Source organism: Homalodisca vitripennis, chromosome 7 (assembly GCF_021130785.1).
Source record: "Homalodisca vitripennis isolate AUS2020 chromosome 7, UT_GWSS_2.1, whole genome shotgun sequence".
Classification (NCBI taxonomy): domain Eukaryota; kingdom Metazoa; phylum Arthropoda; class Insecta; order Hemiptera; family Cicadellidae; genus Homalodisca; species Homalodisca vitripennis.
In genome coordinates this window covers 104822718-104892127 of record NC_060213.1, presented here as the reverse complement: position 1 = coordinate 104892127, position 69410 = coordinate 104822718, and the positions used below count along the sequence as shown (strand labels likewise).

At 34.3% G+C, this 69410-nt stretch overlaps 13 protein-coding genes and 1 pseudogene across 14 annotated transcripts; 13 read left to right on the top strand and 1 right to left on the bottom strand.

Annotated features, from left to right (window-relative positions):
• Positions 1-9770: 9770 nt before the first annotated feature.
• On the top strand, positions 9771-11249 carry LOC124366123 (transcription elongation factor 1 homolog). The gene is made up of 3 exons (XM_046822402.1): positions 9771-10166; positions 10627-10782; positions 11108-11249. The coding sequence occupies exons 1-2, from the start codon at positions 10051-10053 to the stop codon at positions 10757-10759; spliced, it is 249 nt and encodes an 82-aa protein (XP_046678358.1). The 5' UTR covers positions 9771-10050; the 3' UTR covers positions 10760-10782; positions 11108-11249.
• A 2226-nt stretch (positions 11250-13475) lies between these two features.
• Positions 13476-15446, top strand: LOC124366124 (transcription elongation factor 1 homolog). The gene is made up of 3 exons (XM_046822403.1): positions 13476-13591; positions 14053-14208; positions 14534-15446. Exons 1-2 carry the CDS (start codon positions 13476-13478, stop codon positions 14183-14185), a joined length of 249 nt encoding a protein of 82 aa, XP_046678359.1. The 3' UTR covers positions 14186-14208; positions 14534-15446.
• Positions 15447-15562: 116 nt separating this feature from the next.
• LOC124366120 (transcription elongation factor 1 homolog) lies at positions 15563-18101 on the top strand. The gene is made up of 3 exons (XM_046822399.1): positions 15563-17018; positions 17479-17634; positions 17960-18101. Exons 1-2 carry the CDS (start codon positions 16903-16905, stop codon positions 17609-17611), a joined length of 249 nt encoding a protein of 82 aa, XP_046678355.1. The 5' UTR covers positions 15563-16902; the 3' UTR covers positions 17612-17634; positions 17960-18101.
• A 2225-nt stretch (positions 18102-20326) lies between these two features.
• On the top strand, positions 20327-23427 carry LOC124366121 (transcription elongation factor 1 homolog). The gene is made up of 3 exons (XM_046822400.1): positions 20327-20442; positions 20891-21046; positions 21372-23427. The coding sequence occupies exons 1-2, from the start codon at positions 20327-20329 to the stop codon at positions 21021-21023; spliced, it is 249 nt and encodes an 82-aa protein (XP_046678356.1). The 3' UTR covers positions 21024-21046; positions 21372-23427.
• Positions 23428-23460: 33 nt separating this feature from the next.
• LOC124366122 (transcription elongation factor 1 homolog) lies at positions 23461-25710 on the top strand. Its single transcript, XM_046822401.1, has 3 exons — positions 23461-23856; positions 24317-24472; positions 24798-25710. The coding sequence occupies exons 1-2, from the start codon at positions 23741-23743 to the stop codon at positions 24447-24449; spliced, it is 249 nt and encodes an 82-aa protein (XP_046678357.1). The 5' UTR covers positions 23461-23740; the 3' UTR covers positions 24450-24472; positions 24798-25710.
• Positions 25711-25826: 116 nt separating this feature from the next.
• On the top strand, positions 25827-29124 carry LOC124366119 (transcription elongation factor 1 homolog). The gene is made up of 3 exons (XM_046822398.1): positions 25827-27282; positions 27731-27886; positions 28212-29124. Exons 1-2 carry the CDS (start codon positions 27167-27169, stop codon positions 27861-27863), a joined length of 249 nt encoding a protein of 82 aa, XP_046678354.1. The 5' UTR covers positions 25827-27166; the 3' UTR covers positions 27864-27886; positions 28212-29124.
• A 116-nt stretch (positions 29125-29240) lies between these two features.
• LOC124366117 (transcription elongation factor 1 homolog) lies at positions 29241-31766 on the top strand. The gene is made up of 3 exons (XM_046822396.1): positions 29241-30695; positions 31144-31299; positions 31625-31766. The coding sequence occupies exons 1-2, from the start codon at positions 30580-30582 to the stop codon at positions 31274-31276; spliced, it is 249 nt and encodes an 82-aa protein (XP_046678352.1). The 5' UTR covers positions 29241-30579; the 3' UTR covers positions 31277-31299; positions 31625-31766.
• Positions 31767-33991: 2225 nt separating this feature from the next.
• Positions 33992-37120, top strand: LOC124366118 (transcription elongation factor 1 homolog). The gene is made up of 3 exons (XM_046822397.1): positions 33992-34107; positions 34556-34711; positions 35037-37120. The coding sequence occupies exons 1-2, from the start codon at positions 33992-33994 to the stop codon at positions 34686-34688; spliced, it is 249 nt and encodes an 82-aa protein (XP_046678353.1). The 3' UTR covers positions 34689-34711; positions 35037-37120.
• Positions 37121-37253: 133 nt separating this feature from the next.
• LOC124366582 (transcription elongation factor 1 homolog) lies at positions 37254-39376 on the top strand. The gene is made up of 3 exons (XM_046823175.1): positions 37254-37523; positions 37982-38137; positions 38464-39376. The coding sequence occupies exons 1-2, from the start codon at positions 37408-37410 to the stop codon at positions 38112-38114; spliced, it is 249 nt and encodes an 82-aa protein (XP_046679131.1). The 5' UTR covers positions 37254-37407; the 3' UTR covers positions 38115-38137; positions 38464-39376.
• Positions 39377-39492: 116 nt separating this feature from the next.
• LOC124366115 (transcription elongation factor 1 homolog) lies at positions 39493-42019 on the top strand. Its single transcript, XM_046822393.1, has 3 exons — positions 39493-40948; positions 41397-41552; positions 41878-42019. Exons 1-2 carry the CDS (start codon positions 40833-40835, stop codon positions 41527-41529), a joined length of 249 nt encoding a protein of 82 aa, XP_046678349.1. The 5' UTR covers positions 39493-40832; the 3' UTR covers positions 41530-41552; positions 41878-42019.
• A 2226-nt stretch (positions 42020-44245) lies between these two features.
• On the top strand, positions 44246-46856 carry LOC124366116 (transcription elongation factor 1 homolog). Its single transcript, XM_046822394.1, has 3 exons — positions 44246-44361; positions 44810-44965; positions 45291-46856. The coding sequence occupies exons 1-2, from the start codon at positions 44246-44248 to the stop codon at positions 44940-44942; spliced, it is 249 nt and encodes an 82-aa protein (XP_046678350.1). The 3' UTR covers positions 44943-44965; positions 45291-46856.
• Positions 46857-46893: 37 nt separating this feature from the next.
• On the top strand, positions 46894-48537 carry LOC124366581 (transcription elongation factor 1 homolog). Its single transcript, XM_046823174.1, has 2 exons — positions 46894-47783; positions 48244-48537. Exons 1-2 carry the CDS (start codon positions 47668-47670, stop codon positions 48374-48376), a joined length of 249 nt encoding a protein of 82 aa, XP_046679130.1. The 5' UTR covers positions 46894-47667; the 3' UTR covers positions 48377-48537.
• Positions 48538-49058: 521 nt separating this feature from the next.
• On the top strand, positions 49059-49719 carry LOC124366580 (transcription elongation factor 1 homolog). Of its 2 annotated transcripts, none has more exons than XM_046823173.1 (2): positions 49059-49159; positions 49587-49719. In XM_046823173.1, the coding sequence occupies exons 1-2, from the start codon at positions 49059-49061 to the stop codon at positions 49717-49719; spliced, it is 234 nt and encodes a 77-aa protein (XP_046679129.1). The 2 variants fall into 2 exon arrangements, with proteins under 2 accessions (XP_046679129.1, XP_046679128.1); XM_046823172.1 differs by having other exon boundaries at positions 49059-49174.
• A 2737-nt stretch (positions 49720-52456) lies between these two features.
• Positions 52457-53243, bottom strand: LOC124366579 (annotated as a pseudogene).
• Between the last annotated feature and the right edge of the window lie 16167 nt (positions 53244-69410).

The following is a 69410-nucleotide window of genomic DNA, read 5'->3' as shown; positions in this document are numbered from 1 at the left end:
TATATAATCCCCTGCGTTCTTTTAATACTTACCATGGTTATTGGTGCTAAACCTTATGAAAAGCAACATCATTTATATAGAGAGGACTGCGCCGTTAATTTTAATGAGGAGCAGAGCTCATTCGGTATTGAAAGAATGGTACATTTCTTGCATTGTATGCATAATTGCATTAAATGCATTTCAATACCTTCTTTCAATGGTACATTCTTCCCTCTAAGTGTTGTTCATAAAAATTTTGATGAACAAAACAAACATTACCTTGCATAATCACTCATTACAGTATATTCCGGCAACGTATCGATTCGATTCATGCACCATAGGATTCGGGAAGAAAAAGCCTAAGGAATACTATAGTTTTATTCCTCTTTGTATTGTAGTTGCAACGTACCAAGTTCGTAGTTCATTCGTACGTGAACTTTGGTGCATAAAGGTGTTCTTCATCTGTGGTTGTCAAGTTCCTTCGTTAAGTGTATTTGAATTCCTTTCAACCTGTTGTATTGGGTAACTAATAGTATGTAAATCTCTTCCATCTCTGTTTATTCCTAACATTACAATTTAATTTACATTTCAGTTACAATTTCACAATAGCCAATAATCACTAACCTATACATACACGATCTTTACACAAACCTGTCCCGGCCCGGACCCCGACATGTCGGAAGGTCTGGCCATGGTAACCCTCGAGGAGGAGGAAACTCAAAAAGCGGTTCAATCTCATTATTATAGACCATGATTATTTAAATAAAACTGCTAAAGATAATAATGAAGGTAAAAGAAAAAGAGACAATGACCCATGTAGCCCCACTGACCAGATAGAAAATACTCCAGAATTAAAAAAAATATTTACCAAAAGGTATTACAAGTATGACAATCAGGGACCCTATGAAATCATCATTCAAGACAAAGATAAACGTAAGTTAAACCCTTTCTCTGTTGGTAAGATAATTAAAAACCATTGCTCAGACATTCATCATATTGAACGTTCTGGCAAAAATTTGTCTGTTAAATGCAAAAACTATGAAGCAGCCAATAATTTGGTTGACTCACAATATTTAACACAATATAATGTCTTCGTACCCTCTATTAGAATTTACTCTGTAGGAGTAATATATGTTGAAAAAGAAATTTCTGATGAAGAAATCTTAAACGAAACGGAAAGTGAGAGTAAAATCTTATTTGCCAATAGAATTAAAAAGACGAGTAAATAATGACCTAGTTCCAACTTCTTTTGTAAAAGTCACTTTTGACTCAGACATACTACCACAGTATGTTAAACTTAATTATGTACGTATGAAGGTAGACACATTCAGGAATACCTTGTAAAACAATGTTTTCGTTGTTTTGGCTTATGGACATGTTGCAAAGCACACCATGTACCAATAATAGAATATGTAGAAACTCGCGGGGAGGACTTTCATTCAGAGGAAATGCCAGGCCCCCTTAAAATGTATTCACTGCCTAGGTACTCATAGTAGTAACTCTAAATTTTGTCCTGAATTTACTCGTCAAAGAAATATTAAGGATAGAATGAGCTCAATTGAGGGAAGACTACCACACAGCTAGTCAATACTTCCCTATAACATATAAAAAAATTAAAAATCATGTTATAAGGCCTAGCTCTTACGCTGCTGCTACTAAAATACACAAATATCAGGTAAATTATCCTGAACTACCAGCACATAAATTAAATTAACCACCCAGTAGTTCACACACAACATGTTTTCTCCCCTAACTGAAGAGTATATATCGGAACAACACAGCCAATGCAGTGAGAGTAACTTTAACCTTAAAAAACCTAGATCTACAGTTGGGCTAAGTAGGAATGCTTCCCATAGACTAAGTCACAGTAATAATCATTATAAGACCACTAGCATAAATACAAACCGTAATAATACCAGTAAACTTACTGTAACTGGCAAACAAGAACTCACTTACGATTAACCAAAATACACAAAAACCTGAGTCTACATCACAAGATAGGGAACATTTACGTTCCCTAATTAACAAAAAAATAGATGACATAAAATTCAAATTACTATCTACACCTATTACTTTTAATAATAAAAAAACAAATAGAAGATTTCTTAGCTCCTTTTAAGGTTACGGACAGTAATCCCAAGACTAGGGGCAATGGGCCCACTGACAGGACACTAAAACAGAACCAAAATAAAGGTACTGGCAATACTTCAGCAGTAACAACTTCAAAACATGTTAATGAATTGAAAATAATTCAGTGGAATGCAAGATCACTAAAACCCAAGTGGTCAGAATTTATATATAATATTACTAAAAATAAAATTCAAATAGGTTTAATCCAAGAAACTTGGTTAACAGAATATGATAACATCAAAGATAACAATTAGAATATAGAAAAAGTTGATAGGATTGATGGATATGGAGGTGTAGCTATGATAATACACCAAATCAGTAACTTACACAAAAACACTAAGTTACAACGACAATGTAACACAATTAATTGGTATTGAAATAAACAATTATAATAAACCTGTTCATATATACAATATATATTGTAAACCTAAAAATAAAATAAAGAGAAGATTTTGGGAACAATATATGTTTAATAAAGACCATGGATACTCAATTTTCTGCGGGGATCTAAATGCTCACCATCCTTACTGGGGAGCCAGATCACCCAATCCAAGAGGGAGTGATATTTTTACGGAATATAACAAATCCCTTCTAATTTTACTTAATGATTACAGACACACTACAATACCTACTCTAGATCAAAACACTTCTACCTTAGATTTATCATTTGTGTCACCCAATATGCACTCAAAGCTAGAAAATTGGGAGATAATGCAAGATACTATGGGTAGTGACCATTTTCCTATAGTTATAAGTTTTAACATGACTAACTTAACATGTAAATATAACCTAGATTGGAAAAAATATTAGTCATAACAAATTTAATTTTAAGAAAGCAAATTGGCTTGTTTTTTCTAAGACAGTAGAAAATAAAGTTAATGAATTAAAACTTTCAACATCCTTTAATAAAATGGATGAGCTATATAATATAATTACAGAGGCCTGTGAGACATCCATACCTAAAATTAAAATGCCAATAAACAATAGTAGAGGGTTTTCTCCTAAACCCTGGTGGACAGATAATTGTTCCAGGGCTATTGCTCAAAGGAGACTGGCATTTACAAGATTTAGAAAACAAATGACGGCAGTAAACTACCGTACATTTCAGATAGCTCAGTTAAAAGCCAGAGAGGCAATTCAGTTGGCCAAAAGATTGAGTTGGGAAAAAACGTGTCAGGATATAGGGGAGAAAAGGACAAGCTCATTTGCCTGGAAAATTGTAGGCAAGTTAAAAGGGTAACAAATGTCATTAACAGTAATGACACTTTTATAAATAACAATGAAAAATTATGTGAAGGTTTTATGAAACACATAGTCCCAGACTATGTGCCCCATGTCAATGAATTGCAATATATTGACAGGAAAATTGTACAGACCTTCTGATGATTCACTAGAAAAAGACTTTTCTTTTCAAGAATTACTGATAGCTATCAAAAATAAAAATAAAGACACTTCTCCAGGTCCTTGACGGTATATCGTACAGAATTATTAAAAACCTGCCAGAAAATGCCCTTAAAATGCTCCTTGCAATATTTAATGAAATATGGAATGGACATATAGACATACCCACAACATGGAAGCATTTCAGGATTATTGCTTTGCTTAAACCTAATAAAAATAAGAACTCAGAAGAATCATACAGACCAATTTCGTTAATATCTTGTTTAGCTAAGCTTATGAATTCACTAATTAAAAATAGGTTAGAATGGTTGGCCGAAAAACTCAATTTGGTCTCTGAGACTCAATATGGTTTCAGAAAAATGAAGGGTTGTAGTGATTACCTATTACATTTTGTAACCGACACTCTAACAGCCTTATCATTTAACGAAACAACTGTTGCTGCAGCATTAGATATTTCTAGTGCATATGATAATGTTTTTATACCGGCATTGATAGATAGATTATCTAGCCTAGGTATTCCATCTAAGTTCTTAATATACTGCCACAACTGGCTGATAAATAGAAAATTAAGCTTTATTAATCCTAAGTATACTTTCACTAGGGTAGTTAACAGAGGCTTGCCACAGGGCTGTGTTCTCAGTCCCTTGTTATTCTCCCTTTATACATCACATATAAAATATGCTTTCCACCTCAAGTCAAATCTTGTGCAATATGCAGATGATATACTGCTATATTCCGCACATAAAAATTATGACATGGTTCAAAATCATATGCAACTAGCTATTAATGGTCTGTTTGGAAACGTAAAAGAAAACGATGCAGTTTATTGTGACCGCCATGTTGTCGCTGCCGTTTCTGATTTGTTTCTGTGACGAGTCGTGTTTATTAGTAAGTTTTATTTGTGTTTTAGTGTTGTGTTTAGTGTGGGGTGAGGTTGTTAGATATTGCAGTAGTGCAAATAAATATATATTAGAATAAATAAATTTCTTTTTACTGAAATATGTTTGATGAATTAACGAATCTGTGTAGGCTATGACAAAATGACTTGGCTAGAATTCATTTCACGTAGTTTGTTATTGTTTTTCACTCACTAAACGTTATTTTAGGCACTCTTTTAGTTCTGAAATAACAATTTTCACAACCACATATATATTTACCGTAATTTCTTTGGTTATGTATGATAACTGTTTGGACCATTCCAGGGTCATTGTTAGTCGCGTAGGCTATATACTGTTATATGTAGTAATACATGTAGTTGTGGAATCAAAATATATGTAATATATTTAGACACAGTTTATGGTTTTCTAAAACTACATAAAATTTCCCATCAGATGGAAAACCATAGATTTATAAATTTGGATGTAATACAAGCTTTGAAAACACATTTTTATACTTTGCTGTTTGAAAATTTTTCGCAAAAGTTTTGAGTAATGACCAAATGAAACTTTTTTCGACTCTTCAAAAAAAGGTTATGGAATTTATTTTACTACTGCTGTATAGTTTACTTCATTCTGAGTAATAAAATATGCAATATAACATGTATTGAAGTAAAACTGTATTAGTAAAACTTTTATTAGCAAACTCTTACATATTACACCCTATTTTTACAATTTATTCGCATCGCTTGCTTTTTGTTATATAGTGTTATTATAGTTTCATAAACTTGTATAATGCTTATGTGTTTCTGAAACTAGAATTAAATTTGACACAAAATGGCAATCTCACTTTTATAGTTTTTCTTACTAATAACTAGGTTTGCTAGGTATGGTCCCCCACAAATAAAAAAGAAAATGTAAATTTTGAATTTCATGGAAAAAAATTTTTAGTAAAAATTTTTTTAAGGCCAAATTTAAATACTAATATTATTACATGTTTAATTCTGAACACAAAAATATATACTTCTATAATATATATTACTTTTAATTTATATTTTTAATACATTTTTTTAAAAACCCTTGCACGAGGCTCGAAAACATGCCGCCACTACAGGAAAAAAATGACCGCCACTTGGAGGGTTAAAAGAAGAGAAAAAATCTAAGATGGCGATTGCTATTAATTAATTAATTGCTGATAAGCAATTTATTTTACTATACCATTAGCAATGAAAACAAGTATTAGTAGCACATTTGCTTTATATTAACACATTGTTGTGGTATTAAGATGCACAGTTTGTGTTGTAATTGTTCCAAAAAAGTCGTAGAAAATGCAAATTAGTGTTTTAATTTATGTTTAAATTCCGTATACAACTTGTCTCCTTAAAATGTACTAATAAAATTAAAAATTAAATAAATAAAATTAAAAGTTGCTATTTTTGTATATTGTATGAAATGTTATTCTAATTAAGTTTTGCCAAGTTGCGCTTAGTAATTTTGGAAGTATTGTACTAAATCAGGGTCCTGTTGTATTAAGTCTGTCTCTGCATGTCCGGTTAGACAAATTACGTGACAAGTACGTTGATTGACAAAATGTAAGGCCTCCTTATTGAAAAACAGCTTTTTCCAATAATAGTTTATAACGTTGCAGTTGCTCACACCAATATAATTCATGAGAGTTTACGCCAGCTCCTGTGATTATTTAAATGTTCTGATCTGTAAAAGAAAAACATACTTCTCGGTATTTTGAAATACAAGAATTAGATATTCAGAAAGGAGATACAGATCATTTCCTACAAGTTTACGATGACAACTAGAAATTCCATAAGTATTTAAAGTCCAGCTATTGTCATGCTTTGTATAAATATTACTACAAATAAAATTATTACGTCAGTGTATGTATAATAAGTATATATTATTTATATATCATATTTACTTATCTAAAATATTTATTAAATATAAATCTAAACTGTTATATTTTAACAGACATATTCCACTTGGAGGAAATAAAGGCGGTGTATGCCTGGAGGGCAACATTGTAATCTATATTATCGAATTCCATTACTCCACAAGAAGCAGACACTTTGCCATTGCAACGATCCATTACGGTAAGTAATATTGAAAAGATGTCGCTGTTACCGGTTCCTAAATTTTAGATACTAAAACAAATCGATTTCATCAGACAAATCTTTAGTAAAATTACTATAAGTTGAGAAATCATATTGAGTTAAAAATTATTTAATTTTGTAAAAAAGAATTATATAGTTAAAGTTAAAAATAGTGAAACACTGAAGAGGTTTGGCCAAAAATTATGTTACATTAAATTATATTCTGGTTTTGAAAATCCATTAGCTTACTATATCAAAAGCTTGTTCTAACAATATTCCAATAAGATTGTAGATTAATTCATTAAATAATTTTAATGAATTAATTATAATAATAATATAATAAATCTCATAATAAATATTCATGGTAATCAATATATAAATGTTCATAATAAATATGTTTTAATAAAACCGATTATTTACTTGTCTATTAAATAATTAAACCCACAAAAATTTGTTAAAAATAATTTAAAATATAGAAATAAAATAAATACATTCTTAAAAAAAACGGATATTGATGTATTGGTCTCATAACGGTCTTTTAAAGATTCCATAAGACTTCTTTAAGAAAGGCTACCAGTGCTGTCTTCTTTGGAGCTAGTTTCTCATTCAGTAATTTAGAAGTAGTTCTTAATTTTCGAACATAAAAAGATTTGGATTTTTTTATGTTTATATTTGTGAACAAATAAAAGTGCTGATTAGTTATTATAACATTTTTATGAACAAATTTACATCCGGAGTGTAACAAGAGATATGAACATCTGCTGAATTTACACATGAAAGATGATCGTTGTAATTGTAACTAGAATTTTCCGAGGTAAGCATTGTGAATTCTTCTGGGTCAATCAAAAGGACCATTGACGTTGAGAAACCCGTGTAATATTAGCAAATTTGTGGGACCTTTCCCACAGAATAGAAGATGAGAAAAGACCGGTATAGTCGCCACATACGGTACAGATGCCACACAACCTCTAGTTCTACAACTATTCGCTAGATCGCATCACGAGCCACTTTGGAGCGTTCGTTGGACTGTTAAAAGAAGTGAGTGATACTTTGGTGATTGCTGTTCAGTTATTTTTCTTGTGAATTGAAAACAACTAAGGTAAACCTCTTTCATCATTCCTAAATATTTTACTTGGGGTCTACTTATCGTGTTAGTAATGGTACTCACAAGGATGATTTGAACTGTAATGAATATGAGTGAAGTATGTGGGTGTATACAAAGGTTCTAGGTTAGGTTTGAGCTGCCTTGATTTTAATGGCGAGTAGCTGTTGGGTGTGGCATCTCACCCGTATGTTTTGGGTTAGACGCCACATCTCGGATCGGGGATACATGCCACACTCCTTCCACCAACAGATTTATATGTTCATAATTCACTAAATTCAGGAGTCTAATAATAAAGTGAAAATAAATTCTCATATTAATGCTGGACGTATCTTGCAATACATTATTCATTCTTTAGATTTTTTTATAACTGATAATGAGTTATATTATTTTTAAAATTTGGCTCAAGGTAGGAATTTTTATGTAGAAAGGCGCATGCTTTATAGCTTCAGCTTAGTCTGCACTGCATTAGAGGGCCGTTACAAGGTTGAGGGCTAGGGAAATAGGCCTCAGGGAAGCTCAACGCTACTATGGTGTCCCCACTAGGACATTGAAAAGAAGGATTGAGTCAGGAAACATTACAGCTATTGCGCAGGGCCCATTATGTATGTTATATTAATTTATGTTTTTCCGTATTTAGAACAGTTTTTTTAGGCTGTCACGTTTTTTTTACATGTCCATGGTATAGCAAAACAAGTTGCCTAGTAGCATGTTGCACTGGAATGCCCAAAAATGGGGGATTTCCAGGTTGCCTGGGGAAACCGAGAAACGACAAGCAAGGATTTGGTGAAACACACTTAACAGTGCTGTGCGTAAGCACTATTTTCCCCCTGATAAAACAACGATGAGAAGGAATGGCATTTGAAATTTGCGAAGGAAATTGAAAATTGGAGCATCGATTCAACCGAGAAACCTCAAATTGTGGGCCTGGATAAGACTGGGCTTTGGTCTTTCCTCAGGACGGAAAATCCACTATATAAACCACATTATAAAAATCGGAAGGGCCTATTACTATTTGCAAGGGGAATAGATCTAACTAGGGAGGCAACTGATAAATTTTATGACGTTTCTAGAAAATGAAAATAAAGATGTCGTAAACTTAAAAAAATTAAACCTCAAAATATTTTCAACGTAGGACGAATTCTGGGGTTCAAGCTCTGATCAATAAAGTGGCGGACATGTAATTATAAAGAATGGAAGCTAAGGTTAGTCCATAAGTTGACCACTGGTGAGAAAGGATAAGGGAGACAGTTAGTTATGGTTTGCTTGCTGCACTTGTCATCCATTGCTCTGCTAGAACTTGCAGATCAAAACAGGGGTGTTCCATTACTGGTGTTTCCCATCTCACACGACTCACGCTCTGGCAGCCCTTGGACAAATAATATTTTGGTTCCGTTCAAGGGCCTGTTTTTAAGAATGGACGCAATTCATGGGGTAGAACAGAACGTTGTGTTAGGAAATTAACAAGAGGGTACCAAGTAGGTCCACGTTATATTGGCAGTGCTTGGATACAAGTCAATCAATCAGTTTGGAAATGGGACGGCCGGTTATTAAAATCTACAGGGAACTCTACCCTCTTAACAGGCAATTCATTCCAGATCATTTCTTTTCGAATTTCTGACAACATGATAAAGTGATTCATTCTGTTTATACAATCCACCACCTCCAACGCGAAAGACCTAGGCCTACTCAGGCCACTGCAGACAAGACCTTCAAACCGTCCTGCATGGGGGGGGGGGGGTGGGGGGGGGGGGGGGTGGGGGGGGGGGGGGGTGGGGGGGGGGGGGGGTGGGGGGGGGGGGGGGTGGGGGGGGGGGGGGGTGGGGGAAGCAGAATCGAAAGACAGAATTAAATTTTCTACAAGAAAGAACCAGTCACTTTTTTTCGTATCTCTTACGGTTACGTCACAAAACGGCTTCAAAGTAAAAATTTTCGTTAAGGCTGGAAAATCGTGAAAGTTAACTCCCTGGCATAATCTAATCTTGGACTTAACTTATCACCAAATTATTATTCAAGCAGAAATTTGATAACACGTCACTTAAGGGGCCTGGAGGCATCGTAGCATAGACGCTTAAAAGTAGCAAATTCTTAAAAGTGCTAAACGGCGCAGTCTTTTCTCCCAAGTTGAAACATTTATATAATATTTGATTAAAAAAAAAATGAGAGGAAAGTTAAAATATAATCGCTGAACTCATCACTTCAAATTGCAGACCGTTCTTTGTGATAGTGGTGGGGGAACCTACCTCTAGCCATCCCCACTACTGTGACCGGGGATGACCGCTTTCTACCTGAGGCGGTTGGACCCAGACCCCGTCAGTTGCCCGTTTGTCAGTATCCAGGTGACAGTGGTTGAGTAGCGTTCTCGTTTTAAAGAAAGTGTACGCTTTAAAGATATCTTGTTATTTTAAGAGTGTAGTTTTTACAGTGTTTTTATAGAATTATAAGGCAGTGTGTCATCATGGGCCGACGCAAGAGTAACAGAAAGCCTCCTCCAAAAAGAAAGGCGGTTGTGCCCTTGCCAGTAGAGTTCAACTGCCCATTCTGCAATCACGAGGGATCGTGTGATGTGACGATGTAAGTGTTGCCATTAGTTTGTTGCTCTATATGATATTGTACTCTAGTTAGTATTTAGCGCGTCCAAGATATTTAAAGTATATACGATCTTTTTCCAATAATTTGCATGTAACTGAACATGTGGCTGGCATTTCTCAAACAAACATACATAGAAATCCAGTGAATCACATTATTGGTTATGGCACCATAAAACAAAACTAAGCGTACTGGATTATTTCTATAGAAACAATAAAAGTATATATTTTTAAAAATAGATGTCAATAACTTTCTATAATTATCGTTTCTATTTTATTAGAAAAAAGACGACCAGTTCCAAAACGCAATTGCGATTCTCGTTTGCCTAAAATTTAAAAATGTATTTGTTTTTTCAAAACAAAGGCTTTCTGGATTTTAGCTTAGTAGGCCTGTGTTGAATATGTTCCATGTTAATATATGTAACTTATGTACTGTCCGTTCTTAGGGATAGAGGACGTAGATCTGGGAGGATAGCGTGTCGAGTTTGTTTCGAGGACTTCCAGACAACCATCCACTTCTTGACAGAGCCTATTGACGTCTACAATGATTGGATAGACGCGTGTGAGACTGCCAACTGAATCCCCACTGCGTATGCATTGCGGTAAGAGACCTAAATTAAATTAGATATAGATAATATTACGGCAATTATAATTTCTGTGAAATCAACTGTATATTTAGTTTGCAACCGTAAAAACAGAGAAATAGACTTTTACAGCTGAAAATGATATGAAGTTTAATTTAAAATGTTGGATTTGTGTATGCTTACACTATTATTAATTGAATATAGTATATGTAGTTAGAACTGTTTTGGGCCCAACTAAAACATAATATCTTACTAAAGTGCAGTAACGCAGAATATAACAACATGCAACAGTTGTAAAACATGTAGATATAATGAGACTAACAGTTTTTGGCTTTTGTTTTAGGTTCTGGTTGGTGACTGAAGAATAAAAATTATCAATAAGGGCAGTTTTGTATCTTTTTTATTAATAAAATATTGTATGTATCGTATAGTTATGGCTTGATACGGACAAAATTGTATTCACATTTATATTGCATAGATTAATTTGTAAATATATTTTATGTTATACGCATGTGCTTGTATGAACTTTTTATTTTGTATCTACCTTATTCCCTTTAAATATTTGAAATATGAATTTACAACGATTTCCTTAATTGAGAAATTGTAGAAGCTCCCTTATAAACCAATCTTTAAATGTAAGCATCCAGCAGTAAACATTGGAGAAGAAGCAGGAAATTCCCGTACAGGACCAATATTTTCGGAATCCTACAACTGTCTTCGCCGTGACACCCTGCCGGCAGGCAATAAGTCAATAATGTTTTTGCGGCTTATAATACAAGGGACGGCGCTAACTAGCGAGTCCGAGAAATGTCAAACGGTTGATCCTCAAGGGTATCCGTGCAGGAGGTGTCCATTGTCCAGCCCAGACATAGCGGTACCCCGGTCGACGGTCGCATGACTACCTGACGCCATCCACCTTAACATTTGCTTTACCCCTTTACCAAAGACATTTCTGTTTAGCGACCTACCACCTCTCTTGAATAACTTCTATTCACCACTGTTCAGTTTATACTAAGGTCCAGAAAAGTGGCATTACCTGAATAATATGAGCGTATAATTTTGTAGTTAGTGTAAATCTATGCAACGGCTACATATATTACATAAATGGTGAAATTCTATATGAAAACTTGAGCAATATATTTCAATATTAATATTTCAAAGAGTTAAAGGACTGTATCTAAAAAATAATAATTTATGTAATATCTTACAAGGGGCTGTTTATAATATTACTTGAAAAAAAGCAATGTGAAAATCCACCGATACAATGTATCTAAGTATATTTGTGTGGAACTAATTGTGACCTTTTAAGTGCTGAATATTAGGATATTTTAAGTGTGTTTTTTTAATGAGTTTAAATTTTTATACCGAATACTACGAACACAAAAGGAATAGGAGAGATAATACCTTATTTATTTACAAAAATATAACTCGAAAATATTGAATTGGGTTTTTTATTTGTCCGCAATAAACTTAACCACGTGTGAAAACTTTCCTAGTAAACTGTTATTTAAAGGCTGCAACAAAACCGGCAATCTATAAATTTCTAGTGATAAAACACTATTTCAGTACCAAATAGCACGGTGAGTCGAAAACCATAATGCGAGATGTTTTTCGAGAGTAATTTCAAGCAATTAGATATAATATATTAGTTAAAAGGTCTCTTAAAATTGTATTTATTTCCGTTGAAAAAAGGACGTAAAATGGTAATACAAGGTGTAGTGGTCTATTTCGAAATTTTGCATTTTTAAACCTTTGCAGGCCTTTCTTCTGAGCCCGATAGCCGGCAAACCGTTCCCCAAATCGGGAATTGGCTGAGCGTTAGCGAAGTGTCAATACTAGATAGATACAGAGTGTTTTTTAATGACTTACTTAAATTATACAAAGTAAGGCCCAATTCCTGGTGCACTAGACACTTGAAATTTTGCACAACTCTGGATTAGTTCGTGTAACGACTAGAAACCGCCTGGAACCTGGCGATTTCTTCATTTAATATACTCTCAAATATTCAACATGGCTGACCAGTGCAGCTTATTCTCGTAAGCTCTTTAACGGTCAAACAAGAGGTCGGACCTCAAAACCAACAGCAGAATCGAAAGACAGAATTAAATTTTCTACAAGAAAGAACCAGTCACTTTTTTTCGTATCTCTTACGGTTACGTCACAAAACGGCTTCAAAGTAAAAATTTTCGTTAAGGCTGGAAAATCGTGAAAGTTAACTCCCTGGCATAATCTAATCTTGGACTTAACTTATCACCAAATTATTATTCAAGCAGAAATTTGATAACACGTCACTTAAGGGGCCTGGAGGCATCGTAGCATAGACGCTTAAAAGTAGCAAATTCTTAAAAGTGCTAAACGGCGCAGTCTTTTCTCCCAAGTTGAAACATTTATATAATATTGATTAAAAAAAAAATGAGAGGAAAGTTAAAATATAATCGCTGAACTCATCACTTCAAATTGCAGACCGTTCTTTGTGATAGTGGTGGGGGAACCTACCTCTAGCCATCCCCACTACTGTGACCGGGGATGACCGCTTTCTACCTGAGGCGGTTGGACCCAGACCCCGTCAGTTGCCCGTTTGTCAGTATCCAGGTGACAGTGGTTGAGTAGCGTTCTCGTTTTAAAGAAAGTGTACGCTTTAAAGATATCTTGTTATTTTAAGAGTGTAGTTTTTACAGTGTTTTTATAGAATTATAAGGCAGTGTGTCATCATGGGCCGACGCAAGAGTAACAGAAAGCCTCCTCCAAAAAGAAAGGCGGTTGTGCCCTTGCCAGTAGAGTTCAACTGCCCATTCTGCAATCACGAGGGATCGTGTGATGTGACGATGTAAGTGTTGCCATTAGTTTGTTGCTCTATATGATATTGTACTCTAGTTAGTATTTAGCGCGTCCAAGATATTTAAAGTATATACGATCTTTTTCCAAATAATTTGCATGTAACTGAACATGTGGCTGGCATTTCTCAAACAAACATACATAGAAATCCAGTGAATCATATTATTGGTTATGGCACCATAAAACAAAACTAAGCGTACTGGATTATTTCTATAGAAACAATAAAAGTATATATTTTTAAAAATAGATGTCAATAACTTTCTATAATTATCGTTTCTATTTTATTAGAAAAAAGACGACCAGTTCCAAAACGCAATTGCGATTCTCGTTTGCCTAAAATTTAAAAATGTATTTGTTTTTTCAAAACAAAGGCTTTCTGGATTTTAGCTTAGTAGGCCTGTGTTGAATATGTTCCATGTTAATATATGTAACTTATGTACTGTCCGTTCTTAGGGATAGAGGACGTAGATCTGGGAGGATAGCGTGTCGAGTTTGTTTCGAGGACTTCCAGACAACCATCCACTTCTTGACAGAGCCTATTGACGTCTACAATGATTGGATAGACGCGTGTGAGACTGCCAACTGAATCCCCACTGCGTATGCATTGCGGTAAGAGACCTAAATTAAATTAGATATAGATAATATTACGGCAATTATAATTTCTGTGAAATCAACTGTATATTTAGTTTGCAACCGTAAAAACAGAGAAATAGACTTTTACAGCTGAAAATGATATGAAGTTTAATTTAAAATGTTGGATTTGTGTATGCTTACACTATTATTAATTGAATATAGTATATGTAGTTAGAACTGTTTTGGGCCCAACTAAAACATAATATCTTACTAAAGTGCAGTAACGCAGAATATAACAACATGCAACAGTTGTAAAACATGTAGATATAATGAGACTAACAGTTTTTGGCTTTTGTTTTAGGTTCTGGTTGGTGACTGAAGAATAAAAATTATCAATAAGGGCAGTTTTGTATCTTTTTTATTAATAAAATATTGTATGTATCGTATAGTTATGGCTTGATACGGACAAAATTGTATTCACATTTATATTGCATAGATTAATTTGTAAATATATTTTATGTTATACGCATGTGCTTGTATGAACTTTTTATTTTGTATCTACCTTATTCCCTTTAAATATTTGAAATATGAATTTACAACGATTTCCTTAATTGAGAAATTGTAGAAGCTCCCTTATAAACCAATCTTTAAATGTAAGCATCCAGCAGTAAACATTGGAGAAGAAGCAGGAAATTCCCGTACAGGACCAATATTTTCGGAATCCTACAACTGTCTTCGCCGTGACACCCTGCCGGCAGGCAATAAGTCAATAATGTTTTTGCGGCTTATAATACAAGGGACGGCGCTAACTAGCGAGTCCGAGAAATGTCAAACGGTTGATCCTCAAGGGTATCCGTGCAGGAGGTGTCCATTGTCCAGCCCAGACATAGCGGTACCCCGGTCGACGGTCGCATGACTACCTGACGCCATCCACCTTAACATTTGCTTTACCCCTTTACCAAAGACATTTCTGTTTAGCGACCTACCACCTCTCTTGAATAACTTCTATTCACCACTGTTCAGTTTATACTAAGGTCCAGAAAAGTGGCATTACCTGAATAATATGAGCGTATAATTTTGTAGTTAGTGTAAATCTATGCAACGGCTACATATATTACATAAATGGTGAAATTCTATATGAAAACTTGAGCAATATATTTCAATATTAATATTTCAAAGAGTTAAAGGACTGTATCTAAAAAATAATAATTTATGTAATATCTTACAAGGGGCTGTTTATAATATTACTTGAAAAAAAGCAATGTGAAAATCCACCGATACAATGTATCTAAGTATATTTGTGTGGAACTAATTGTGACCTTTTAAGTGCTGAATATTAGGATATTTTAAGTGTGTTTTTTTTAATGAGTTTAAATTTTTATACCGAATACTACGAACACAAAAGGAATAGGAGAGATAATACCTTATTTATTTACAAAAATATAACTCGAAAATATTGAATTGGGTTTTTTATTTGTCCGCAATAAACTTAACCACGTGTGAAAACTTTCCTAGTAAACTGTTATTTAAAGGCTGCAACAAAACCGGCAATCTATAAATTTCTAGTGATAAAACACTATTTCAGTACCAAATAGCACGGTGAGTCGAAAACCATAATGCGAGATGTTTTTCGAGAGTAATTTCAAGCAATTAGATATAATATATTAGTTAAAAGGTCTCTTAAAATTGTATTTATTTCCGTTGAAAAAAGGACGTAAAATGGTAATACAAGGTGTAGTGGTCTATTTCGAAATTTTGCATTTTTAAACCTTTGCAGGCCTTTCTTCTGAGCCCGATAGCCGGCAAACCGTTCCCCAAATCGGGAATTGGCTGAGCGTTAGCGAAGTGTCAATACTAGATAGATACAGAGTGTTTTTTAATGACTTACTTAAATTATACAAAGTAAGGCCCAATTCCTGGTGCACTAGACACTTGAAATTTTGCACAACTCTGGATTAGTTCGTGTAACGACTAGAAACCGCCTGGAACCTGGCGATTTCTTCATTTAATATACTCTCAAATATTCAACATGGCTGACCAGTGCAGCTTATTCTCGTAAGCTCTTTAACGGTCAAACAAGAGGTCGGACCTCAAAACCAACAGCAGAATCGAAAGACAGAATTAAATTTTCTACAAGAAAGAACCAGTCACTTTTTTTCGTATCTCTTACGGTTACGTCACAAAACGGCTTCAAAGTAAAAATTTTCGTTAAGGCTGGAAAATCGTGAAAGTTAACTCCCTGGCATAATCTAATCTTGGACTTAACTTATCACCAAATTATTATTCAAGCAGAAATTTGATAACACGTCACTTAAGGGGCCTGGAGGCATCGTAGCATAGACGCTTAAAAGTAGCAAATTCTTAAAAGTGCTAAACGGCGCAGTCTTTTCTCCCAAGTTGAAACATTTATATAATATTGATTAAAAAAAAAATGAGAGGAAAGTTAAAATATAATCGCTGAACTCATCACTTCAAATTGCAGACCGTTCTTTGTGATAGTGGTGGGGGAACCTACCTCTAGCCATCCCCACTACTGTGACCGGGGATGACCGCTTTCTACCTGAGGCGGTTGGACCCAGACCCCGTCAGTTGCCCGTTTGTCAGTATCCAGGTGACAGTGGTTGAGTAGCGTTCTCGTTTTAAAGAAAGTGTACGCTTTAAAGATATCTTGTTATTTTAAGAGTGTAGTTTTTACAGTGTTTTTATAGAATTATAAGGCAGTGTGTCATCATGGGCCGACGCAAGAGTAACAGAAAGCCTCCTCCAAAAAGAAAGGCGGTTGTGCCCTTGCCAGTAGAGTTCAACTGCCCATTCTGCAATCACGAGGGATCGTGTGATGTGACGATGTAAGTGTTGCCATTAGTTTGTTGCTCTATATGATATTGTACTCTAGTTAGTATTTAGCGCGTCCAAGATATTTAAAGTATATACGATCTTTTTCCAATAATTTGCATGTAACTGAACATGTGGCTGGCATTTCTCAAACAAACATACATAGAAATCCAGTGAATCATATTATTGGTTATGGCACCATAAAACAAAACTAAGCGTACTGGATTATTTCTATAGAAACAATAAAAGTATATATTTTTAAAAATAGATGTCAATAACTTTCTATAATTATCGTTTCTATTTTATTAGAAAAAAGACGACCAGTTCCAAAACGCAATTGCGATTCTCGTTTGCCTAAAATGTAAAAATGTATTTGTTTTTTCAAAACAAAGGCTTTCTGGATTTTAGCTTAGTAGGCCTGTGTTGAATATGTTCCATGTTAATATATGTAACTTATGTACTGTCCGTTCTTAGGGATAGAGGACGTAGATCTGGGAGGATAGCGTGTCGAGTTTGTTTCGAGGACTTCCAGACAACCATCCACTTCTTGACAGAGCCTATTGACGTCTACAATGATTGGATAGACGCGTGTGAGACTGCCAACTGAATCCCCACTGCGTATGCATTGCGGTAAGAGACCTAAATTAAATTAGATATAGATAATATTACGGCAATTATAATTTCTGTGAAATCAACTGTATATTTAGTTTGCAACCGTAAAAACAGAGAAATAGACTTTTACAGCTGAAAATGATATGAAGTTTAATTTAAAATGTTGGATTTGTGTATGCTTACACTATTATTAATTGAATATAGTATATGTAGTTAGAACTGTTTTGGGCCCAACTAAAACATAATATCTTACTAAAGTGCAGTAACGCAGAATATAACAACATGCAACAGTTGTAAAACATGTAGATATAATGAGACTAACAGTTTTTGGCTTTTGTTTTAGGTTCTGGTTGGTGACTGAAGAATAAAAATTATCAATAAGGGCAGTTTTGTATCTTTTTTATTAATAAAATATTGTATGTATCGTATAGTTATGGCTTGATACGGACAAAATTGTATTCACATTTATATTGCATAGATTAATTTGTAAATATATTTTATGTTATACGCATGTGCTTGTATGAACTTTTTATTTTGTATCTACCTTATTCCCTTTAAATATTTGAAATATGAATTTACAACGATTTCCTTAATTGAGAAATTGTAGAAGCTCCCTTATAAACCAATCTTTAAATGTAAGCATCCAGCAGTAAACATTGGAGAAGAAGCAGGAAATTCCCGTACAGGACCAATATTTTCGGAATCCTACAACTGTCTTCGCCGTGACACCCTGCCGGCAGGCAATAAGTCAATAATGTTTTTGCGGCTTATAATACAAGGGACGGCGCTAACTAGCGAGTCCGAGAAATGTCAAACGGTTGATCCTCAAGGGTATCCGTGCAGGAGGTGTCCATTGTCCAGCCCAGACATAGCGGTACCCCGGTCGACGGTCGCATGACTACCTGACGCCATCCACCTTAACATTTGCTTTACCCCTTTACCAAAGACATTTCTGTTTAGCGACCTACCACCTCTCTTGAATAACTTCTATTCACCACTGTTCAGTTTATACTAAGGTCCAGAAAAGTGGCATTACCTGAATAATATGAGCGTATAATTTTGTAGTTAGTGTAAATCTATGCAACGGCTACATATATTACATAAATGGTGAAATTCTATATGAAAACTTGAGCAATATATTTCAATATTAATATTTCAAAGAGTTAAAGGACTGTATCTAAAAAATAATAATTTATGTAATATCTTACAAGGGGCTGTTTATAATATTACTTGAAAAAAAGCAATGTGAAAATCCACCGATACAATGTATCTAAGTATATTTGTGTGGAACTAATTGTGACCTTTTAAGTGCTGAATATTAGGATATTTTAAGTGTGTTTTTTTAATGAGTTTAAATTTTTATACCGAATACTACGAACACAAAAGGAATAGGAGAGATAATACCTTATTTATTTACAAAAATATAACTCGAAAATATTGAATTGGGTTTTTTATTTGTCCGCAATAAACTTAACCACGTGTGAAAACTTTCCTAGTAAACTGTTATTTAAAGGCTGCAACAAAACCGGCAATCTATAAATTTCTAGTGATAAAACACTATTTCAGTACCAAATAGCACGGTGAGTCGAAAACCATAATGCGAGATGTTTTTCGAGAGTAATTTCAAGCAATTAGATATAATATATTAGTTAAAAGGTCTCTTAAAATTGTATTTATTTCCGTTGAAAAAAGGACGTAAAATGGTAATACAAGGTGTAGTGGTCTATTTCGAAATTTTGCATTTTTAAACCTTTGCAGGCCTTTCTTCTGAGCCCGATAGCCGGCAAACCGTTCCCCAAATCGGGAATTGGCTGAGCGTTAGCGAAGTGTCAATACTAGATAGATACAGAGTGTTTTTTAATGACTTACTTAAATTATACAAAGTAAGGCCCAATTCCTGGTGCACTAGACACTTGAAATTTTGCACAACTCTGGATTAGTTCGTGTAACGACTAGAAACCGCCTGGAACCTGGCGATTTCTTCATTTAATATACTCTCAAATATTCAACATGGCTGACCAGTGCAGCTTATTCTCGTAAGCTCTTTAACGGTCAAACAAGAGGTCGGACCTCAAAACCAACAGCAGAATCGAAAGACAGAATTAAATTTTCTACAAGAAAGAACCAGTCACTTTTTTTCGTATCTCTTACGGTTACGTCACAAAACGGCTTCAAAGTAAAAATTTTCGTTAAGGCTGGAAAATCGTGAAAGTTAACTCCCTGGCATAATCTAATCTTGGACTTAACTTATCACCAAATTATTATTCAAGCAGAAATTTGATAACACGTCACTTAAGGGGCCTGGAGGCATCGTAGCATAGACGCTTAAAAGTAGCAAATTCTTAAAAGTGCTAAACGGCGCAGTCTTTTCTCCCAAGTTGAAACATTTATATAATATTGATTAAAAAAAAATGAGAGGAAAGTTAAAATATAATCGCTGAACTCATCACTTCAAATTGCAGACCGTTCTTTGTGATAGTGGTGGGGGAACCTACCTCTAGCCATCCCCACTACTGTGACCGGGGATGACCGCTTTCTACCTGAGGCGGTTGGACCCAGACCCCGTCAGTTGCCCGTTTGTCAGTATCCAGGTGACAGTGGTTGAGTAGCGTTCTCGTTTTAAAGAAAGTGTACGCTTTAAAGATATCTTGTTATTTTAAGAGTGTAGTTTTTACAGTGTTTTTATAGAATTATAAGGCAGTGTGTCATCATGGGCCGACGCAAGAGTAACAGAAAGCCTCCTCCAAAAAGAAAGGCGGTTGTGCCCTTGCCAGTAGAGTTCAACTGCCCATTCTGCAATCACGAGGGATCGTGTGATGTGACGATGTAAGTGTTGCCATTAGTTTGTTGCTCTATATGATATTGTACTCTAGTTAGTATTTAGCGCGTCCAAGATATTTAAAGTATATACGATCTTTTTCAAATATTTTGTATGTGGCTGGCATTTCTCAAACAAACATACATAGAAATCCAGTGAATCATATTATTGGTTATGGCACCATAAAACAAAACTAAGCGTACTGGATTATTTCTATAGAAACAATAAAAGTATATATTTTTAAAAATAGATGTCAATAACTTTCTATAATTATCGTTTCTATTTTATTAGAAAAAAGACGACCAGTTCCAAAACGCAATTGCGATTCTCGTTTGCCTAAAATGTAAAAATGTATTTGTTTTTTCAAAACAAAGGCTTTCTGGATTTTAGCTTAGTAGGCCTGTGTTGAATATGTTCCATGTTAATATATGTAACTTATGTACTGTCCGTTCTTAGGGATAGAGGACGTAGATCTGGGAGGATAGCGTGTCGAGTTTGTTTCGAGGACTTCCAGACAACCATCCACTTCTTGACAGAGCCTATTGACGTCTACAATGATTGGATAGACGCGTGTGAGACTGCCAACTGAATCCCCACTGCGTATGCATTGCGGTAAGAGACCTAAATTAAATTAGATATAGATAATATTACGGCAATTATAATTTCTGTGAAATCAACTGTATATTTAGTTTGCAACCGTAAAAACAGAGAAATAGACTTTTACAGCTGAAAATGATATGAAGTTTAATTTAAAATGTTGGATTTGTGTATGCTTACACTATTATTAATTGAATATAGTATATGTAGTTAGAACTGTTTTGGGCCCAACTAAAACATAATATCTTACTAAAGTGCAGTAACGCAGAATATAACAACATGCAACAGTTGTAAAACATGTAGATATAATGAGACTAACAGTTTTTGGCTTTTGTTTTAGGTTCTGGTTGGTGACTGAAGAATAAAAATTATCAATAAGGGCAGTTTTGTATCTTTTTTATTAATAAAATATTGTATGTATCGTATAGTTATGGCTTGATACGGACAAAATTGTATTCACATTTATATTGCATAGATTAATTTGTAAATATATTTTATGTTATACGCATGTGCTTGTATGAACTTTTTATTTTGTATCTACCTTATTCCCTTTAAATATTTGAAATATGAATTTACAACGATTTCCTTAATTGAGAAATTGTAGAAGCTCCCTTATAAACCAATCTTTAAATGTAAGCATCCAGCAGTAAACATTGGAGAAGAAGCAGGAAATTCCCGTACAGGACCAATATTTTCGGAATCCTACAACTGTCTTCGCCGTGACACCCTGCCGGCAGGCAATAAGTCAATAATGTTTTTGCGGCTTATAATACAAGGGACGGCGCTAACTAGCGAGTCCGAGAAATGTCAAACGGTTGATCCTCAAGGGTATCCGTGCAGGAGGTGTCCATTGTCCAGCCCAGACATAGCGGTACCCCGGTCGACGGTCGCATGACTACCTGACGCCATCCACCTTAACATTTGCTTTACCCCTTTACCAAAGACATTTCTGTTTAGCGACCTACCACCTCTCTTGAATAACTTCTATTCACCACTGTTCAGTTTATACTAAGGTCCAGAAAAGTGGCATTACCTGAATAATATGAGCGTATAATTTTGTAGTTAGTGTAAATCTATGCAACGGCTACATATATTACATAAATGGTGAAATTCTATATGAAAACTTGAGCAATATATTTCAATATTAATATTTCAAAGAGTTAAAGGACTGTATCTAAAAAATAATAATTTATGTAATATCTTACAAGGGGCTGTTTATAATATTACTTGAAAAAAAGCAATGTGAAAATCCACCGATACAATGTATCTAAGTATATTTGTGTGGAACTAATTGTGACCTTTTAAGTGCTGAATATTAGGATATTTTAAGTGTGTTTTTTTAATGAGTTTAAATTTTTATACCGAATACTACGAACACAAAAGGAATAGGAGAGATAATACCTTATTTATTTACAAAAATATAACTCGAAAATATTGAATTGGGTTTTTTATTTGTCCGCAATAAACTTAACCACGTGTGAAAACTTTCCTAGTAAACTGTTATTTAAAGGCTGCAACAAAACCGGCAATCTATAAATTTCTAGTGATAAAACACTATTTCAGTACCAAATAGCACGGTGAGTCGAAAACCATAATGCGAGATGTTTTTCGAGAGTAATTTCAAGCAATTAGATATAATATATTAGTTAAAAGGTCTCTTAAAATTGTATTTATTTCCGTTGAAAAAAGGACGTAAAATGGTAATACAAGGTGTAGTGGTCTATTTCGAAATTTTGCATTTTTAAACCTTTGCAGGCCTTTCTTCTGAGCCCGATAGCCGGCAAACCGTTCCCCAAATCGGGAATTGGCTGAGCGTTAGCGAAGTGTCAATACTAGATAGATACAGAGTGTTTTTTAATGACTTACTTAAATTATACAAAGTAAGGCCCAATTCCTGGTGCACTAGACACTTGAAATTTTGCACAACTCTGGATTAGTTCGTGTAACGACTAGAAACCGCCTGGAACCTGGCGATTTCTTCATTTAATATACTCTCAAATATTCAACATGGCTGACCAGTGCAGCTTATTCTCGTAAGCTCTTTAACGGTCAAACAAGAGGTCGGACCTCAAAACCAACAGCAGAATCGAAAGACAGAATTAAATTTTCTACAAGAAAGAACCAGTCACTTTTTTTCGTATCTCTTACGGTTACGTCACAAAACGGCTTCAAAGTAAAAATTTTCGTTAAGGCTGGAAAATCGTGAAAGTTAACTCCCTGGCATAATCTAATCTTGGACTTAACTTATCACCAAATTATTATTCAAGCAGAAATTTGATAACACGTCACTTAAGGGGCCTGGAGGCATCGTAGCATAGACGCTTAAAAGTAGCAAATTCTTAAAAGTGCTAAACGGCGCAGTCTTTTCTCCCAAGTTGAAACATTTATATAATATTGATTAAAAAAAAAAATGAGAGGAAAGTTAAAATATAATCGCTGAACTCATCACTTCAAATTGCAGACCGTTCTTTGTGATAGTGGTGGGGGAACCTACCTCTAGCCATCCCCACTACTGTGACCGGGGATGACCGCTTTCTACCTGAGGCGGTTGGACCCAGACCCCGTCAGTTGCCCGTTTGTCAGTATCCAGGTGACAGTGGTTGAGTAGCGTTCTCGTTTTAAAGAAAGTGTACGCTTTAAAGATATCTTGTTATTTTAAGAGTGTAGTTTTTACAGTGTTTTTATAGAATTATAAGGCAGTGTGTCATCATGGGCCGACGCAAGAGTAACAGAAAGCCTCCTCCAAAAAGAAAGGCGGTTGTGCCCTTGCCAGTAGAGTTCAACTGCCCATTCTGCAATCACGAGGGATCGTGTGATGTGACGATGTAAGTGTTGCCATTAGTTTGTTGCTCTATATGATATTGTACTCTAGTTAGTATTTAGCGCGTCCAAGATATTTAAAGTATATACGATCTTTTTCCAATAATTTGCATGTAACTGAACATGTGGCTGGCATTTCTCAAACAAACATACATAGAAATCCAGTGAATCACATTATTGGTTGTGTCACCATAAAACAAAATTAAGCGTACTGGATTATTTCTATAGAAACAATAAAAGTATATATTTTTAAAAATAGATGTCAATAACTTTCTATAATTATCGTTTCTATTTTATTAGAAAAAAGACGACCAGTTCCAAAACGCAATTGCGATTCTCGTTTGCCTAAAATTTAAAAATGTATTTGTTTTTTCAAAACAAAGGCTTTCTGGATTTTAGCTTAGTAGGCCTGTGTTGAATATGTTCCATGTTAATATATGTAACTTATGTACTGTCCGTTCTTAGGGATAGAGGACGTAGATCTGGGAGGATAGCGTGTCGAGTTTGTTTCGAGGACTTCCAGACAACCATCCACTTCTTGACAGAGCCTATTGACGTCTACAATGATTGGATAGACGCGTGTGAGACTGCCAACTGAATCCCCACTGCGTATGCATTGCGGTAAGAGACCTAAATTAAATTAGATATAGATAATATTACGGCAATTATAATTTCTGTGAAATCAACTGTATATTTAGTTTGCAACCGTAAAAACAGAGAAATAGACTTTTACAGCTGAAAATGATATGAAGTTTAATTTAAAATGTTGGATTTGTGTATGCTTACACTATTATTAATTGAATATAGTATATGTAGTTAGAACTGTTTTGGGCCCAACTAAAACATAATATCTTACTAAAGTGCAGTAACGCAGAATATAACAACATGCAACAGTTGTAAAACATGTAGATATAATGAGACTAACAGTTTTTGGCTTTTGTTTTAGGTTCTGGTTGGTGACTGAAGAATAAAAATTATCAATAAGGGCAGTTTTGTATCTTTTTTATTAATAAAATATTGTATGTATCGTATAGTTATGGCTTGATACGGACAAAATTGTATTCACATTTATATTGCATAGATTAATTTGTAAATATATTTTATGTTATACGCATGTGCTTGTATGAACTTTTTATTTTGTATCTACCTTATTCCCTTTAAATATTTGAAATATGAATTTACAACGATTTCCTTAATTGAGAAATTGTAGAAGCTCCCTTATAAACCAATCTTTAAATGTAAGCATCCAGCAGTAAACATTGGAGAAGAAGCAGGAAATTCCCGTACAGGACCAATATTTTCGGAATCCTACAACTGTCTTCGCCGTGACACCCTGCCGGCAGGCAATAAGTCAATAATGTTTTTGCGGCTTATAATACAAGGGACGGCGCTAACTAGCGAGTCCGAGAAATGTCAAACGGTTGATCCTCAAGGGTATCCGTGCAGGAGGTGTCCATTGTCCAGCCCAGACATAGCGGTACCCCGGTCGACGGTCGCATGACTACCTGACGCCATCCACCTTAACATTTGCTTTACCCCTTTACCAAAGACATTTCTGTTTAGCGACCTACCACCTCTCTTGAATAACTTCTATTCACCACTGTTCAGTTTATACTAAGGTCCAGAAAAGTGGCATTACCTGAATAATATGAGCGTATAATTTTGTAGTTAGTGTAAATCTATGCAACGGCTACATATATTACATAAATGGTGAAATTCTATATGAAAACTTGAGCAATATATTTCAATATTAATATTTCAAAGAGTTAAAGGACTGTATCTAAAAAATAATAATTTATGTAATATCTTACAAGGGGCTGTTTATAATATTACTTGAAAAAAAGCAATGTGAAAATCCACCGATACAATGTATCTAAGTATATTTGTGTGGAACTAATTGTGACCTTTTAAGTGCTGAATATTAGGATATTTTAAGTGTGTTTTTTTTAATGAGTTTAAATTTTTATACCGAATACTACGAACACAAAAGGAATAGGAGAGATAATACCTTATTTATTTACAAAAATATAACTCGAAAATATTGAATTGGGTTTTTTATTTGTCCGCAATAAACTTAACCACGTGTGAAAACTTTCCTAGTAAACTGTTATTTAAAGGCTGCAACAAAACCGGCAATCTATAAATTTCTAGTGATAAAACACTATTTCAGTACCAAATAGCACGGTGAGTCGAAAACCATAATGCGAGATGTTTTTCGAGAGTAATTTCAAGCAATTAGATATAATATATTAGTTAAAAGGTCTCTTAAAATTGTATTTATTTCCGTTGAAAAAAGGACGTAAAATGGTAATACAAGGTGTAGTGGTCTATTTCGAAATTTTGCATTTTTAAACCTTTGCAGGCCTTTCTTCTGAGCCCGATAGCCGGCAAACCGTTCCCCAAATCGGGAATTGGCTGAGCGTTAGCGAAGTGTCAATACTAGATAGATACAGAGTGTTTTTTAATGACTTACTTAAATTATACAAAGTAAGGCCCAATTCCTGGTGCACTAGACACTTGAAATTTTGCACAACTCTGGATTAGTTCGTGTAACGACTAGAAACCGCCTGGAACCTGGCGATTTCTTCATTTAATATACTCTCAAATATTCAACATGGCTGACCAGTGCAGCTTATTCTCGTAAGCTCTTTAACGGTCAAACAAGAGGTCGGACCTCAAAACCAACAGCAGAATCGAAAGACAGAATTAAATTTTCTACAAGAAAGAACCAGTCACTTTTTTTCGTATCTCTTACGGTTACGTCACAAAACGGCTTCAAAGTAAAAATTTTCGTTAAGGCTGGAAAATCGTGAAAGTTAACTCCCTGGCATAATCTAATCTTGGACTTAACTTATCACCAAATTATTATTCAAGCAGAAATTTGATAACACGTCACTTAAGGGGCCTGGAGGCATCGTAGCATAGACGCTTAAAAGTAGCAAATTCTTAAAAGTGCTAAACGGCGCAGTCTTTTCTCCCAAGTTGAAACATTTATATAATATTGATTAAAAAAAAAATGAGAGGAAAGTTAAAATATAATCGCTGAACTCATCACTTCAAATTGCAGACCGTTCTTTGTGATAGTGGTGGGGGAACCTACCTCTAGCCATCCCCACTACTGTGACCGGGGATGACCGCTTTCTACCTGAGGCGGTTGGACCCAGACCCCGTCAGTTGCCCGTTTGTCAGTATCCAGGTGACAGTGGTTGAGTAGCGTTCTCGTTTTAAAGAAAGTGTACGCTTTAAAGATATCTTGTTATTTTAAGAGTGTAGTTTTTACAGTGTTTTTATAGAATTATAAGGCAGTGTGTCATCATGGGCCGACGCAAGAGTAACAGAAAGCCTCCTCCAAAAAGAAAGGCGGTTGTGCCCTTGCCAGTAGAGTTCAACTGCCCATTCTGCAATCACGAGGGATCGTGTGATGTGACGATGTAAGTGTTGCCATTAGTTTGTTGCTCTATATGATATTGTACTCTAGTTAGTATTTAGCGCGTCCAAGATATTTAAAGTATATACGATCTTTTTCAAATATTTTGTATGTGGCTGGCATTTCTCAAACAAACATACATAGAAATCCAGTGAATCACATTATTGGTTATGGCACCATAAAACAAAACTAAGCGTACTGGATTATTTCTATAGAAACAATAAAAGTATATATTTTTAAAAATAGATGTCAATAACTTTCTATAATTATCGTTTCTATTTTATTAGAAAAAAGACGACCAGTTCCAAAACGCAATTGCGATTCTCGTTTGCCTAAAATGTAAAAATGTATTTGTTTTTTCAAAACAAAGGCTTTCTGGATTTTAGCTTAGTAGGCCTGTGTTGAATATGTTCCATGTTAATATATGTAACTTATGTACTGTCCGTTCTTAGGGATAGAGGACGTAGATCTGGGAGGATAGCGTGTCGAGTTTGTTTCGAGGACTTCCAGACAACCATCCACTTCTTGACAGAGCCTATTGACGTCTACAATGATTGGATAGACGCGTGTGAGACTGCCAACTGAATCCCCACTGCGTATGCATTGCGGTAAGAGACCTAAATTAAATTAGATATAGATAATATTACGGCAATTATAATTTCTGTGAAATCAACTGTATATTTAGTTTGCAACCGTAAAAACAGAGAAATAGACTTTTACAGCTGAAAATGATATGAAGTTTAATTTAAAATGTTGGATTTGTGTATGCTTACACTATTATTAATTGAATATAGTATATGTAGTTAGAACTGTTTTGGGCCCAACTAAAACATAATATCTTACTAAAGTGCAGTAACGCAGAATATAACAACATGCAACAGTTGTAAAACATGTAGATATAATGAGACTAACAGTTTTTGGCTTTTGTTTTAGGTTCTGGTTGGTGACTGAAGAATAAAAATTATCAATAAGGGCAGTTTTGTATCTTTTTTATTAATAAAATATTGTATGTATCGTATAGTTATGGCTTGATACGGACAAAATTGTATTCACATTTATATTGCATAGATTAATTTGTAAATATATTTTATGTTATACGCATGTGCTTGTATGAACTTTTTATTTTGTATCTACCTTATTCCCTTTAAATATTTGAAATATGAATTTACAACGATTTCCTTAATTGAGAAATTGTAGAAGCTCCCTTATAAACCAATCTTTAAATGTAAGCATCCAGCAGTAAACATTGGAGAAGAAGCAGGAAATTCCCGTACAGGACCAATATTTTCGGAATCCTACAACTGTCTTCGCCGTGACACCCTGCCGGCAGGCAATAAGTCAATAATGTTTTTGCGGCTTATAATACAAGGGACGGCGCTAACTAGCGAGTCCGAGAAATGTCAAACGGTTGATCCTCAAGGGTATCCGTGCAGGAGGTGTCCATTGTCCAGCCCAGACATAGCGGTACCCCGGTCGACGGTCGCATGACTACCTGACGCCATCCACCTTAACATTTGCTTTACCCCTTTACCAAAGACATTTCTGTTTAGCGACCTACCACCTCTCTTGAATAACTTCTATTCACCACTGTTCAGTTTATACTAAGGTCCAGAAAAGTGGCATTACCTGAATAATATGAGCGTATAATTTTGTAGTTAGTGTAAATCTATGCAACGGCTACATATATTACATAAATGGTGAAATTCTATATGAAAACTTGAGCAATATATTTCAATATTAATATTTCAAAGAGTTAAAGGACTGTATCTAAAAAATAATAATTTATGTAATATCTTACAAGGGGCTGTTTATAATATTACTTGAAAAAAAGCAATGTGAAAATCCACCGATACAATGTATCTAAGTATATTTGTGTGGAACTAATTGTGACCTTTTAAGTGCTGAATATTAGGATATTTTAAGTGTGTTTTTTTTAATGAGTTTAAATTTTTATACCGAATACTACGAACACAAAAGGAATAGGAGAGATAATACCTTATTTATTTACAAAAATATAACTCGAAAATATTGAATTGGGTTTTTTATTTGTCCGCAATAAACTTAACCACGTGTGAAAACTTTCCTAGTAAACTGTTATTTAAAGGCTGCAACAAAACCGGCAATCTATAAATTTCTAGTGATAAAACACTATTTCAGTACCAAATAGCACGGTGAGTCGAAAACCATAATGCGAGATGTTTTTCGAGAGTAATTTCAAGCAATTAGATATAATATATTAGTTAAAAGGTCTCTTAAAATTGTATTTATTTCCGTTGAAAAAAGGACGTAAAATGGTAATACAAGGTGTAGTGGTCTATTTCGAAATTTTGCATTTTTAAACCTTTGCAGGCCTTTCTTCTGAGCCCGATAGCCGGCAAACCGTTCCCCAAATCGGGAATTGGCTGAGCGTTAGCGAAGTGTCAATACTAGATAGATACAGAGTGTTTTTTAATGACTTACTTAAATTATACAAAGTAAGGCCCAATTCCTGGTGCACTAGACACTTGAAATTTTGCACAACTCTGGATTAGTTCGTGTAACGACTAGAAACCGCCTGGAACCTGGCGATTTCTTCATTTAATATACTCTCAAATATTCAACATGGCTGACCAGTGCAGCTTATTCTCGTAAGCTCTTTAACGGTCAAACAAGAGGTCGGACCTCAAAACCAACAGCAGAATCGAAAGACAGAATTAAATTTTCTACAAGAAAGAACCAGTCACTTTTTTTCGTATCTCTTACGGTTACGTCACAAAACGGCTTCAAAGTAAAAATTTTCGTTAAGGCTGGAAAATCGTGAAAGTTAACTCCCTGGCATAATCTAATCTTGGACTTAACTTATCACCAAATTATTATTCAAGCAGAAATTTGATAACACGTCACTTAAGGGGCCTGGAGGCATCGTAGCATAGACGCTTAAAAGTAGCAAATTCTTAAAAGTGCTAAACGGCGCAGTCTTTTCTCCCAAGTTGAAACATTTATATAATATTGATTAAAAAAAAATGAGAGGAAAGTTAAAATATAATCGCTGAACTCATCACTTCAAATTGCAGACCGTTCTTTGTGATAGTGGTGGGGGAACCTACCTCTAGCCATCCCCACTACTGTGACCGGGGATGACCGCTTTCTACCTGAGGCGGTTGGACCCAGACCCCGTCAGTTGCCCGTTTGTCAGTATCCAGGTGACAGTGGTTGAGTAGCGTTCTCGTTTTAAAGAAAGTGTACGCTTTAAAGATATCTTGTTATTTTAAGAGTGTAGTTTTTACAGTGTTTTTATAGAATTATAAGGCAGTGTGTCATCATGGGCCGACGCAAGAGTAACAGAAAGCCTCCTCCAAAAAGAAAGGCGGTTGTGCCCTTGCCAGTAGAGTTCAACTGCCCATTCTGCAATCACGAGGGATCGTGTGATGTGACGATGTAAGTGTTGCCATTAGTTTGTTGCTCTATATGATATTGTACTCTAGTTAGTATTTAGCGCGTCCAAGATATTTAAAGTATATACGATCTTTTTCAAATATTTTGTATGTGGCTGGCATTTCTCAAACAAACATACATAGAAATCCAGTGAATCACATTATTGGTTATGGCACCATAAAACAAAACTAAGCGTACTGGATTATTTCTATAGAAACAATAAAAGTATATATTTTTAAAAATAGATGTCAATAACTTTCTATAATTATCGTTTCTATTTTATTAGAAAAAAGACGACCAGTTCCAAAACGCAATTGCGATTCTCGTTTGCCTAAAATTTAAAAATGTATTTGTTTTTTCAAAACAAAGGCTTTCTGGATTTTAGCTTAGTAGGCCTGTGTTGAATATGTTCCATGTTAATATATGTAACTTATGTACTGTCCGTTCTTAGGGATAGAGGACGTAGATCTGGGAGGATAGCGTGTCGAGTTTGTTTCGAGGACTTCCAGACAACCATCCACTTCTTGACAGAGCCTATTGACGTCTACAATGATTGGATAGACGCGTGTGAGACTGCCAACTGAATCCCCACTGCGTATGCATTGCGGTAAGAGACCTAAATTAAATTAGATATAGATAATATTACGGCAATTATAATTTCTGTGAAATCAACTGTATATTTAGTTTGCAACCGTAAAAACAGAGAAATAGACTTTTACAGCTGAAAATGATATGAAGTTTAATTTAAAATGTTGGATTTGTGTATGCTTACACTATTATTAATTGAATATAGTATATGTAGTTAGAACTGTTTTGGGCCCAACTAAAACATAATATCTTACTAAAGTGCAGTAACGCAGAATATAACAACATGCAACAGTTGTAAAACATGTAGATATAATGAGACTAACAGTTTTTGGCTTTTGTTTTAGGTTCTGGTTGGTGACTGAAGAATAAAAATTATCAATAAGGGCAGTTTTGTATCTTTTTTATTAATAAAATATTGTATGTATCGTATAGTTATGGCTTGATACGGACAAAATTGTATTCACATTTATATTGCATAGATTAATTTGTAAATATATTTTATGTTATACGCATGTGCTTGTATGAACTTTTTATTTTGTATCTACCTTATTCCCTTTAAATATTTGAAATATGAATTTACAACGATTTCCTTAATTGAGAAATTGTAGAAGCTCCCTTATAAACCAATCTTTAAATGTAAGCATCCAGCAGTAAACATTGGAGAAGAAGCAGGAAATTCCCGTACAGGACCAATATTTTCGGAATCCTACAACTGTCTTCGCCGTGACACCCTGCCGGCAGGCAATAAGTCAATAATGTTTTTGCGGCTTATAATACAAGGGACGGCGCTAACTAGCGAGTCCGAGAAATGTCAAACGGTTGATCCTCAAGGGTATCCGTGCAGGAGGTGTCCATTGTCCAGCCCAGACATAGCGGTACCCCGGTCGACGGTCGCATGACTACCTGACGCCATCCACCTTAACATTTGCTTTACCCCTTTACCAAAGACATTTCTGTTTAGCGACCTACCACCTCTCTTGAATAACTTCTATTCACCACTGTTCAGTTTATACTAAGGTCCAGAAAAGTGGCATTACCTGAATAATATGAGCGTATAATTTTGTAGTTAGTGTAAATCTATGCAACGGCTACATATATTACATAAATGGTGAAATTCTATATGAAAACTTGAGCAATATATTTCAATATTAATATTTCAAAGAGTTAAAGGACTGTATCTAAAAAATAATAATTTATGTAATATCTTACAAGGGGCTGTTTATAATATTACTTGAAAAAAAGCAATGTGAAAATCCACCGATACAATGTATCTAAGTATATTTGTGTGGAATTAATTGTGACCTTTTAAGTGCTGAATATTAGGATATTTTAAGTGTGTTTTTTTAATGAGTTTAAATTTTTATACCGAATACTACGAACACAAAAGGAATAGGAGAGATAATACCTTATTTATTTACAAAAATATAACTCGAAAATATTGAATTGGGTTTTTTATTTGTCCGCAATAAACTTAACCACGTGTGAAAACTTTCCTAGTAAACTGTTATTTAAAGGCTGCAACAAAACCGGCAATCTATAAATTTCTAGTGATAAAACACTATTTCAGTACCAAATAGCACGGTGAGTCGAAAACCATAATGCGAGATGTTTTTCGAGAGTAATTTCAAGCAATTAGATATAATATATTAGTTAAAAGGTCTCTTAAAATTGTATTTATTTCCGTTGAAAAAAGGACGTAAAATGGTAATACAAGGTGTAGTGGTCTATTTCGAAATTTTGCATTTTTAAACCTTTGCAGGCCTTTCTTCTGAGCCCGATAGCCGGCAAACCGTTCCCCAAATCGGGAATTGGCTGAGCGTTAGCGAAGTGTCAATACTAGATAGATACAGAGTGTTTTTTAATGACTTACTTAAATTATACAAAGTAAGGCCCAATTCCTGGTGCACTAGACACTTGAAATTTTGCACAACTCTGGATTAGTTCGTGTAACGACTAGAAACCGCCTGGAACCTGGCGATTTCTTCATTTAATATACTCTCAAATATTCAACATGGCTGACCAGTGCAGCTTATTCTCGTAAGCTCTTTAACGGTCAAACAAGAGGTCGGACCTCAAAACCAACAGCAGAATCGAAAGACAGAATTAAATTTTCTACAAGAAAGAACCAGTCACTTTTTTTCGTATCTCTTACGGTTACGTCACAAAACGGCTTCAAAGTAAAAATTTTCGTTAAGGCTGGAAAATCGTGAAAGTTAACTCCCTGGCATAATCTAATCTTGGACTTAACTTATCACCAAATTATTATTCAAGCAGAAATTTGATAACACGTCACTTAAGGGGCCTGGAGGCATCGTAGCATAGACGCTTAAAAGTAGCAAATTCTTAAAAGTGCTAAACGGCGCAGTCTTTTCTCCCAAGTTGAAACATTTATATAATATTGATTAAAAAAAAATGAGAGGAAAGTTAAAATATAATCGCTGAACTCATCACTTCAAATTGCAGACCGTTCTTTGTGATAGTGGTGGGGGAACCTACCTCTAGCCATCCCCACTACTGTGACCGGGGATGACCGCTTTCTACCTGAGGCGGTTGGACCCAGACCCCGTCAGTTGCCCGTTTGTCAGTATCCAGGTGACAGTGGTTGAGTAGCGTTCTCGTTTTAAAGAAAGTGTACGCTTTAAAGATATCTTGTTATTTTAAGAGTGTAGTTTTTACAGTGTTTTTATAGAATTATAAGGCAGTGTGTCATCATGGGCCGACGCAAGAGTAACAGAAAGCCTCCTCCAAAAAGAAAGGCGGTTGTGCCCTTGCCAGTAGAGTTCAACTGCCCATTCTGCAATCACGAGGGATCGTGTGATGTGACGATGTAAGTGTTGCCATTAGTTTGTTGCTCTATATGATATTGTACTCTAGTTAGTATTTAGCGCGTCCAAGATATTTAAAGTATATACGATCTTTTTCAAATATTTTGTATGTGGCTGGCATTTCTCAAACAAACATACATAGAAATCCAGTGAATCACATTATTGGTTATGGCACCATAAAACAAAACTAAGCGTACTGGATTATTTCTATAGAAACAATAAAAGTATATATTTTTAAAAATAGATGTCAATAACTTTCTATAATTATCGTTTCTATTTTATTAGAAAAAAGACGACCAGTTCCAAAACGCAATTGCGATTCTCGTTTGCCTAAAATTTAAAAATGTATTTGTTTTTTCAAAACAAAGGCTTTCTGGATTTTAGCTTAGTAGGCCTGTGTTGAATATGTTCCATGTTAATATATGTAACTTATGTACTGTCCGTTCTTAGGGATAGAGGACGTAGATCTGGGAGGATAGCGTGTCGAGTTTGTTTCGAGGACTTCCAGACAACCATCCACTTCTTGACAGAGCCTATTGACGTCTACAATGATTGGATAGACGCGTGTGAGACTGCCAACTGAATCCCCACTGCGTATGCATTGCGGTAAGAGACCTAAATTAAATTAGATATAGATAATATTACGGCAATTATAATTTCTGTGAAATCAACTGTATATTTAGTTTGCAACCGTAAAAACAGAGAAATAGACTTTTACAGCTGAAAATGATATGAAGTTTAATTTAAAATGTTGGATTTGTGTATGCTTACACTATTATTAATTGAATATAGTATATGTAGTTAGAACTGTTTTGGGCCCAACTAAAACATAATATCTTACTAAAGTGCAGTAACGCAGAATATAACAACATGCAACAGTTGTAAAACATGTAGATATAATGAGACTAACAGTTTTTGGCTTTTGTTTTAGGTTCTGGTTGGTGACTGAAGAATAAAAATTATCAATAAGGGCAGTTTTGTATCTTTTTTATTAATAAAATATTGTATGTATCGTATAGTTATGGCTTGATACGGACAAAATTGTATTCACATTTATATTGCATAGATTAATTTGTAAATATATTTTATGTTATACGCATGTGCTTGTATGAACTTTTTATTTTGTATCTACCTTATTCCCTTTAAATATTTGAAATATGAATTTACAACGATTTCCTTAATTGAGAAATTGTAGAAGCTCCCTTATAAACCAATCTTTAAATGTAAGCATCCAGCAGTAAACATTGGAGAAGAAGCAGGAAATTCCCGTACAGGACCAATATTTTCGGAATCCTACAACTGTCTTCGCCGTGACACCCTGCCGGCAGGCAATAAGTCAATAATGTTTTTGCGGCTTATAATACAAGGGACGGCGCTAACTAGCGAGTCCGAGAAATGTCAAACGGTTGATCCTCAAGGGTATCCGTGCAGGAGGTGTCCATTGTCCAGCCCAGACATAGCGGTACCCCGGTCGACGGTCGCATGACTACCTGACGCCATCCACCTTAACATTTGCTTTACCCCTTTACCAAAGACATTTCTGTTTAGCGACCTACCACCTCTCTTGAATAACTTCTATTCACCACTGTTCAGTTTATACTAAGGTCCAGAAAAGTGGCATTACCTGAATAATATGAGCGTATAATTTTGTAGTTAGTGTAAATCTATGCAACGGCTACATATATTACATAAATGGTGAAATTCTATATGAAAACTTGAGCAATATATTTCAATATTAATATTTCAAAGAGTTAAAGGACTGTATCTAAAAAATAATAATTTATGTAATATCTTACAAGGGGCTGTTTATAATATTACTTGAAAAAAAGCAATGTGAAAATCCACCGATACAATGTATCTAAGTATATTTGTGTGGAACTAATTGTGACCTTTTAAGTGCTGAATATTAGGATATTTTAAGTGTGTTTTTTTAATGAGTTTAAATTTTTATACCGAATACTACGAACACAAAAGGAATAGGAGAGATAATACCTTATTTATTTACAAAAATATAACTCGAAAATATTGAATTGGGTTTTTTATTTGTCCGCAATAAACTTAACCACGTGTGAAAACTTTCCTAGTAAACTGTTATTTAAAGGCTGCAACAAAACCGGCAATCTATAAATTTCTAGTGATAAAACACTATTTCAGTACCAAATAGCACGGTGAGTCGAAAACCATAATGCGAGATGTTTTTCGAGAGTAATTTCAAGCAATTAGATATAATATATTAGTTAAAAGGTCTCTTAAAATTGTATTTATTTCCGTTGAAAAAAGGACGTAAAATGGTAATACAAGGTGTAGTGGTCTATTTCGAAATTTTGCATTTTTAAACCTTTGCAGGCCTTTCTTCTGAGCCCGATAGCCGGCAAACCGTTCCCCAAATCGGGAATTGGCTGAGCGTTAGCGAAGTGTCAATACTAGATAGATACAGAGTGTTTTTTAATGACTTACTTAAATTATACAAAGTAAGGCCCAATTCCTGGTGCACTAGACACTTGAAATTTTGCACAACTCTGGATTAGTTCGTGTAACGACTAGAAACCGCCTGGAACCTGGCGATTTCTTCATTTAATATACTCTCAAATATTCAACATGGCTGACCAGTGCAGCTTATTCTCGTAAGCTCTTTAACGGTCAAACAAGAGGTCGGACCTCAAAACCAACAGCAGAATCGAAAGACAGAATTAAATTTTCTACAAGAAAGAACCAGTCACTTTTTTTCGTATCTCTTACGGTTACGTCACAAAACGGCTTCAAAGTAAAAATTTTCGTTAAGGCTGGAAAATCGTGAAAGTTAACTCCCTGGCATAATCTAATCTTGGACTTAACTTATCACCAAATTATTATTCAAGCAGAAATTTGATAACACGTCACTTAAGGGGCCTGGAGGCATCGTAGCATAGACGCTTAAAAGTAGCAAATTCTTAAAAGTGCTAAACGGCGCAGTCTTTTCTCCCAAGTTGAAACATTTATATAATATTGATTAAAAAAAAAATGAGAGGAAAGTTAAAATATAATCGCTGAACTCATCACTTCAAATTGCAGACCGTTCTTTGTGATAGTGGTGGGGGAACCTACCTCTAGCCATCCCCACTACTGTGACCGGGGATGATGACCGCTTTCTACCTGAGGCGGTTGGACCCAGACCCCGTCAGTTGCCCGTTTGTCAGTATCCAGGTGACAGTGGTTGAGTAGCGTTCTCGTTTTAAAGAAAGTGTACGCTTTAAAGATATCTTGTTATTTTAAGAGTGTAGTTTTTACAGTGTTTTTATAGAATTATAAGGCAGTGTGTCATCATGGGCCGACGCAAGAGTAACAGAAAGCCTCCTCCAAAAAGAAAGGCGGTTGTGCCCTTGCCAGTAGAGTTCAACTGCCCATTCTGCAATCACGAGGGATCGTGTGATGTGACGATGTAAGTGTTGCCATTAGTTTGTTGCTCTATATGATATTGTACTCTAGTTAGTATTTAGCGCGTCCAAGATATTTAAAGTATATACGATCTTTTTCAAATATTTTGCATGTGTGAACATGTGGCTGGCATTTCTCAAACAAACATACATAGAAATCCAGTGAATCACATTATTGGTTATGGCACCATAAAACAAAACTAAGCGTACTGGATTATTTCTATAGAAACAATAAAAGTATATATTTTTAAAAATAGATGTCAATAACTTTCTATAATTATCGTTTCTATTTTATTAGAAAAAAGACGACCAGTTCCAAAACGCAATTGCGATTCTCGTTTGCCTAAAATTTAAAAATGTATTTGTTTTTTCAAAACAAAGGCTTTCTGGATTTTAGCTTAGTAGGCCTGTGTTGAATATGTTCCATGTTAATATATGTAACTTATGTACTGTCCGTTCTTAGGGATAGAGGACGTAGATCTGGGAGGATAGCGTGTCGAGTTTGTTTCGAGGACTTCCAGACAACCATCCACTTCTTGACAGAGCCTATTGACGTCTACAATGATTGGATAGACGCGTGTGAGACTGCCAACTGAATCCCCACTGCGTATGCATTGCGGTAAGAGACCTAAATTAAATTAGATATAGATAATATTACGGCAATTATAATTTCTGTGAAATCAACTGTATATTTAGTTTGCAACCGTAAAAAACAGAGAAATAGACTTTTACAGCTGAAAATGATATGAAGTTTAATTTAAAATGTTGGATTTGTGTATGCTTACACTATTATTAATTGAATATAGTATATGTAGTTAGAACTGTTTTGGGCCCAACTAAAACATAATATCTTACTAAAGTGCAGTAACGCAGAATATAACAACATGCAACAGTTGTAAAACATGTAGATATAATGAGACTAACAGTTTTTGGCTTTTGTTTTAGGTTCTGGTTGGTGACTGAAGAATAAAAATTATCAATAAGGGCAGTTTTGTATCTTTTTTATTAATAAAATATTGTATGTATCGTATAGTTATGGCTTGATACGGACAAAATTGTATTCACATTTATATTGCATAGATTAATTTGTAAATATATTTTATGTTATACGCATGTGCTTGTATGAACTTTTTATTTTGTATCTACCTTATTCCCTTTAAATATTTGAAATATGAATTTACAACGATTTCCTTAATTGAGAAATTGTAGAAGCTCCCTTATAAACCAATCTTTAAATGTAAGCATCCAGCAGTAAACATTGGAGAAGAAGCAGGAAATTCCCGTACAGGACCAATATTTTCGGAATCCTACAACTGTCTTCGCCGTGACACCCTGCCGGCAGGCAATAAGTCAATAATGTTTTTGCGGCTTATAATACAAGGGACGGCGCTAACTAGCGAGTCCGAGAAATGTCAAACGGTTGATCCTCAAGGGTATCCGTGCAGGAGGTGTCCATTGTCCAGCCCAGACATAGCGGTACCCCGGTCGACGGTCGCATGACTACCTGACGCCATCCACCTTAACATTTGCTTTACCCCTTTACCAAAGACATTTCTGTTTAGCGACCTACCACCTCTCTTGAATAACTTCTATTCACCACTGTTCAGTTTATACTAAGGTCCAGAAAAGTGGCATTACCTGAATAATATGAGCGTATAATTTTGTAGTTAGTGTAAATCTATGCAACGGCTACATATATTACATAAATGGTGAAATTCTATATGAAAACTTGAGCAATATATTTCAATATTAATATTTCAAAGAGTTAAAGGACTGTATCTAAAAAATAATAATTTATGTAATATCTTACAAGGGGCTGTTTATAATATTACTTGAAAAAAAGCAATGTGAAAATCCACCGATACAATGTATCTAAGTATATTTGTGTGGAACTAATTGTGACCTTTTAAGTGCTGAATATTAGGATATTTTAAGTGTGTTTTTTTTAATGAGTTTAAATTTTTATACCGAATACTACGAACACAAAAGGAATAGGAGAGATAATACCTTATTTATTTACAAAAATATAACTCGAAAATATTGAATTGGGTTTTTTATTTGTCCGCAATAAACTTAACCACGTGTGAAAACTTTCCTAGTAAACTGTTATTTAAAGGCTGCAACAAAACCGGCAATCTATAAATTTCTAGTGATAAAACACTATTTCAGTACCAAATAGCACGGTGAGTCGAAAACCATAATGCGAGATGTTTTTCGAGAGTAATTTCAAGCAATTAGATATAATATATTAGTTAAAAGGTCTCTTAAAATTGTATTTATTTCCGTTGAAAAAAGGACGTAAAATGGTAATACAAGGTGTAGTGGTCTATTTCGAAATTTTGCATTTTTAAACCTTTGCAGGCCTTTCTTCTGAGCCCGATAGCCGGCAAACCGTTCCCCAAATCGGGAATTGGCTGAGCGTTAGCGAAGTGTCAATACTAGATAGATACAGAGTGTTTTTTAATGACTTACTTAAATTATACAAAGTAAGGCCCAATTCCTGGTGCACTAGACACTTGAAATTTTGCACAACTCTGGATTAGTTCGTGTAACGACTAGAAACCGCCTGGAACCTGGCGATTTCTTCATTTAATATACTCTCAAATATTCAACATGGCTGACCAGTGCAGCTTATTCTCGTAAGCTCTTTAACGGTCAAACAAGAGGTCGGACCTCAAAACCAACAGCAGAATCGAAAGACAGAATTAAATTTTCTACAAGAAAGAACCAGTCACTTTTTTTCGTATCTCTTACGGTTACGTCACAAAACGGCTTCAAAGTAAAAATTTTCGTTAAGGCTGGAAAATCGTGAAAGTTAACTCCCTGGCATAATCTAATCTTGGACTTAACTTATCACCAAATTATTATTCAAGCAGAAATTTGATAACACGTCACTTAAGGGGCCTGGAGGCATCGTAGCATAGACGCTTAAAAGTAGCAAATTCTTAAAAGTGCTAAACGGCGCAGTCTTTTCTCCCAAGTTGAAACATTTATATAATATTGATTAAAAAAAAAATGAGAGGAAAGTTAAAATATAATCGCTGAACTCATCACTTCAAATTGCAGACCGTTCTTTGTGATAGTGGTGGGGGAACCTACCTCTAGCCATCCCCACTACTGTGACCGGGGATGACCGCTTTCTACCTGAGGCGGTTGGACCCAGACCCCGTCAGTTGCCCGTTTGTCAGTATCCAGGTGACAGTGGTTGAGTAGCGTTCTCGTTTTAAAGAAAGTGTACGCTTTAAAGATATCTTGTTATTTTAAGAGTGTAGTTTTTACAGTGTTTTTATAGAATTATAAGGCAGTGTGTCATCATGGGCCGACGCAAGAGTAACAGAAAGCCTCCTCCAAAAAGAAAGGCGGTTGTGCCCTTGCCAGTAGAGTTCAACTGCCCATTCTGCAATCACGAGGGATCGTGTGATGTGACGATGTAAGTGTTGCCATTAGTTTGTTGCTCTATATGATATTGTACTCTAGTTAGTATTTAGCGCGTCCAAGATATTTAAAGTATATACGATCTTTTTCAAATATTTTGTATGTGGCTGGCATTTCTCAAACAAACATACATAGAAATCCAGTGAATCACATTATTGGTTATGGCACCATAAAACAAAACTAAGCGTACTGGATTATTTCTATAGAAACAATAAAAGTATATATTTTTAAAAATAGATGTCAATAACTTTCTATAATTATCGTTTCTATTTTATTAGAAAAAAGACGACCAGTTCCAAAACGCAATTGCGATTCTCGTTTGCCTAAAATTTAAAAATGTATTTGTTTTTTCAAAACAAAGGCTTTCTGGATTTTAGCTTAGTAGGCCTGTGTTGAATATGTTCCATGTTAATATATGTAACTTATGTACTGTCCGTTCTTAGGGATAGAGGACGTAGATCTGGGAGGATAGCGTGTCGAGTTTGTTTCGAGGACTTCCAGACAACCATCCACTTCTTGACAGAGCCTATTGACGTCTACAATGATTGGATAGACGCGTGTGAGACTGCCAACTGAATCCCCACTGCGTATGCATTGCGGTAAGAGACCTAAATTAAATTAGATATAGATAATATTACGGCAATTATAATTTCTGTGAAATCAACTGTATATTTAGTTTGCAACCGTAAAAACAGAGAAATAGACTTTTACAGCTGAAAATGATATGAAGTTTAATTTAAAATGTTGGATTTGTGTATGCTTACACTATTATTAATTGAATATAGTATATGTAGTTAGAACTGTTTTGGGCCCAACTAAAACATAATATCTTACTAAAGTGCAGTAACGCAGAATATAACAACATGCAACAGTTGTAAAACATGTAGATATAATGAGACTAACAGTTTTTGGCTTTTGTTTTAGGTTCTGGTTGGTGACTGAAGAATAAAAATTATCAATAAGGGCAGTTTTGTATCTTTTTTATTAATAAAATATTGTATGTATCGTATAGTTATGGCTTGATACGGACAAAATTGTATTCACATTTATATTGCATAGATTAATTTGTAAATATATTTTATGTTATACGCATGTGCTTGTATGAACTTTTTATTTTGTATCTACCTTATTCCCTTTAAATATTTGAAATATGAATTTACAACGATTTCCTTAATTGAGAAATTGTAGAAGCTCCCTTATAAACCAATCTTTAAATGTAAGCATCCAGCAGTAAACATTGGAGAAGAAGCAGGAAATTCCCGTACAGGACCAATATTTTCGGAATCCTACAACTGTCTTCGCCGTGACACCCTGCCGGCAGGCAATAAGTCAATAATGTTTTTGCGGCTTATAATACAAGGGACGGCGCTAACTAGCGAGTCCGAGAAATGTCAAACGGTTGATCCTCAAGGGTATCCGTGCAGGAGGTGTCCATTGTCCAGCCCAGACATAGCGGTACCCCGGTCGACGGTCGCATGACTACCTGACGCCATCCACCTTAACATTTGCTTTACCCCTTTACCAAAGACATTTCTGTTTAGCGACCTACCACCTCTCTTGAATAACTTCTATTCACCACTGTTCAGTTTATACTAAGGTCCAGAAAAGTGGCATTACCTGAATAATATGAGCGTATAATTTTGTAGTTAGTGTAAATCTATGCAACGGCTACATATATTACATAAATGGTGAAATTCTATATGAAAACTTGAGCAATATATTTCAATATTAATATTTCAAAGAGTTAAAGGACTGTATCTAAAAAATAATAATTTATGTAATATCTTACAAGGGGCTGTTTATAATATTACTTGAAAAAAAGCAATGTGAAAATCCACCGATACAATGTATCTAAGTATATTTGTGTGGAACTAATTGTGACCTTTTAAGTGCTGAATATTAGGATATTTTAAGTGTGTTTTTTTAATGAGTTTAAATTTTTATACCGAATACTACGAACACAAAAGGAATAGGAGAGATAATACCTTATTTATTTACAAAAATATAACTCGAAAATATTGAATTGGGTTTTTTATTTGTCCGCAATAAACTTAACCACGTGTGAAAACTTTCCTAGTAAACTGTTATTTAAAGGCTGCAACAAAACCGGCAATCTATAAATTTCTAGTGATAAAACACTATTTCAGTACCAAATAGCACGGTGAGTCGAAAACCATAATGCGAGATGTTTTTCGAGAGTAATTTCAAGCAATTAGATATAATATATTAGTTAAAAGGTCTCTTAAAATTGTATTTATTTCCGTTGAAAAAAGGACGTAAAATGGTAATACAAGGTGTAGTGGTCTATTTCGAAATTTTGCATTTTTAAACCTTTGCAGGCCTTTCTTCTGAGCCCGATAGCCGGCAAACCGTTCCCCAAATCGGGAATTGGCTGAGCGTTAGCGAAGTGTCAATACTAGATAGATACAGAGTGTTTTTTAATGACTTACTTAAATTATACAAAGTAAGGCCCAATTCCTGGTGCACTAGACACTTGAAATTTTGCACAACTCTGGATTAGTTCGTGTAACGACTAGAAACCGCCTGGAACCTGGCGATTTCTTCATTTAATATACTCTCAAATATTCAACATGGCTGACCAGTGCAGCTTATTCTCGTAAGCTCTTTAACGGTCAAACAAGAGGTCGGACCTCAAAACCAACAGCAGAATCGAAAGACAGAATTAAATTTTCTACAAGAAAGAACCAGTCACTTTTTTTCGTATCTCTTACGGTTACGTCACAAAACGGCTTCAAAGTAAAAATTTTCGTTAAGGCTGGAAAATCGTGAAAGTTAACTCCCTGGCATAATCTAATCTTGGACTTAACTTATCACCAAATTATTATTCAAGCAGAAATTTGATAACACGTCACTTAAGGGGCCTGGAGGCATCGTAGCATAGACGCTTAAAAGTAGCAAATTCTTAAAAGTGCTAAACGGCGCAGTCTTTTCTCCCAAGTTGAAACATTTATATAATATTGATTAAAAAAAAAATGAGAGGAAAGTTAAAATATAATCGCTGAACTCATCACTTCAAATTGCAGACCGTTCTTTGTGATAGTGGTGGGGGAACCTACCTCTAGCCATCCCCACTACTGTGACCGGGGATGACCGCTTTCTACCTGAGGCGGTTGGACCCAGACCCCGTCAGTTGCCCGTTTGTCAGTATCCAGGTGACAGTGGTTGAGTAGCGTTCTCGTTTTAAAGAAAGTGTACGCTTTAAAGATATCTTGTTATTTTAAGAGTGTAGTTTTTACAGTGTTTTTATAGAATTATAAGGCAGTGTGTCATCATGGGCCGACGCAAGAGTAACAGAAAGCCTCCTCCAAAAAGAAAGGCGGTTGTGCCCTTGCCAGTAGAGTTCAACTGCCCATTCTGCAATCACGAGGGATCGTGTGATGTGACGATGTAAGTGTTGCCATTAGTTTGTTGCTCTATATGATATTGTACTCTAGTTAGTATTTAGCGCGTCCAAGATATTTAAAGTATATACGATCTTTTTCAAATATTTTGTATGTGGCTGGCATTTCTCAAACAAACATACATAGAAATCCAGTGAATCACATTATTGGTTATGGCACCATAAAACAAAACTAAGCGTACTGGATTATTTCTATAGAAACAATAAAAGTATATATTTTTAAAAATAGATGTCAATAACTTTCTATAATTATCGTTTCTATTTTATTAGAAAAAAGACGACCAGTTCCAAAACGCAATTGCGATTCTCGTTTGCCTAAAATTTAAAAATGTATTTGTTTTTTCAAAACAAAGGCTTTCTGGATTTTAGCTTAGTAGGCCTGTGTTGAATATGTTCCATGTTAATATATGTAACTTATGTACTGTCCGTTCTTAGGGATAGAGGACGTAGATCTGGGAGGATAGCGTGTCGAGTTTGTTTCGAGGACTTCCAGACAACCATCCACTTCTTGACAGAGCCTATTGACGTCTACAATGATTGGATAGACGCGTGTGAGACTGCCAACTGAATCCCCACTGCGTATGCATTGCGGTAAGAGACCTAAATTAAATTAGATATAGATAATATTACGGCAATTATAATTTCTGTGAAATCAACTGTATATTTAGTTTGCAACCGTAAAAACAGAGAAATAGACTTTTACAGCTGAAAATGATATGAAGTTTAATTTAAAATGTTGGATTTGTGTATGCTTACACTATTATTAATTGAATATAGTATATGTAGTTAGAACTGTTTTGGGCCCAACTAAAACATAATATCTTACTAAAGTGCAGTAACGCAGAATATAACAACATGCAACAGTTGTAAAACATGTAGATATAATGAGACTAACAGTTTTTGGCTTTTGTTTTAGGTTCTGGTTGGTGACTGAAGAATAAAAATTATCAATAAGGGCAGTTTTGTATCTTTTTTATTAATAAAATATTGTATGTATCGTATAGTTATGGCTTGATACGGACAAAATTGTATTCACATTTATATTGCATAGATTAATTTGTAAATATATTTTATGTTATACGCATGTGCTTGTATGAACTTTTTATTTTGTATCTACCTTATTCCCTTTAAATATTTGAAATATGAATTTACAACGATTTCCTTAATTGAGAAATTGTAGAAGCTCCCTTATAAACCAATCTTTAAATGTAAGCATCCAGCAGTAAACATTGGAGAAGAAGCAGGAAATTCCCGTACAGGACCAATATTTTCGGAATCCTACTAATTGTACAACTGTCTTCGCCGTGACACCCTGCCGGCAGGCAATAAGTCAATAATGTTTTTGCGGCTTATAATACAAGGGACGGCGCTAACTAGCGAGTCCGAGAAATGTCAAACGGTTGATCCTCAAGGGTATCCGTGCAGGAGGTGTCCATTGTCCAGCCCAGACATAGCGGTACCCCGGTCGACGGTCGCATGACTACCTGACGCCATCCACCTTAACATTTGCTTTACCCCTTTACCAAAGACATTTCTGTTTAGCGACCTACCACCTCTCTTGAATAACTTCTATTCACCACTGTTCAGTTTATAATAAGGTCCAGAAAAGTGGCATTACCTGAATAATATGAGCGTATAATTTTGTAGTTAGTGTAAATCTATGCAACGGCTACATATATTACATAAATGGTGAAATTCTATATGAAAACTTGAGCAATATATTTCAATATTAATATTTCAAAGAGTTAAAGGACTGTATCTAAAAAATAATAATTTATGTAATATCTTACAAGGGGCTGTTTATAATATTACTTGAAAAAAAGCAATGTGAAAATCCACCGATACAATGTATCTAAGTATATTTGTGTGGAATTAATTGTGACCTTTTAAGTGCTGAATATTAGGATATTTTAAGTGTGTTTTTTTAATGAGTTTAAATTTTTATACCGAATACTACGAACACAAAAGGAATAGGAGAGATAATACCTTATTTATTTACAAAAATATAACTCGAAAATATTGAATTGGGTTTTTTATTTGTCCGCAATAAACTTAACCACGTGTGAAAACTTTCCTAGTAAACTGTTATTTAAAGGCTGCAACAAAACCGGCAATCTATAAATTTCTAGTGATAAAACACTATTTCAGTACCAAATAGCACGGTGAGTCGAAAACCATAATGCGAGATGTTTTTCGAGAGTAATTTCAAGCAATTAGATATAATATATTAGTTAAAAGGTCTCTTAAAATTGTATTTATTTCCGTTGAAAAAAGGACGTAAAATGGTAATACAAGGTGTAGTGGTCTATTTCGAAATTTTGCATTTTTAAACCTTTGCAGGCCTTTCTTCTGAGCCCGATAGCCGGCAAACCGTTCCCCAAATCGGGAATTGGCTGAGCGTTAGCGAAGTGTCAATACTAGATAGATACAGAGTGTTTTTTAATGACTTACTTAAATTATACAAAGTAAGGCCCAATTCCTGGTGCACTAGACACTTGAAATTTTTGCACAACTCTGGATTAGTTCGTGTAACGACTAGAAACCGCCTGGAACCTGGCGATTTCTTCATTTAATATACTCTCAAATATTCAACATGGCTGACCAGTGCAGCTTATTCTCGTAAGCTCTTTAACGGTCAAACAAGAGGTCGGACCTCAAAACCAACAGCAGAATCGAAAGACAGAATTAAATTTTCTACAAGAAAGAACCAGTCACTTTTTTTCGTATCTCTTACGGTTACGTCACAAAACGGCTTCAAAGTAAAAATTTTCGTTAAGGCTGGAAAATCGTGAAAGTTAACTCCCTGGCATAATCTAATCTTGGACTTAACTTATCACCAAATTATTATTCAAGCAGAAATTTGATAACACGTCACTTAAGGGGCCTGGAGGCATCGTAGCATAGACGCTTAAAAGTAGCAAATTCTTAAAAGTGCTAAACGGCGCAGTCTTTTCTCCCAAGTTGAAACATTTATATAATATTGATTAAAAAAAAATGAGAGGAAAGTTAAAATATAATCGCTGAACTCATCACTTCAAATTGCAGACCGTTCTTTGTGATAGTGGTGGGGGAACCTACCTCTAGCCATCCCCACTACTGTGACCGGGGATGACCGCTTTCTACCTGAGGCGGTTGGACCCAGACCCCGTCAGTTGCCCGTTTGTCAGTATCCAGGTGACAGTGGTTGAGTAGCGTTCTCGTTTTAAAGAAAGTGTACGCTTTAAAGATATCTTGTTATTTTAAGAGTGTAGTTTTTACAGTGTTTTTATAGAATTATAAGGCAGTGTGTCATCATGGGCCGACGCAAGAGTAACAGAAAGCCTCCTCCAAAAAGAAAGGCGGTTGTGCCCTTGCCAGTAGAGTTCAACTGCCCATTCTGCAATCACGAGGGATCGTGTGATGTGACGATGTAAGTGTTGCCATTAGTTTGTTGCTCTATATGATATTGTACTCTAGTTAGTATTTAGCGCGTCCAAGATATTTAAAGTATATACGATCTTTTTCAAATATTTTGCATGTACTGAACATGTGGCTGGCATTTCTCAAACAAACATACATAGAAATCCAGTGAATCACATTATTGGTTATGGCACCATAAAACAAAACTAAGCGTACTGGATTATTTCTATAGAAACAATAAAAGTATATATTTTTAAAAATAGATGTCAATAACTTTCTATAATTATCGTTTCTATTTTATTAGAAAAAAAGACGACCAGTTCCAAAACGCAATTGCGATTCTCGTTTGCCTAAAATTTAAAAATGTATTTGTTTTTTCAAAACAAAGGCTTTCTGGATTTTAGCTTAGTAGGCCTGTGTTGAATATGTTCCATGTTAATATATGTAACTTATGTACTGTCCGTTCTTAGGGATAGAGGACGTAGATCTGGGAGGATAGCGTGTCGAGTTTGTTTCGAGGACTTCCAGACAACCATCCACTTCTTGACAGAGCCTATTGACGTCTACAATGATTGGATAGACGCGTGTGAGACTGCCAACTGAATCCCCACTGCGTATGCATTGCGGTAAGAGACCTAAATTAAATTAGATATAGATAATATTACGGCAATTATAATTTCTGTGAAATCAACTGTATATTTAGTTTGCAACCGTAAAAACAGAGAAATAGACTTTTACAGCTGAAAATGATATGAAGTTTAATTTAAAATGTTGGATTTGTGTATGCTTACACTATTATTTGAATATAGTATATGTAGTTAGAACTGTTTTGGGCCCAACTAAAACATAATATCTTACTAAAGTGCAGTAACGCAGAATATAACAACATGCAATACAGTTGTAAAACATGTAGATATAATGAGATTAACAGTTTTTGGCTTTTCTCCCAAGTTGAAACATTTATATAATATTGATTAAAAAAAATGAGAGGTGAAAGAATTAAAATATAAGCGCTGACTCATCACTTCAAATTGCAGACCGTTCTTTCTGATGGTGGTGGGGGTACCTACCTCCTGCCATCTCCACTACTGTGACCGGGGATGACCGCTTTCTACCTGAGGCGGTTGGACCCAGACCCCGTCAGTTGCCCGTTTGTCAGTATCCAGGTGACAGTGGTTGAGTAGCTATCTCGTTTTAAAGAAAGTGTACGCTTTAAAGATATCTTGTTATTTTAAGAGTGTATTTTTTACAGTGTTTTTATAGAATTATAAGGCAGTGTTTTATCATGGGCCGACGCAAGAGTAACAGAAAGCCTCCTCCAAAAAGAAAAGCGGTTGTGCCCTTGCCAGTAGAGTTCAACTGCCCATTCTGCAATCACGAGGGATCGTGTGATGTGACGATGTAAGTGTTGCCATTAGTTTGTTGCTCTATATGATATTTTACTCTAGTTAGTATTTAGCGCGTCCAAGATTTAAAGTATATACGATCTTTTTTAAATATTTTGCATGTGGCTGGCATTTCTCAAACAAACATACATAGAAATCCAGTGAATCACATTATTGGTTATGGCACCATAAAACAAAACTAAGCGTACTGGATTATTTTATAGAAACAACAAAAACATATTTTTAAAAAATTGATGTCAATAACTTTCTATAATTATCGTTTCTATTTTTATTAGAAAAAAAGGCGACCAGTTCCAAAACGCAATTGAGATTCTCGTTTGCCTAAAATTTAAAAATGTATTTGTTTTTTCCTGTGTTGAATATGTTCCATGTTAATATATGTAACTTATTGTACTGTCCGTTCTTAGGGATATAGGACGTAGATCTGGGAGGATAGCGTGTCGAGTTTGTTTCGAGGACTTCCAGACAACCATCCACTTCTTGACAGAGCCTATTGACGTCTACAATGATTGGATAGACGCGTGTGAGACTGTCAACTGAATCCCCACTGCGTATGCATTGCGGTAAGAGACCTAAATTAAATTAGATATACATAATATTACGGCAAATATAATTTCTGTGAAATCAACTGTATATTTAGTTTGCAACAATAAAAACAGAAATAGAATTTTACAGCTGACAACGATATGACGTTTAATTTAAAATGTTGGATTTGTGTATGCATACACTATTATTTGAATATAGTACATGTAGTTAGAACTGTTTTGGGCCCAACTAAAATATAATATCTTACTAAAGTGCAGTAACGCAGAATATAACAACATGCAACAGTTGTAAAACATGTAGATATAATGAGACTAACAGTTTTTGGCTTTTGTTTTAGGTTCTGGTTGGTGACTGAAGAATAAAAATTATCAATAAGGGCAGTTTTGTATCTTTTTTATTAATAAAATATTGTATGTATCGTATAGTTATGGCTTGATACGGACAAAATTGTATTCACATTTATATTGCATAGATTAATTTGTAAATATATTTTATGTTATACGCATGTGCTTGTATGAACTTTTTATTTTGTATCTACCTTATTCCCTTTAAATATTTGAAATATGAATTTACAACGATTTCCTTAATTGAGAAATTGTAGAAGCTCCCTTATAAACCAATCTTTAAATGTAAGCATCCAGCAGTAAACATTGGAGAAGAAGCAGGAAATTCCCGTACAGGACCAATATTTTCGGAATCCTACAACTGTCTTCGCCGTGACACCCTGCCGGCAGGCAATAAGTCAATAATGTTTTTGCGGCTTATAATACAAGGGACGGCGCTAACTAGCGAGTCCGAGAAATGTCAAACGGTTGATCCTCAAGGGTATCCGTGCAGGAGGTGTCCATTGTCCAGCCCAGACATAGCGGTACCCCGGTCGACGGTCGCATGACTACCTGACGCCATCCACCTTAACATTTGCTTTACCCCTTTACCAAAGACATTTCTGTTTAGCGACCTACCACCTCTCTTGAATAACTTCTATTCACCACTGTTCAGTTTATACTAAGGTCCAGAAAAGTGGCATTACCTGAATAATATGAGCGTATAATTTTGTAGTTAGTGTAAATCTATGCAACGGCTACATATATTACATAAATGGTGAAATTCTATATGAAAACTTGAGCAATATATTTCAATATTAATATTTCAAAGAGTTAAAGGACTGTATCTAAAAAATAATAATTTATGTAATATCTTACAAGGGGCTGTTTATAATATTACTTGAAAAAAAGCAATGTGAAAATCCACCGATACAATGTATCTAAGTATATTTGTGTGGAACTAATTGTGACCTTTTAAGTGCTGAATATTAGGATATTTTAAGTGTGTTTTTTTAATGAGTTTAAATTTTTATACCGAATACTACGAACACAAAAGGAATAGGAGAGATAATACCTTATTTATTTACAAAAATATAACTCGAAAATATTGAATTGGGTTTTTTATTTGTCCGCAATAAACTTAACCACGTGTGAAAACTTTCCTAGTAAACTGTTATTTAAAGGCTGCAACAAAACCGGCAATCTATAAATTTCTAGTGATAAAACACTATTTCAGTACCAAATAGCACGGTGAGTCGAAAACCATAATGCGAGATGTTTTTCGAGAGTAATTTCAAGCAATTAGATATAATATATTAGTTAAAAGGTCTCTTAAAATTGTATTTATTTCCGTTGAAAAAAGGACGTAAAATGGTAATACAAGGTGTAGTGGTCTATTTCGAAATTTTGCATTTTTAAACCTTTGCAGGCCTTTCTTCTGAGCCCGATAGCCGGCAAACCGTTCCCCAAATCGGGAATTGGCTGAGCGTTAGCGAAGTGTCAATACTAGATAGATACAGAGTGTTTTTTAATGACTTACTTAAATTATACAAAGTAAGGCCCAATTCCTGGTGCACTAGACACTTGAAATTTTGCACAACTCTGGATTAGTTCGTGTAACGACTAGAAACCGCCTGGAACCTGGCGATTTCTTCATTTAATATACTCTCAAATATTCAACATGGCTGACCAGTGCAGCTTATTCTCGTAAGCTCTTTAACGGTCAAACAAGAGGTCGGACCTCAAAACCAACAGCAGAATCGAAAGACAGAATTAAATTTTCTACAAGAAAGAACCAGTCACTTTTTTTCGTATCTCTTACGGTTACGTCACAAAACGGCTTCAAAGTAAAAATTTTCGTTAAGGCTGGAAAATCGTGAAAGTTAACTCCCTGGCATAATCTAATCTTGGACTTAACTTATCACCAAATTATTATTCAAGCAGAAATTTGATAACACGTCACTTAAGGGGCCTGGAGGCATCGTAGCATAGACGCTTAAAAGTAGCAAATTCTTAAAAGTGCTAAACGGCGCAGTCTTTTCTCCCAAGTTGAAACATTTATATAATATTGATTAAAAAAAAAATGAGAGGAAAGTTAAAATATAATCGCTGAACTCATCACTTCAAATTGCAGACCGTTCTTTGTGATAGTGGTGGGGGAACCTACCTCTAGCCATCCCCACTACTGTGACCGGGGATGACCGCTTTCTACCTGAGGCGGTTGGACCCAGACCCCGTCAGTTGCCCGTTTGTCAGTATCCAGGTGACAGTGGTTGAGTAGCGTTCTCGTTTTAAAGAAAGTGTACGCTTTAAAGATATCTTGTTATTTTAAGAGTGTAGTTTTTACGACACAAACACGGCTTCAAAGTAAAAATTTTCGTTAAGGCTGGAAAATCAGTTGGCGGGATTCAGTTGGCAGTCTCACACGCGTCTATCCAATCATTGTAGACGTCAATAGACTCTGTCAAGAAGTGGATGGTTGTCTGGAAGTCCTCGAAACAAACTCGACACGCTATCCTCCCAGATCTACGTCCTCTATCCCTAAGAACGGACAGTACATAAGTTACATATATTAACATGGAACATATTCAACACAGGCCTACTAAGCTAAAATCCAGAAAGCCTTTGTTTTGAAAATACAAATACATTTTTAAATTTTAGGCAAACGAGAATCGCAATTGCGTTTTGGAACTGGTCGTCTTTTTTCTAATAAAATAGAAACGATAATTATAGAAAGTTATTGACATCTATTTTTAAAAATATATTTACTTTTATTGTTTCTATATAAATAATCCAGTACGCTTAGTTTTGTTTTATGGTGCATATAACCAATAATGTGATTCACTGGATTTCCATGTATGTTTGTTTGAGAAATGCCAGCCACATGCAAAATATTTGAAAAAGATCGTATGTACTTTAAATATCTTGGACGCGCTAAATACTAACTAGAGTACAATATCATATAGAGCAACAAACTAATGGCAACACTTACATCGTCACATCACACGATCACTCGTGATTGCAGAATGGGCAGTTGAACTCTACTGGCAAGGGCACAACCGCCTTTCTTTTTGGAGGAGGCTTTCTGTTACTCTTGCGTCGGCCCATGATGAAACACTGCCTTATAATTCTATAAAAACACTGTAAAAACTACACTCTTAAAATAACAAGATATCTTTAAAGCGTACACTTTCTTTAAAACGAGAACGCTACTCAACCACTGTCACCTGGATACAGACAAACGGGCAACTGACGGGGTCTGGGTCCAATCGCCTCAGGTAGAAAGCGGTCATCCCCGGTCACAGTAGTGGGGATGGCTAGAGGTAGGTTCCCCCACCACTATCACAAAGAACGGTCTGCAATTTGAAGTAATGAGTTCAGCGCTTATATTTTAACTTTCCTCTCATTTTTTTTTTCAATATTATATAAATGTTTCAACTTAGGAGAAAAGACTGCGCCGTTTAGCACTTTTAAGAATTTGCTACTTTTAAGCGTCTATGCTACGATGCCTCCAGGCCCCTTAAGTGACGTGTTATCAATTTTCTGCTTGAATAATAATTTGGTGATAAGTTAAGTCCAAGATTAGATTATGCCAGGGAGTTAACTTTCACGATTTTCCAGCCTTAACGAAAAGTTTTTACTTTGAAGCCGTTTTGTGACGTAACCGTAAGAGATACGAAACAAAGTGACTGGTTTTTTTCTTGTAGAAAATGTAATTCTGTCTAAATCGATTCTGCTGTTGTTTTTTAGGTCTGACCTCTTGTTTGACCGTTAAAGAGCTTAGGAGAATAAGCTGCACTGGTCAGCCATGTTGAATATTTGAGAGTATATTAAATGAAGAAATCGCCAGGTTCCAGGCGGTTTTCTAGTCATTACACGAACTAATCTAGAGTTGTGCAAAATTTCAAGTGTCTAGTGCACCAGGAAATGGGCCTTACTTTGTATAATTTAAGTAAGTCATTAAAAAACACTCTGTATCTATCTAGTATTGACACTTCGCTAACGCTCAGCCAATTCCCGATTTGGGGAACGGTTTGCCGGCTATCGGGCTCAGAAGAAAGGCCTGCAAAGGTTTATAAACGCAAAATTTCGAAATAGACCACGACACCTTGTATTACCATTTTACGTCCTTTTTTCAACGGAAATAAATACAATTTTAAGAGACCTTTTAACTAATATATTATATCTAATTGCTTGAAATTACTCTCGAAAAACATCTCGCATTATGGTTTTCGACTCACCGTGCTATTTGGTACTGAAATAGTGTTTTATCACTAGAAATTTATAGATTGCCGGTTTTGTTGCAGCCTTTAAATAACAGTTTACTAGGAAAGTTTTCACACGTGGTTAAGTTTATTGCGGACAAATAAAAAACCCAATTCAATATTTTCGAGTTATATTTTTGTAAATAAATAAGGTATTATCTCTCCTATTCCTTTTGTGTTCGTAGTATTCGGTATAAAAATTTAAACTCATTAAAAAAAGACACTTAAAATATCCTAATATTCAGCACTTAAAAAGTCACAATTAATTCCACACAAATATACTTAGATACATTGTATCGGTGGATTTTCACATTGCTTTTTTCAAGTAATATTATAAACAGTCCCTTGTAAGATATTACATAATAAATTATTATTTTTTAGATACAGTCCTTTAACTCTTTGAAATAATAATATTGAAATATATTGCTCAAGTTTTCATATAGAATTTCACCATTTATGTAATATATGTAGCCGTTGCATAGATTTTACACTAACTACAAAATTATACGCTCATATTATTCAGGTAATGCCACTTTTCTGGACCTTATTATAAACTAAACAGTGGTGAATAGAAGTTATTCAAGATAGGTGGTAGGTCGCTAAACAGTAATGTCTTTTGTAAAGGGGTAAAGCAAATGTTAAGGTGGATGGCGTCTGGTAGTCATACGACCGTCGACCGGGGTACCGCTATGTCTGGGCTGGACAATGGACACCTCCTGCACGGATACCCTTGAGGATCAACCGTTTGACAGTTCTCGGACTCGCTAGTTAGCGCCGTCCCTTGTATTATAAGCCGCAAAAACATTATTGACTTATTGCCTGCCGGCAGGGTGTCACGGCGAAGACAGTTGTAGGATTCCGAAAATATTGGTCCTGTACGGGAATTTCTTGCTTCTTCTCCAATGGTTACTGCTGGATGCTTACATTTAAAGATTGGTTTATAAGGGAGCTTCTACAATTTCTCAATTAAGGAAATCGTTGTAAATTCATATTTTAAAACTATTTAAAGGGAATAAGGTAGATACAAAATAAAAAGTTCATACAAGCACATGCGTATAACATAAAATATATTTACAAATTAATGTGTGCAATATAAATGTGAATACAGTTTTTGTCCGTATCAAGCCATAACTATACGATACATGCAATATTTTATTAATAAAAAAGATACAAAACTGCCCTTATTGATAAATTTTATTCTTCAGTCACCAAGCAGAACCTAAAACAAAAGCCAAAAACTGTTAGTCTCATTATATCTACATGTTTTACAACTGTTGCATGTTGTTATATTCTGCGTTACTGCACTTTAGTAAGATATTATGTTTTAGTTGGGCCCAAAACAGTTCTAACTACATATACTATATTCAAATAATAGTGTAAGTCTAGATTGATTTCTGGCCAAAAAAAAACATGTATCCGTTATAATAATTGTATAAAGCAACACTAACTCACCGACCCAGGTATGTACTATGTATATATAAGTTTTACATAGCATAATTGTACTTTGCACCAAAAATTATTACGCACATTTTGTTCTGTACGTTAATCACTTAAAACTTTTATTAATACGATTGTAAATAGTTTCATAAATCCGCTCCAACCCCGTAAACAATAACATTAATTTGGTTGATTTCAAAGAATCTCTTAAGTTGCTCATATTTATACCTAGTAATCAATACTAAATTAAAGTTTTGTGACAATAAACTCTATCACTACCTATTGTTTGGTTCATTTCTAAAATCCTAAAATTTCAAAACTCCGTATAGGGTTGGGTCCCAAATGATCCGGATTATTGCCGCTACTCTACAGCATTCGTTTTATTTGGAAATAGTATTCAAATCGTAAAACTATATAGTTTATTTTCAGTCAGTAAATCTAAAACGAGTTTTGAAAAGTTGAAGAAGATTATCTTTTTAGTATATATAGTTGAGCAGAATCCTGTAAATATTTATATAAATTAATAAAGTTTTTTAATATAGTAATACAATATATATTTTTGAATGGTGATTTATCATAACAAATATAATAAAACTAGTTGTATGTTAAAACTTAACTTTTTATTTTTAAAAGTAAAAAAGCGTATAATAAACTTATAATCCTTCACACTTTTATTGTGTCAAGGTATTTAAAAAATTGCTGTAATCGTTATTATGAATCGATAGAACCACAACGCAAAGTTTGGCAAGTAATAGACTAGATATATATATATATATATTATATATATATAATATTATATATATATATATATATATATTATTATCCGTTACCCTACTCGTATGTATGAGGACAATAAAAGCGCTGTACGCCTCGAGGCAACATGTAATCTATATTATCGGATTCCGTTAACTCATAAGAGGCAGACACCTTGTCGACTTTACATTACTGTAAGTAATATTGAACTACATTGGTGTTAAAACGGGTTCTATATTTTAGACACCTATGGTATCAAACAAATCGTCTACTCGTACTAATCTTTAATGAAACGAGATAGGAAATTCGTTGCACCCACATGTTGAATTAACAGGCTTCGATGAGGTTGGTTGCAAAATTTCAAGCATATAGATTCTATCATTATGGAGATTTTTTATTGATAAACAAACATAATCGAACAGAAAAGATATGTTAAAAATAAAAAGTTTCCGTTGAGCTCAGAAGGGTTCACTGAAATAAAAAATATTACGTATACCACTTACTTTGAACGTAACTTTTCATTACGTTATTTATTCTGTTTACTCTATGAATAATAATACTCTCATACTAAAATATCATAAGATTGTACTTAGTATGTGTATAAATGTATTCATTCTTATATTTTCTAGTTGCCATCATGAGTAATAAGACCAATTTTAAAATATTCTGTAAACTCTTACCAAAATCGCATGCACAATCATTGAAACTCATTGTTGCTAATATAGAAGTCATTAGGTATGTTAATTGTTTTATATATAGTGCAGGACACACTGAAAGTTACAGGCGTATATCTCAGAAATCTCTTTTTTCCCACCTCATGAAATAATTTATAATTACACTATCTCGATCAAGTTTTTTTACGTTGATGATTTTTAAAGTCTGGCGCTCTAAATTAAATCTGAATAAGAAAACAGTTTTCGTATAAACAGTTATAGCGTTGTTCAGAAAATTGTGTATTAAAAGTTATAAAAGTAAAAAAAATAAAATATATAATATAAGGCGTTCATATTTTAATAGTTTGTGTGGCTGCAGTTATAGGTGGCTTTTATACTAAATATTTAAATCGGATGGTTTGTTACAACTTTGTGATTTTAAACATAACTTAACACTCATCATAAAATCATGTAAAAATATTCGTCGTTTTGTTGAACCAGAACAATAAAAATACATAAAAAATTAATCATATTTTTCTAAAACTATTGCAATTCGAAATATTATAATACATATTAATATACATTAAGTATTGAATTCACTTTAAAGAAACTAATTTACTCGATAAAATTACAAATTGTATTACATTAGCGACTGATGGTTTGGAACGAATTGTCACTTTTTAAATATTTTTTTTATCTGGAGTACTTACTCAGTGGTCTCTGGTATTTTGGTGTCATTACATAACTCATTATGTATGTTCGTTAAAGTTAGTAGCCCTGAAACCCAAATCCATGGTAGATTGCAGCCACTTTAAAGATTCCTCGTGATTCTGATTTGGAGACTCCGCATCCAGTCGAGATCCTCAGGTTAAATGGGCCAAGGAGAGATAAAGGGCACAATATCAGTAATGTCCTTTTAAAAAAAGAAGGTAAAGCAATATTCCAGTATCTTTCAGTCAAAGGGTGCAGGGAAGACAATTCCTCTGTCATGATTAGGCTTGAAAATAACCTTTTTCTATAAGAGAGCCCCAATCACTCCAACAGTCACCTTAAACAATAAACTAGATCCATGGATAACTCTTATTCTAATATACTGACATTTGTGATTGGGTGCAGTATTGGGGCATATATTAGGTGCCCAGATAAAAGTGACATGGTAGTTGCTGTAGCCTCTGTATGTTCCAACGTTGGTTCCTATAAGCAGGTATAAAGGCGATATATTCGTAATGTAAAGTTATTATTACCGTAAAAATGCGATCCGGTTTAAATTTACGTATGTGAGATGCGCCTGGATAACACAATACGACTTCCACATATTACCTCTGAAGAAAAGTCAAGAAACAAATAAAAAGAGCCTTGTGCAACATTTTGGTAGTTGGCAATTCTAGCTTTTTAATAATCAACAGAATAATTTATAATGAAAATTCAGGCCACAGACAAGTTAAGCTGTGTACATGAACCAATGACATTCCAGTGCGTTATGCAGTTTAGTAAAATAGTTTTAACTGCATTGCTCGTAATTGACGTATGAACGGAGAAATTTTTTTTTGTAATGAAATGAATACTAAATTTAGCCCTTATTCATATTACAAATGTTGGTTAACGGTCAGTTTTTGTAAAATCCGAATGTAATGCTGAACGATATATCGCATTTTCCTTGCAAGTACAGTTAGTGAGTTTATCAGACATTCAATGATCGAGGACAGTAACAGTTTATTATAGTTTACACCAGCTTTCTTTGAGAAAGTATTGTTTTCCAAAGCAATAACTATAAAAAACATGTGTCATCTAAGATATTAAACATTATAAGTGATATGGCAACTAAAATTTATATTCAGATATTATACTGTAGTAAAATTTAATTAAAAATATAATGTATACCGTACGATTTAATTAGTTATAGGAGATAAAGATGTTAAACTGATATTTTTCATTCTTGAAGCTCTTGTCTTATTGGAAATTATATATTAATTTAAACAAACTCTCCTACAATATAAAAGTTTTTATTTTTGTGAGGCCTTTCGTACTCAATGAGTACAATCTTCGGACTCCACACAAATGAATAAAAGTTTATATTTTTCATTTCATAAAAAAGTCCACCCACGAAATGTCCATTAGCGTTCAAGGTTGGTGAGACGGACGCACTGATGGATAGGCACAGTAGATGATTTAAGGAGATAATGTTTTACTTAGTCAACCACAAAATATTTCAATCAGTTCGTTCCCGCGTTATCATATTAATTAGAAGTACTATGAATTTTGGTTAATGGATCGAATTCAAATCTTATAAAAATTAAATCTTAATTTGTGTGTTCTGTAAAATAAACGATTTCCTTATAACGGATATTGCCGTCTGTTGTTATCATTCTTACAGAAACAGGAAAATAATGTTTCGAGAACTTTGACGTGCTTCAAAGAAAAAATCGTAAACATGAGTCACATGTGTGTCCATCAGGTCCTTTGATGGCTTTCAGGTGTCCCCCTACGTTAAACCCGTTGATCAATCTCTGCTTTACGTCCTATGGTAAGTGAATCATATGTTTCAGTGGTATATCTGTGTCGTATAGTAGCTTTATGTTTGTGATTTCACTGAGTTGGAGCTGGATTTTAGTTTTGATGTATAACTCTTTCAACGGTAGCTTAGGCCTTTGCGCGTTTATAGGTATTTATTAAAGTAGTGTATTTTACTGCCAACTTTTCTAACTGGATTTCCTATTTTGCGATGTGACAAATACTGAAGAAGAGAATTTATTCCGGTTTACAAAACTTCTTAATTTTTTAATTATAGCTCATGATTAATGCTAATGTCCTATTCTCTTATTTAGTGTATCTACCGTTAACGATGTTCAATTACATACGTAATACTATATATAAGATTGTTAATTATCGTATATCTAAATATATTAAGTAACAATGAGTCATCACTGGTGGAAAGAATATAAATTTTAGGTCTCCAACAAACAAACCCCATCATTGACAAGGACGAGGCGATAGTCCTGTCTAACTCGGGCCTGTTTATAGTCTTGTGGTTTTATAGCCACTCACCTTGTCAAGATTGCGTGTTTACTTTCCCTCTGATAGGCCAAATTTATTGTCGGTACATTTTCTACTTTTTAAGGCTGGAGATATCTGTATTTGATGTTATCTAATACTGCAGAAAGTAAATCATAAAAAAACACTCCATAATGCTATTATTAATCAATCAAAGATAAAGGAATTCATTTGTGTTGATAACAATGTTAATTTGACAATAACTATCTATAATACTTTTATAGCATCTATTATATAATGTTGTATTAGAATATTAATAATTTCAAATTTTCTTCTTTTTAAGGGAGTAAAATAAATAATAATAATAAATTGATAAGCCACAATCTATTTTTCAAAAAATCTTTCCGCTTGATCCAGCTTTTTCATAACAATTATAGACATTAAAAGTTGTTATACTCATAATAATCTGACTATAACAGAGATAAATCAATGATACAAAAGTACTGTTAGGGCGATTGAATTTTCCTCACTCAAAATCCTCAAATCACGTTATTAGGATATTATTTGTTGCCTTGTTTGTTTTTAAATTTGGTTTTACTATACTTGTATAATATATTATACATCTACAAGTGAAAGCAAGTATATATGCATATAAATTTGCCCTAAACCAATTTTACTAATACAAATATCCATTTAACTAAAAATACAGTGTGTGACATACAAAAAGGAAAGTTATTTCTCTGGTGTTACATGAAACAGAAAGCTGAACAGAAGCTATTGGAGTCCACTTAACATACCTCTTGGTGGAAGGAGGTGGTTAAAACCCGTCCCTAAAAATCATGGAGACATTGCAGGTTGCCTAATAGAGTTTCCAATTCATGGACTATGATTTTCTTTCGTTAGATGAGTGTGGAAATATATCGTAGACCTTTAGATATCAGCTTTCCTACCAGGCGGAAAACTATTTGGAATCTGCTTTGGAAACAGAATTCATTATATAGATTGGGATATTAGAATAGCGTGTTTGAATTAGTTTTTTACGAAAAACCCTACAATTCACCAGCTCCGGTGTGGAGATATTTAGAGCGAGGACTGTAAGACGCAAATGTCCAAGAGAACGTCTCTGATGGAGCAAGTACAAAACGTTGGCTGTTGTAGTGAAACACAATGAGTTGTAAGACGGGCTATTTTACTTACATATTCTAGTGTTGGAGAAGATTTCTAGGTTTTAAGTTAGCACTTTGTACAACGCCTCTGTTCTTTTTAACACGAGCAGTGTTTTCGTTATTGTTAACATGGGCTACGACAAATTATAAAGATTTACCCAACCTATCGTACTCAACCATTTTTTAGATATGGGATTTCTCTTACTGAATAATAATAATTTACCTCAGTTGTCCTTTTGAAAAGATGTTTAGATAATATTAAGACTCTAGTGACATCCACAAGGAGACCACGTAGAATCTTTCTAAAGCATTTTATCTGGTCAGAAAGCAGATAGTGGGATTTTAACTTCTGGAGATGGTCCTGGACATGCTTCATAAAATTGTATTTTTTTGTGTTTCAATCAAATCGAGAAGGTATTTTTTTTTATAAAACCAAAACAGAAAATTCGGTATAAAAATTTAATTTAAAACATTAAATGGCAAGTTAAACTGCAACACTATAAATTATTACTTGTAACAGTTCTTAATTTATTCATTTAGAAGTTACTAGTTACTAGGATTATTTTTTAATTATGAAATTTCTAATTGTGAGATTTTATTTCTAAACGTTATGATAACATGTTTAATCCTATTATAATTGGATTCGAAGGTAAAGGAGGAGTCTAACCATATCACCTAGAAATCTCAATTCTCGATTTGAGTTAGCTTTAAATTTTTTCCTACCCTCCTCTTCAGGGGATTATGTGACTTGAAAACAAATAATATTTAAATGCTATAAAGTAAGATTTATATTTAGGACTATAACGTGTTAATTGTTAAGTTATAGATCAATTTCAATACTGGAACCACTGGAAAGGATTGTGTTTTTAGATGTTAAGGACCATTTACGGAATATCGATGGTTACCTTTTGCCAACAAAAAGATTGTGCAATTCGTTGAAAACTTGATTTTTTGTATCTTTTAATAATATCTTTTTATATTACCACCAACTTAAAAACAAATTGCAGGTGAGTTTATGATTGACATAGGAAAGGAAATCTCTGATTAATGATGCTGGCTGCGCAAAATAATGACCTCAAGCTAGTTGTTGGCCCACAGTTGTAGGAAAACTAAACATATAGTTTGACTGAAATGAATTTTTCGAGAACTGTCGTAAGTTCAATCCTTTATAAATCCCTGCGTCTTTTAATACTTACCATGTATTGGTGCTAAAACCTTATGAAAAGCACATCATTTATATAGAGAGGACTGCGCCGTTAATTTTAATGAGGAGCAGAGCTCATTCGGTATTGGAAAGAATGGTACATTCTTGCATTGTATGCATAATTGCATTAAATGCATTTCAATACCTTCTTTCAATGGTACATTCCTTCCCTCTAAGTGTTGTTCATAAAAAATTTGATGAACAAAACAAACATTACCTTGCATAATTCACTCATGTACAGTATATTCCGGCAACGTAATCGATTCGATTCATGCCACCATAGGATTCGGGAAGAAAAAAGCCTAAGGAATACTATAGTTTTATTCCTCTTTGTATTGTAGTTGCAACGTACCAAGTTCGTAGTTTGGAACGTAAAAGAAAACGATGCAGTTTATTGTGACCGCCATGTTGTTCGCTGCCGTTTGATTTGTTTCTGTGACGAGTCGTGTTTATTAGTAAGTTTTTTATTTGTGTTTTAGTGTTGTGTTTTAGTGTGGGGTGAGTTGTTAGATATTGCAGTAGTGCAAATAAATATATATTAGAATAAATAAAATTTCTTTTTACTGAAAATATGTTTGATGAATTAACGAATCTGTGTAGGCTATGACAAAATGACTTGGCTAGAATTCATTTCACGTAGTTTGTTATTGTTTTTTTCACTCACTAAAACGTTATTTTTAGGCACTCTTTTAGTTCTGAAATAACAATTTTCACAACCACATATATATTTACCGTAATTTCTTTGGTTATGTATGATAACTGTTTGGACCATTCCAGGGTCATTCTTAGTCGCGTAGGCTATATACTGTTATATTAGTAATACATGTAGTTGTGGAATCAAAATATATGTAATATATTTAGACACAGTTTATGGTTTTCTAAAACTACATAAAAATTTCCCATCAGATGGAAATACCCATAGATTTATAAAATTTGGATGTAATACAAGCTTTGAAACACATTTTATACTTTGCTGTTTGAAAATTTTCGCAAAAAGTTTTTGGAGTAATGACCAAATGAAACTTTTTTCGACTCTTCAAAAAAGGTTATGGAATTTATTTTACTACTGCTGTATAGTTTACTTCAATTCTGAGTAATAAAATATGTAAATATAACATGTAATTGAAGTAAAACTGTATTAGTAAAAACTTTTATTAGCAAACTCTTACATATACACCCTATTTTTACAATTTATTCGCATCGCTGCTTTTTGTTATATAGTGTTATTATAGTTTCATAAACTTGTATAATGCTTATGTTTTCTGAAACTAGAATAAATTTGACACAAAATGGCAATCTCACTTTTATAGTTTTCTTACTATAACTAGGTTTGCTAGGTATGGTCCCCCCACAAATAAAAAAGAAATAAATGTAAATTTGAATTTCATGGAAAAAAATTTTTAGTAAAAATTTTTTTAAGGCCAAATTTAAATACTAATATTAATTACATGTTTAATTCTGAACACAAAAATATATACTTCTATATATATATATTACTTTTAATTTATATTTTTAATACATTTTTTTAAAAACCCTTGCACGAGGCTCGAAAACATGCCGGCCACTACAGGAAAAAATTGACCGCCACTTGGAGGGTTAAAAGAAGAGAAAAAATCTAAGATGGCGATTGCTATTAATTAATTAATTGCTGATAAGCAATTTATTTTACTATACATTAGCAATGAAAACAAGTATTAGTAGCACATTTGCTTTATATTAAAACACATTGTTGTAGTATTAAGATGCACAGTTTGTGTTGTAATTGTTCCAAAAAAGTCGTAGAAAATGCAAATTAGTGTTTTAATTTATGTTTAAATCCGTATACACTTGTCTCCTTAAAATGTACTAATAAAATTAAAATTAAATAAATAAAATTAAAAGTTGCTATTTTTGTATATTGTATGAAATGTTATTCTAATTAAGTTTTGCCAAGTTGCGCTTAGTAATTTTTGAAGTATTGTACTAAATCAGGGTCCTGTTGTATTAAGTCTGTCTCTGCATGTCCGGTTAGACAAATACGTGACAAGTACGTTGATTGACAAATGTAAGGCCTCCTTATTGAAAACAGCTTTTTCCAATAATAGTTTATAACGTTGCAGTTGCTCTCACACCAATATAATTCATGAGAGTTTACGCCAAGCTCCTGTGGGATTATTTAAATGTTCTGATCTGTAAAAGAAAAACATACTTCTCGTATTTTGAAATACAAGAATTAGATATTCAGAAAGGAGATACAGATCATTTCCTACAAGTTTACGATGACAACTAGAAATTCATAAGTATTCTTAAAGTCCAGCTATTGTCATGCTTTGTATAAATATTACTACAAATAAAATTATTACGTCAGTGTATGTATAATAAGTATATATTATTTATAATATCATATTTACTTATCTAAAAAACTTATTTATTAATATAAATCTAACTGTTATATTTTTAACAGACATATTCCACTTTGGAGGAAATAAAGGCGGTGTATGCCTGGAGGGGAACATGTAATCTATATTATCGAATTCCATTACTCCACAAGAAGCAGACACTTTGCCATTGCAACGATCCATTACGGTAAGTAATATTGAAAGATGTCGCTGTTACCGGTTCCTAAATTTTAGATACTAAAACAAATCGATTCATCAGACAAATCCTTTAGTAAAATTACTATAAGTTGAGAAATCATATTGAGTTAAAAATTATTTAATTTTGTAAAAAAGAATTATATAGTTAAAGTTAAAAATAGTGAAACACTGAAGAGGTTTGGCCAAAAATTATGTTACATTAAATTATATTCTGGTTTTGAAAATCCATTAGCTTACTATAATCAAAAGCTTGTTCTAACAATATTCCAATAAGATTGTAGATTAATTCATTAAATAATTTTAATGAATTAAATTATAATAATAATATAATAAATCTCATAATAAATATTCATTGGTAATCAATATAATAAATGTTCATAATAAATATGTTTTAATAAAACCGATTATTTAACTTGTCTATTAAATAATTAAACCCACAAAATTTGTTAAAAATAATTTAAAATAGATAGAAATAAAATAAATACATTCTATAAAAAAAACGGATATTGATGTATTGGTCCTCATAACGGTCTTTTTAAAGATTCCATAAGAACTTCTTTAAGAAAAGGCTACCCAGTGCTGTCTTCTTTGGAGCTAGGTTTCTCATTCAGTAATTTAGAAGTAGGTTTTTCTTAATTTTCGAACATAAAAAAGATTTGGATTTTTTATGTATTTTTTCATTATATTTGTGAACAAAATAAAAGTGCTGATTAGTTATTTATACATTTTTATATGAACAAATTTACATCCGGAGTGTAACAAGAGATATGAACATCTGCTGAATTACACATGAAAGATGATCGTTGTAATTGTAACTAGAATTTTCCGAGGTGAGCATTGTGAATTCTTCTGGGTCAATCAAATGGACCATTGACGTTGAGAAACCGTGTAATATTAGCAAATTTGTGGACCTTTCCCACAAAATAGAAGATGAGAAAAAAGACCGGTATAAGTCGCCACCACATACGGTACAGATGCCACACAACCTCTATTTTTCTACAACTATTCGCTAGATTCGCATCACGAGCCACTTTGGAGCGTTCGTTGGACTGTTAAAAGAAGTGAGTGATACTTTGGTGATTGCTGTTCAGTTATTTTTCTTGTGAATTGAAAAACAACTAAAGGTAAACCTCTTTCATCATTCCTAAATATTTTACTTGGGGTCTACTTATCGTGTTAGTAATGGTACTCACAAGGATGATTTGAACTGTAATGAATATGAGTGAAGTATGTGGGTGTATACAAAGGTTCTAGGTTAGGTTTGAGCTGCCTTGATTTTAATGGCGAGTAGCTGTTGGGTGTGGCATCTCACCGTATGTTTTGGGTTAGACGCCACATCTCGGATCGGGGATACATGCCACCACTCCTTCCACCAACAATTTATATGTTCATAATTCACTAAATTCAGGAGTCAAATAATAAAGTGAAAATAAAATTCTCATATTAAATGCTGGACGTATCTTGCAATACATTATTCATTCTTTAGATTTTTTTTATAACTGAAATGAGTTATATTATTTTTAAAATTTGGCTCAAGGTAGGAATTTTATGTAGAAAGGCGCATGCTTTATAGCTTCAGCTTAGTCTGCACTGCATTAGAGGCCGTTACAAGGTTGAGGGGCTAGGGAAATAGGCCTCAGGGAAGACTCAACGCTACTATGTGTCCCACTAGGACATTGAAAAGAAGGATTGAGTCAGGAAACATTACAGCTATTGCGCAGGGCCCATTATGTATGTTTATATTAATTTATGTTTTTCCGTATTAGAACAGTTTTTTAGGCTTCACGTTTTTTTACATGTCCATGGTATACAAAAAACAAGTTGCCAGTAGCATGTGCACTGATGCCAAATGGGATTTCCAGGTGAGCCTGGGAGAACCGAGAACGGAAGCAAGATTGGTGAAACACATTAACAGGCTGTGCGAAGCACTATTTTCTTCCCTGATAAAAAACGTATGAGAAGAATGGCATTTCAATTTGCGAAGGAATGAAAATTGAGCATCGATTCAACCGAGAAACCAAATTTGGCTGGATAAGACTGGCTTTGGTCTTTTCCTCAGACGAAATCCACTTATAACATTATAAAATCGGAAGGCCTATCTATTGCAAGGGGAATAGATCTAACTAGGGAGGCAACTGATAAATTTTATGACGTTCTAGAAAATGAAATAAAGAGTCGTAAAACTTAAAAATTAACCTCAAAATATTTTCAACGTAGACGAATCTGGGGTTCAGCTGATCAATAAAGTGGGACATGTAATTATAAAGAATGGAGCTAAGGTAGTCCATAAGTTGAACCCACTGGTGAGAAAGGGGAGACAGTTAGTTTGGTTGCTTGCTGCACTGCATCCATTGCTCTGCTAGAACTTGCAGATCAAAACAGGGTGTCCATACTGTGTTTCCCATCTCACACGACTCACGCTCTGCAGCCCTTGGACAAATAATATTTTGGTCCGTTCAAGGCCTGTTTTAAGAATGGACGCAATTCATGGGTTGAACAGAACGTTGGTAGGAAATTAACAAAGTGTACCAAGTAGGTCCACTTATAAGCAGTGCTTGGAACAAGTCAACATCAGTTGGAAATGGGACGGCCGGATTAAAATCTACAGGAATCTACCCTCTTAACAGGCAATTCATCCAGATCATTTCTTTTTCGATTTCTGACAACATGATAAGTGATTCAACTGTTATAAATCCACCCCCAAACCGAAAGACCTAGGCCTACTCAGCCACTGCAGACAAGCCTTCAACCGTCCTGCAGTCGAGATGCACCTGTAAAACCTAGACGACAAGGTAAACCTGAAACGCCATCCAATATATTTGAACAAAATTATTACCTGCTCCGCAGTGTGAAACAATCGAAAGAAACCTAAAAAAGGAGCAGTTCTACTGACGTCTTCAGTGAATCGCAACCTGCTGAAAGACAACTTGCAGAAGAAAGAAGCTAAAGAGATGAAAGAGCAGGGAGCAAAACAAAAGGGCCCAAGGAAAACCCTGCTGCTAAAAAATCGCAAAGAGGATGACATTGAAACTATCCCTGAGGTCAATGTTGGCAAGGAATGTAAGAAACATTACAATTTAACGAAGTAAACATATGACTGGCTGCGATGTGCATCGTGCAAGAGGGTGGCTTCATGAGGCCTGCACAATTTTTGAAGAGTTTGTGTTGATTGCGGTCGCCAGCATAGAGACAAAAATTAATTAAAGATGATGTAAGGTCAAATGTTGTGAATATATTGTGGAATGTAGGCCTAATATGTAAAATGTATACCTAAGGAAAATTGTAATTGCCTAATGTTAATATTTGTGATTTTTTAAAATGTTTTTAAAGGTGTAACAGTAAAATGTTTAACTTTAAAATACGGTTGGTAGGTCTCAAATAAGTTCCAATAAAACTGTTTTTATATTATATCAAAGTAAATAAGTCATATAAGTTAAAATTAATATAATTTCTTTTAGTTTTAAAGTGTAATTAAATCAAATTATAAGGGTGTGGCGTAATAACCGACATTGTTGGGTGAGACGGCCCAAGTGTAATTGTTTTAAAAATAGATTTTGTCCACTATCAAGTTGTATTATTTTTTTAACTACCCATTTATATATATACGTATTGTTTCAAGGTTTATTATAATATATTTGTTTTAATGAAATGTGTGCACCATGGACATTGTAATATTGGTTAAAACAAATTGTGGCATCTCTGGACTTACCCTATAGATCATTTAATACAAGTTTACAATGACAACTAGAAAGTCATAACTATTCCAAATTCAGCTATTGGCATGCTTGTCATCAGACAATCTTTAGTAAAATTACTTATAAGTTGAGTTGTCATACTGACTTAAAATTATTCAATTTTGTAAAAATATTATATAATATTATTTTTTTTATTATGTATTTTTATTATATAATAAAAAAACTTTAACTTATTAAAGTTAAAAATAGTGAAACACTGAAGAGGTTTGGCCAACAATAATGTCCCAGATGTTCGTACCGAGAGAAACTATAATCTGAACGGAAACTGAATTCTTTTATTGATGTTCCAGTCAATAAACTAGAACAGAGAGAAATATGAAGTTTTATCGTTTGATACGTGTACCTTAAGATGGGATTGGTGCGAATATATTTTATATAAATATTACAAAAGTGGGGGTACAGAAAGAGCAGGTTTTTATGTCACATCGGTAAGTTTTCTGTGTCAACTCTTTTACAATGTTTAAAATGTTATATTATAAATTATATTCTGGATTTTGAAAAATGTATTAGCTTGCTACATCAAAAGCTTGTTCTATCATTATTCCACAATAAGATCACAGAT

Excerpts from the sequence above, each read along its gene's own strand:
- LOC124366123 (XM_046822402.1), top strand. The coding sequence starts at position 10,051 with ATGGGCCGACGCAAGAGTAACAGAAAGCCTCCTCCAAAAAGAAAGGCG. Across the intron at positions 10,167-10,626 it reads GGATCGTGTGATGTGACGAT|GGATAGAGGACGTAGATCTG; the intron begins GTAAGTGTTGCC and ends GTCCGTTCTTAG.
- LOC124366580 (XM_046823172.1), top strand. The coding sequence starts at position 49,059 with ATGGGCCGACGCAAGAGTAACAGAAAGCCTCCTCCAAAAAGAAAAGCG. Across the intron at positions 49,175-49,586 it reads GGATCGTGTGATGTGACGAT|GGATATAGGACGTAGATCTG; the intron begins GTAAGTGTTGCC and ends GTCCGTTCTTAG.
- LOC124366124 (XM_046822403.1), top strand. The coding sequence starts at position 13,476 with ATGGGCCGACGCAAGAGTAACAGAAAGCCTCCTCCAAAAAGAAAGGCG. Across the intron at positions 13,592-14,052 it reads GGATCGTGTGATGTGACGAT|GGATAGAGGACGTAGATCTG; the intron begins GTAAGTGTTGCC and ends GTCCGTTCTTAG.
- LOC124366121 (XM_046822400.1), top strand. The coding sequence starts at position 20,327 with ATGGGCCGACGCAAGAGTAACAGAAAGCCTCCTCCAAAAAGAAAGGCG. Across the intron at positions 20,443-20,890 it reads GGATCGTGTGATGTGACGAT|GGATAGAGGACGTAGATCTG; the intron begins GTAAGTGTTGCC and ends GTCCGTTCTTAG.
- LOC124366118 (XM_046822397.1), top strand. The coding sequence starts at position 33,992 with ATGGGCCGACGCAAGAGTAACAGAAAGCCTCCTCCAAAAAGAAAGGCG. Across the intron at positions 34,108-34,555 it reads GGATCGTGTGATGTGACGAT|GGATAGAGGACGTAGATCTG; the intron begins GTAAGTGTTGCC and ends GTCCGTTCTTAG.
- LOC124366581 (XM_046823174.1), top strand. The coding sequence starts at position 47,668 with ATGGGCCGACGCAAGAGTAACAGAAAGCCTCCTCCAAAAAGAAAGGCG. Across the intron at positions 47,784-48,243 it reads GGATCGTGTGATGTGACGAT|GGATAGAGGACGTAGATCTG; the intron begins GTAAGTGTTGCC and ends GTCCGTTCTTAG.
- LOC124366115 (XM_046822393.1), top strand. The coding sequence starts at position 40,833 with ATGGGCCGACGCAAGAGTAACAGAAAGCCTCCTCCAAAAAGAAAGGCG. Across the intron at positions 40,949-41,396 it reads GGATCGTGTGATGTGACGAT|GGATAGAGGACGTAGATCTG; the intron begins GTAAGTGTTGCC and ends GTCCGTTCTTAG.
- LOC124366582 (XM_046823175.1), top strand. The coding sequence starts at position 37,408 with ATGGGCCGACGCAAGAGTAACAGAAAGCCTCCTCCAAAAAGAAAGGCG. Across the intron at positions 37,524-37,981 it reads GGATCGTGTGATGTGACGAT|GGATAGAGGACGTAGATCTG; the intron begins GTAAGTGTTGCC and ends GTCCGTTCTTAG.
- LOC124366116 (XM_046822394.1), top strand. The coding sequence starts at position 44,246 with ATGGGCCGACGCAAGAGTAACAGAAAGCCTCCTCCAAAAAGAAAGGCG. Across the intron at positions 44,362-44,809 it reads GGATCGTGTGATGTGACGAT|GGATAGAGGACGTAGATCTG; the intron begins GTAAGTGTTGCC and ends GTCCGTTCTTAG.
- LOC124366117 (XM_046822396.1), top strand. The coding sequence starts at position 30,580 with ATGGGCCGACGCAAGAGTAACAGAAAGCCTCCTCCAAAAAGAAAGGCG. Across the intron at positions 30,696-31,143 it reads GGATCGTGTGATGTGACGAT|GGATAGAGGACGTAGATCTG; the intron begins GTAAGTGTTGCC and ends GTCCGTTCTTAG.
- LOC124366120 (XM_046822399.1), top strand. The coding sequence starts at position 16,903 with ATGGGCCGACGCAAGAGTAACAGAAAGCCTCCTCCAAAAAGAAAGGCG. Across the intron at positions 17,019-17,478 it reads GGATCGTGTGATGTGACGAT|GGATAGAGGACGTAGATCTG; the intron begins GTAAGTGTTGCC and ends GTCCGTTCTTAG.
- LOC124366122 (XM_046822401.1), top strand. The coding sequence starts at position 23,741 with ATGGGCCGACGCAAGAGTAACAGAAAGCCTCCTCCAAAAAGAAAGGCG. Across the intron at positions 23,857-24,316 it reads GGATCGTGTGATGTGACGAT|GGATAGAGGACGTAGATCTG; the intron begins GTAAGTGTTGCC and ends GTCCGTTCTTAG.
- LOC124366119 (XM_046822398.1), top strand. The coding sequence starts at position 27,167 with ATGGGCCGACGCAAGAGTAACAGAAAGCCTCCTCCAAAAAGAAAGGCG. Across the intron at positions 27,283-27,730 it reads GGATCGTGTGATGTGACGAT|GGATAGAGGACGTAGATCTG; the intron begins GTAAGTGTTGCC and ends GTCCGTTCTTAG.